General features: G+C 33.8%; 1 pseudogene; it reads right to left on the reverse strand.

Moving 5' to 3' along the window:
- Window positions 1–39,104: 39,104 nt before the first annotated feature.
- On the reverse strand, window positions 39,105–46,832 carry LOC127545216 (40S ribosomal protein S3a-like; annotated as a pseudogene).
- Window positions 46,833–72,089: the final 25,257 nt, after the last annotated feature.

A 72,089-nucleotide genomic window follows, 5' to 3' on the forward strand; every position in this document is an offset into this window, starting at 1 on the left:
TATTCAGCCAGTTTTGTCAAGTAGGTGCAAGATGTCATTTGTATGGATTTGCAGAAAGATGGAGATTGCTAGTATGCTGTCAGGTCCTTGCATTAATACTGCAAACTTGCCTCTACCATTAATTCCAAAGGACCAAGAGAAGCAAATTATTTAATTTGGACAAATATTACAAAGGGAAATGTCAAACTAAGCTTGTCTAATTCAATTCAGTAGACACTGGTGAGATGCTTGCTTTTTGCCCAGTGCTGGGCTAGGCATTGAGGAGATATCTAGGAGAAGAAAAACTGAATAGCTTAGAGATAAGAATTCTGAATATGGAAGTAGACTATCTAGATCACATTGCAATTGTTAAAAATAAATATCACAGTAGCTATCATCTCTGTTTCTATTTGTTCCTTGTGGTTCAGTGGTAGAGAAGGGGTGTAATACTGAACTTGAAGTCAGAAGATTTAATTTCAAATCATGGATTTCTTATGTGAGTAACATTGGGAAAGTTACTTAATATCTTTGAGCTTCAGTTTCTTCTATAAAATTGGGGGAGAGGGAGGAAATTAGATAACTGTTCAAGTCTTTTCCAACTCTACTATGATTCTATGATGTTTCAGAGCTTCACTTTCTTCATCTATAAAATGAGGATATTAGACTTTATGACTTCTAAGATCTCACCCACCTTTAGATCCATAACTCTGCCCTGGCCAGAAAAGTCTTTCTCTCTGAATTTTAAATAAGTTTCAATAATTAGCTCAGAGTCATGTAATTCATGTATTGCTCCAGTGGCAATAATACAGAAAGAACGGGATCTTTTTTTTTTTTTTTTTCTTTTTGCTGAGGCAATTGGGGTTAAGTGACTTGCCCAGGGTCACACAACTAGGAAGTGTTAAATATCTGAGGCCAGATTTGAACTCAAGTCCTCCTGACTTCAGAGCTGGTGCTTTATCCACTGAGCCACCTAATTGCCCCCAGGAAACTTTTCTTAATGAAACTGACTTTCATTTTACCAATAACAGTCCATTCTCAGTGGCCTTTTATTGCATCTGATTTATTCTATTCAAGTTCTGCATCTTCACTTGTAACTTCATTTATGACAGTTCCTTATACCTTAAATAGAAAAAAAAAATGTTGCCATCACACTTTCAATTATGGTGGCACTGAGTTCAGTGCAGGCATCTATGGTAACACAGCATGGTGATTGTTCCCAGGATTCTCTCTGTCAGCTTTACATTTGGAAATGGATCATAAAAATAGTGGTTCATTCTACCAAGGATGGACAGATGATTTTCCAGTTTGACTTGGAATCAGTAAAACAATCTGGGGTAGAATCCTAGTTCTTACGTTACTATTTTGATTCAATCTTGGACAGGGCAACTAGGTGGTACAGAGGGTACAGGGACTGGCCTAGAGTTCAGAAGATTTATCTTCCTGAGTTCAAATTAAGCCTGTTACTTACTATCTGTCACTTAACCCTTTTTGCATCAGTTTCTCAACTATAAAATGAGTGTGGGAGAAGGAAATTGGAAAGAAAATTCCAAATGGGATCATGACGATTTAAACATGACTGAAAAATGACTCAACAAGTCTTAGAAAATTCACTTCAATTCTCAGAATGTCAGTTTCCTTATCTGTAAAAGAGAAATAATAATATTCATTCTACCCCCTTCATAAAGCTGTTGTGAGGGAAGTGCTCTGCAAATATCAAAACACTATAGACATGTGAGACATTGTGATTATAATCACCTAGATAAGTCAGTCCTCAAACTATCCTGGTGGTGGTGTTTAGATATCTGCTTATCTACATAGCTCAAATTTCACAATACAATAACAGTTATTATATAGTAAATTTGAGCTATGTATATAAGCATCCTCCCTTTACTTGATTTTTTTTTAATTGCTGTTGAATATCCTGCAATGATAATGTAAGGTGGCTAGCAATCATAGGAATATGATCTGTTTGAAGAGTTCTCACAATCAAAGTGATGTTCAATTTCTCTCCTTGGGAACTGGATTGGATATCTTATTAGAAACATGAGAGTTAAATGTGTTCATCCAGAGCTTCTGAAAGAAGTCAAAAACTAGAGAAAATTTCCAGCTAAATAGATCCTGATAATTTTTTTTCAGAAGTGCATAGTTAAAGCATCCATATGTGTATGTCCACTCAGTCCACTGTTTATGGACAATGTTTATGATCCTTAAACTTCTAAGAGGAAGAAAACAGATTTTAAATTCTCTAAAGAATATAACACCAAAATCAGAAGGAGAAAAAAGATTTTCTGGATAATATTTTAAGGTCTAAGAGTTTCCCAAGTTCAAAAAATGTTAGTGAATTTCTAATAAAAGAATGGAACATGATAATATATTCCTTGAAGTAAGAAGTGTACTGTTGGACAGTTCTCAGATGAAGAAATTGAAACTATTTCTAGTCATATGAAAAGATGCTCCAAGTCATTATTAATCAGAGAAATGCAAATTAAAACAACTCTGAGATACTACTACACACCTGTCAGATTGGCTAGAATAACAGGGAAGGATAATGCGGAATGTTGGAGGGGATGTGGGAAAACAGGGACACTGATACATTGTTGGTGGAACTGTGAACACATCCAGCCATTCTGGAGTGTGATTTGGAACTATGCTCAAAAAGTTATCAAACTGTGCATACCCTTTGATCCAGCAGTGTTACTTCTGGGCTTATATCCCAAAGAGATACTAAAGAAGGGAAAGGGACCTGTATGTGCCAAAATGTTTGTGGCAGCCCTGTTTGTAGTGGCTAGAAACTGGAAAATGAATGGATACCCATCAATTGGAGAATGGCTGGGTAAATTGTAGTATATGAATGTTATGGAATATTATTGTTCTGTAAGGAATGACCAGCAGGATGAATACAGAGAGGCTTGGAAAGACTTACATGAACTGATGCTAAGTGAAATGAGAAGAACCAGGAAATCATTATATACCTCAACAACGATATTGTATGAGGATGTATTCTAATGGAAATGGATTTCTTTGACAAAGAAACCTGATACACCCAAAGAAAGAACACTGGGAAACGAATATGAACTATTTGCATTTTTGTTTTTCTTCCTGGGTTATTTTTACCTTCTGAATCCAATTCTCCCTCTGCAACAAGAGAACTGTTCGGTTCTGCAAACATTTATTGTATCTAGGATATACTGCAACATATCTAACATATATAGGACTGCTTGCCATCTAGTGGAGGGGATGGAGGGAGGGAGGGGAAAAATCGGAACAGAAGAGAGTGCAAGGGATGATGTTGTAAAAAAATTACCCTGGCATGGATTCTGTCAATATAAAGTTATTATTAAATAAAATAAAATAAAATATTAAAAAAAAGAAAGAAATGACCAGCAGGATGATTTCAGAAAGGCCTGGAGAGACTTACAAGAACTGATGCTGAGTGAAATGAGCAGGACCAGGAGATCATTATATACTTCAACAACAATATTATATGATGATCAATTCTGATGGATGTGGCCATCTTCAACAATGAAATGAACCAAATCAGTTCCAATGGAGCAGTAATGAATTGAACCAGCTACACCCAGCAAAAGAACTGTGGGAAATGAGTATGAACCACTACATAGAATTCCCAATCCCTTTATTTTTGTCCACCTGCATTTTTGATTTCCTGCACAGGTTAATTGTACACTATTTCAAAGTCCAATATTTTTTGTACAGCAAAATAACTGTATACATATATTGTATTTAACTTATATTTTAACATATTTAACATGTATTGGTCAACCTGCCATCTGGGGAAGAGGATGGGGGGAAGGAGGAGAAAAAATGGAACAAAAGGTTTTGCAATTGTTGATGCTGAAAAATTACCCATGCATATATCTTGTAAATAAATAGCTATAATAATAATAAAAAGAAGAAGTATACTGTTGACAAGATTTTATATAGTGCCCTGCTTGAAGAGCAAATCAGTAAATTATTCAGACAGTGCTGGTCCCATGGGAAGAGAATTGTTCAGCCATTTCCAAATTATGGTGCTGGGAGGATTCTGTAGAAGAGAAGGGCTAATAAGAACACCAAAGATTTGCCATGATGACTGTCCCAAATTCAGTCTTCTTTGAGAAAGACTCGATAGGCTATATGTGTGTGATTTCTGCATTTAAAGACTTTTCATCTCTCCCATGTTTTTTCCCTTTTTCTCTGATTTTTCTCTCCCAAAATGGTTCATAAAGCAATGTGTATTTAAAATAAATAAACTTACTATAATAAAAATGTGACTCCCTTTGTGTTTTTTGTATTTGATGTGTGATAAAATAAAAAAAGCTGTTCTGGAGTTGAAATTCTTTTAGTAGCTTGAGTGTTTGTATGGTGAGTCTTTTTTATCCAAAGTTTAGAGAAATCTAGATATGAATAAAAATAAATAAATATTGTATAATAAAGGAATAAAGATATGTATGTATGTATATATGTATGTATTAAATGGATAAAAAAGTAATGGATCAACTTCAGGTAGTCCCACTGAGCTAAAGAGAAAGAGTGATTCTTTCCAAGTTAAGACTGTAGGATCAGAGACCATCTGTGTGAAAATCACTTTACCAAATCCTGCATCATGAGTAATAATAATCATAAAATGTTAAAGTCAGGAAGGAGAGATAAAGATGATATAGTTCAATCTCTTCATCTTATACAAGATAAGACAGAAAGTAACTACCCAAAAACACCCTGCCATGCTTCCATTCATGATAAGAGTGAGAAAGAGAGATCAGCTCACACACACACATACACACACACACACACACACATACGCAATTAATTATTAATCACTAGCATATATATATATATATATATATACACACACACAACATATTTGTATATTTATATGCATACTTAATTATTAATCATTTCATGTAATTAATAAAGTCCCATAATTTAAAATAATAGATTAAGAATCAAAAGAACAAAATATTTTATTGCATTATGTGAGACAGTTTAATGAATTGGAAAGAGTGTTAGATTTGGGATAAAAAATCTTGAGTTTGAATTCTTGCTCTGACAGTAGCTATGTGACCTACAATGAATCATTCCAACTCTCTAGCCTTATTTGTAAATTAAAAATTTGATTGGAAGGAAAGATGATACATAAACACAATATACATATATACAAATATTTGTTACTCTGGAGGCTTACAATAGCGAGCACTTTTCTGAGAGTTTTGAATCAACTCTCATGTATTTGAAGTAGATGAAACTCCAGAATATAGTTTCCCTTAATTTCTAAAAGCTTGATTTCTGCTCCAGGATAAATTTAAACTAATATGATCTTATGTGGATTTATTTTAATTTTTTGAGGACAACAATAATAACCTAGTCCTAAGCTGTGATTAGTGAAATTTTGTTATTTGAGGTAAAAACTCTTGGAACTATAATTTGATAATATTCTGAATTTTTATTTCAGAATATATGGTATGAGTGAATGAATTGTCATTGAGTCAATGGTCTACCATTCAAAGGAAATGTCATGTGATACTCAAAGGGAGTGCAATCTGAGATAAACTACAGGAGGATGTCTGAGCCAGAGAAAGTTGAGGGAACAATATTGTGTAAGTTAAAGTAGAATCTTCTTGATGCAGTTTTCCTTAAGTGGTATTTTCTTTTTAAGCATGAAATTTTCCCAGCAAATTAATTCTGAACCTAGACATGATAACCTGTGAATAATGTAGAGATTTCTTTTTCTATGAAATGGTTATTACCTATTACTTTTATCTGGAATCAAATACAGGTAAAGGAGGCTTAGGGTTTTGTTTGTTTGTTTCCCTCCTATAATATTCATATTGGGTCAGTCTATGCCCTTGACAGGAAAGTCTTGACATTGTTATAGCTGTGCTCTTCCATTTTCCTTTCATAGCAATTTCTATAACCAATTCAGGTGACTAGTGGAAGTTTTCCAATTTCAATGCTAAATTTATTCATTACTGGATTAATATGGAAACATCTCTCATTTAATATAATAGGATAAAAGGATGAAGATCTTATTGTTTTTAATCTGAATTTGGGGTTAACAACATATCCTAAGTAACTAGGTGAATTAATTCTTGGACTTGTCATTCTCTTGTTAATAGTTAGATATTTATGTATAAAATAGTTCCTTACAGTATCTCATTCTTTCAATATGATGTAAGGGTACTATATGTCTTCAAAGGAGGAAAATAGGATAAAAATATAAAAGTAAAGGTTTAGGTTTTAACAAAATAATAAATTTGTGAAAGTAACAAGATAAGACTTTTCTTTAAAAAGGAAGATATATATATGTATGTATGTATATAGGTATATATGTATGTATATAAATTAATGATTGGTTTCTAAATGTTTCTCATGGGATATTTAGCCTTTGAAAAATACTTTAGTAATAAATTCATTCTCAAAATTGGATTAAGGATTTTCTATATAAAGTCTCATGAATAATTACCTAAAATTTAAATCATATTATTTTCCTCTTTTGAAGGTTGTAATAATATTAAGAGGCAGACAGGCTCATTTTCCAAGCAAACTCCTGAGGGATTCTTAAGATTCTTCCTTTAGCTTGTTAACGGCATTGTCCTGATCTGATATCTTTCAAGTAAAGAGAGTAAAAATAAATAGTATGTAAAAACTTACTAGTTTAGTCAAGATATGATCTTGGTATATAACAAAAGCAGGGAAATGTGGGTCCTGACCTCGCAATCATGTCACTTGCTAATGCCCTCCATTATGTACGAATGTACATAATGTACATATACACTCTGATTCTGAGAAGTGACTTAACCTCAATAACTACAATATCCTAGATTTAGCAGACAAAAATGTATGAAACAATCTGTGCTACAGCCCTAGAAGCAGCCCATCCCCATTCCTCTCTGATCTTATTTTTTTAAAAAGTCACTTGATCAATTCTGATGGACATGGCTCTTCTCAACAATGAAATGATTCAGGCCAGTTCCAATGGTCTTGTGATGAAGAGAGCCACCTGCACCCAGAGAGGATTATCGGGACTGAATGTGCATCACAGCATAATATTTTCATTCTTTTTGTTACCGTTTGCTTACATTTTGTTTTCTTTTCTTTTTGATCTGATTTTTCTTGTGCAGCATGATAATTGTGGTAATATATGCTGAAGAATTAATTGCACATGTCTAACATATATTGGATTATTTGCCATCTGGGGGAGGGGATGGGGGAAGAAAGGGAACAAAATTTGGAAAACAAGGTTTTGAAAGGATGAATGGAAATTATCTATGTATATGTTTTGAAAATAAAAAGTTTTAATTTTACATAAATATTTTTTAAAAACCACTGTTCTGTCCTTTAGTACAGTATTCTTTGCCTGAATAGGAAAATCATAATAGCTGACAAAGTCAATAAATTTTGGTTTGGTTTACAAATTTCTGATCAAGTTATCTGCTTATTCCCATCCCTCTACAGTGTGTTCACTATGAAACCATTTGCTTGGAAGGGGGTCAAGTCTTGGATTTAGATATTATAGTCCTCCTTGCCCCTAGAAAAGACACTGTGTGATAGTATAAGGAGAGGGTCCCACTTATGTAGTGAGGTTGAGCTATAGCAAAAAAGGAAAGTACAATAGACATTGCTAGCCTCTTCTCTCCTCACTCTTCTCCAAGAAAGACTTTCATTTCTGCCAGGAGGGAAAGCAGGAGGTTGGACTGGATCAGAGTTTAGTCTGTCATAGATGATTGTCACACAATTTTGCTGTTGCTATGTGCAATGTTCTCTTGATTCTGCTCATTTTACTCAGTATCAATTCATGAAAGTCTTTCCAAACTTTTCTGAAATCAGCCTATTCATTATTTCTCATAGAACAATAGTATTCCATTATATTCATACGCTGTAACTTCGTCAGCCATTCTCCAATTGATGGGCATCCATTCAATTTCCAATTCCTTGCTACCACAAAAAGAGTTGCTACAAATATTTTTGTACTTGTGGGTCCTTTTCCCTTTTTTATGATCTCTTTATGTGCACATTTTTATAGTCCTTTGAACATAATTCTGAAACATTCTCCACAATGATTGAATCATTTCACAACTCCACCAACACTGCATTAGCGTTCCAGTTTTCCTACATCTCCTTCAACACTTATTTTTTTTCCTGTCATCTTAACCAGTCTGAGAAGTGTGAGGTCATTTTCTCCTAAAACTAGAAGCCAACTTAATAATATGCTTGCAGAAGATTCTTGCTTGGAGAATTCCAAAGGTAAACTCTTGTTTGGAGTTTCCACAATGGGAAACCTAGTGAAAAGCTGGAGCTCTCAAATCTTTTATCAGCTATACCCTGCCCCTCATGTAGATCAGAGACTATTTCTACTAAAAATTTAGGAGAGCGTACTATCACCAATGTTCTTTGGGACAGGAGTTATATACATACACAAATATATACATGTGTTTCTCTGTGTGTGTGTGTGTGTGTGTGTGTGTGTGTGATAAGAATATTTACAAAGAAGTCAAAACAGAAATATCTATGAATTTAATGTCAACATGAAGAATGATATAATCATATTTTGTGTAGTGTCAAACTCAGAAAAAAATTGTTCAATTTTCACAAAAAAAATTAATAGTCATATTTTAAAAATTCCCTGTCACTAATAATAGAGAAATTTAAATTAAAACAACTCTGAGGGACCACCTCACACTTGTTAGATTGACTAACAAAATAAAACTGCCAAATGGTTGGAGGGGGGGTGGAAAAGTAACAGCACTAATACATGGTTGGTGGAGTTGTGAACTATGTGAATATATTCTGGAGAATAATTTAGAACTATGCCTTTAGGACTATAAAACTCTATAGCCTTTAACCCAGTAATACCATGATTGGGGCAATTATCCAAAGAAACCAGAGGAAAAGGAAAAGATACATATGTGCAAAACTATTTATAGCAGCTCCTTTTGAAGTAGCAAAGAATTGTAAACAGGGGATACTCATGAATTGGGTTAGCTAAACAAGCTATAGGATATGATTGTGGTGGAATACTATTGTATTGTAAGAAATTATGAAAAGGATGGTTTCCTAAAAACCTGTAAAGACTTGTATGAACCAATGCAAAATGAAGTGAGCAGACCAGAATAATATGCAGAATAATATGCATATAATATTCAATATTTTAATACTAATGAGCTATGAAAGACATGAAAACTCTGATTAGTACAATGGTCCATGTCAGGCTCAAAGGATTCATGATGAAGAATGCTATCCACCTGCAAAAAGATAATTGATGGATTGTAAGTTTTATCTGTCTCTTTTATTTCTCCTCCTCCTCCTCCTTTTCTTCTTCTTTTTCTTCCTCTTTGCAATATGGTTCATACAGAAATATGATTTGCATTACTTCATTTGTATAATGAATGTTATATTTCTTGCCTTCTTAACGAGTAGATAGAATGAAAGAGAAAATATTAAATTGAAAATAAAAATTCTAAATTAAAATAAAAAGAAATAGGATAGGTAAACTGCAAAAGGATCCTCGTGGAACACATATTAATTTAGAAAAGTACATATTAACATTATTTATATTGTATTGTTATTTTTAATTATTTTGTTAGAGATTTTCTAATTATACTTTAATTTGGTAGTTCCACTCAAGAGAGTAGAAGCCCAAGGTCTATATGTTTGATACTCTAATATACTGAACTGACAAATGAACTTTGTATCAATACTCTGATATAGTGGACTGAAAACTGAATTTTTGTATCACAGTACCTGGGATAAAGTCTTGTCTCTCCCTTTAACTATAACATATCAAGCAAGGTTTTGCTGAGGCCAGTTCCTACCAACCAATTATTAAATTTTCAGTGTGAGCATTTATACCTTAGAAATTGGCAAATGCTACAAAGAAGGAGTTGGTTTTTGTTGTTGTTGATTGTCTAAATGTAAGAAAGTGATGGCGAAAATATTAGTACTGCAAATTAAATCTAAAAGCATGTTCTGTGTACTTTTACTTTCAGGCAATGAGTTGCTAAATATTTCCCAGCACACCCTGACTATAGATGCCTTTAAGCAAGTCACAATCTCCCTACAATTCAGTTTACACCGGGGGTTGGAGTAGGTAATCTCTACCCAGCTCCAAATCCCATTCTTCATGACATAGGGATATGAATTGTTTATAACTGAGTATTTTTAAAAAATTCTTCTCAAAAGTGACAAGTTTAGAATATAGTTTTGAAGGAAGAAAAGACATTTATGAGTGGAGAAAAGGAAAATGAGGTTTACTTGTGTTTATCATACAAAGGGCCCAGATATAAATATCTCTATTTATCATTGGATGGATTCTGAGAAATAGAAGAAAGGAAAGAAGAATTAGAAAAATGAAACTAATCTCCCATATGGTTCCAAAACATAATTCTCACATTCCTGACTCCAAAAAAGACAGACAGAATGCAAGGAGTAGATCTGTCCACATCTAACTAAAGATAGGACATCAGCTCCCCCCAAAATATTAGTTGACAGGTAATTCCTTGTAATTCCGCTTCCCTGTTTTGGATCCCTGTGGGTAAAGTTTGGGGGTCACAAAGCAAAATTTTCTCACTGGTTTAGTCTTTTTACATTTTTTTCCAAGGGAAAAAACTGAATGGAACCGAGTAGTATTTATAGTCCTTATGTATTATCCTAAGTACTAAGTGATAATATGAAATCTAACACTCCCCAAATCCTGTGCTAATTTATTCAATGAACTGTCTTTAATTCTGGCAGATATCTTGTGAGCTCTCAGAAATACAGATTTTTCTTGGAAACATTTACAAGAGAATCAAAAACAAAGCTGTTGCTTCAAATGCTATTTAACACATGGTTAACAATCTACACCACTTTAAATAAATGATTTGAACACCCCATGAAAAAAAATTCTTACTAGTGGGGATCTCAGCAAAATGAGCCATTGCTCCATATGGCTGCCGGCAAGAAAGCTCCTTCTCAATAAATTGATCTTGCTCCATATTGAAACAAAGTGTATACATGATTTTTGAATCCTGTTTTGTCATATTCCAATCCCCATCACTTTTGCTACAAATGAAATAAATATAATCCCTTTTTCAGATAAGGAAACAGAGATCTTATAAAGGAACAGTGACTAATACTAGTGAGAATCTAATAGAACTCTTAGAGTTCCAAGTTTTTCTAGGCAAAAGACTTGAAATATGAGGGGAATAAGTATTTCTAAGTTGTATTTAAGGAAATTTGATGTTTCTGTTCACTTTTTCAGTCATATCCAACTCTTTGTGATTCTGTGGACCACTGTAAATGAGATTTTCTTGAGAAGATACTGCAGTAGTTTCTATTTCCTTCTTCATGCTAATGAAAGGATATTAAGATTTTAAAATACTATGACAGTGAACTGAACTATTCATAGATTTCTCATTTTAGACACTGCCAGTTATAAAGAGATCACCTCCTAATCATTTGTTATCTTCTAACTCCAATTGGTTAATCCTTTGTATTTATATTTACAGCATCTAGTATAATACCTGCATAGAAGGAGGAATTTTTAAAAGCTTGTTGATAAATTAATTAATTAAATATCCTAAAGATGATTTTATCTAGTTGGGTTTCTAAGTTTTTTGTAAATCTGTTTTTACTTCGACTGTTTCTCACTTTTCTGAGTATATATTACAAATAATATTCTACCTTCCTGCTCAATAAGGACTTAAATGCAAATTTATTAAAAGAGCTGTATTACCACTCAATGGGAGAAGGAACTGTAATGTTAACTAGGTGAAACTGTTCCTAGACTTGCGTTTACTATTGTTCTTTGTTTTTTGGTCTCTTAATTATGGTTAATGACGCATATCAGTTAAACTTTCTTTGAAAAATAACGAATAGTCTTGCTAGTAGTCATTCTTTTATCCACTTACTGCTTTTTTTCCATTTTAAAATAGATTCAGTTAGATTCGACAATTTGCTCACTATATCTGTTTCCTGGACATGTGATATAACCACATATATCTCTAAGAAGAACCTTGAGTCATACTTCCTTTTATGCTCTAAGTTCCGTTTGTATTTCATTAATACTAAGAATGTCAAAATTGATATGATTCAGTTCCTCAAGTATTATACCCAATTATTTGACACTGGACAAAAATCCATTTTATTTGTTTATTAATTGAAATCTTAGCAAGTCCTCCTGTCCTATTTATGAGCTCATTATTGGATATGTCTATTAATAGTGTTAAATTTAAGATGTCAGTTTTTCAATACAAGAAAATTCTGAAAAAGAGTTTCTCAGAGTAATAGTATATTAGCCATTCCAGCTCTTTTGTGACTGCTTCCTCATTTATAAATTTGTGGCATTGGAATAGGAGTAGGAAGTTAATTAGACATTTTCTAATGTCCCAGTGCTAATATCTAGTATCTGTGATTTTTCGGTGATCTACAATGGTACCTTTATTTATTTATTTTTAAATTACTGAGTCTCCACATCTTTTCTAGACTAGATAAGTAGGAGCTACTCAAGGGCTTAATTCCAATACTAATCAGTATGTGAGTTGTGACCTGCTCTGTTTCCATCTTGGCATCTTTCCAACAAATCCTTAAGCAATCCAGTGGCCCCCAACTGTTGGAGACCTACCACATTAATATTAAAATTAATCTAGACACTTGATACCCATAACCTAATATAACTCAGAACTCTTGAATTCAAAAGGTCCATTAGCTTCATCCTCTCTGGTACCTAAGATAAAAAAATCTGTGCTACCATGTCCAGCTAAAATGATATGTTTTTTTTTAATCTCTTCTAAATCATAGAAAATCTATTACAAGGCATTTCTTTGAGAAAAAAAGAGGGCCTTAGCAGAGGAATAAAGAAGAGAAGAAATAAAATTGAGCAAATGAAGTAATGGAGGAAAGAGTGATTTCATTCATCTGTTATAAAACAACAGTTTTAGAATAGTTGTTTCCAGTGAAGAGAAGGGAACTTTGCAGGTGAGGAATGGGAGCCTTCTTTTCCCCTGTAAAACTCTTCAGTTGAAGAGAAGAGGCAATAGGGAGATTCCTGGGTTAACATTTACAACTGAAATCTTGAATTCAAAGTTATAATAGGGAAGAACTGCACTCTTCATTTATGCATAATTTCTATCACACACATAAAAACTAAATTAGTAGTTTTGTACTTTTATGGTACATTCTTCTGAAAAATTAAACTTGTGATTTTTTTCTCCTACTTTATGGATTTTTAAGAGAGAGAGTGAGCAGTGTTTACATGAATTGAATATAAAATCAATTCTATCTTGATTACATTTGACTTCAATGAGTGCTAAGTAACCAGCCTTCCATTTAATCAGGGAACAGTTGAAGCTGCTCTATTTGCATTTTAATCAAAGCTTTTCCCAAATTTCATCAAATGAGCAGGGGTGGGAATTTCCATCTAAATATCTGGAATTGAAGCCCTGTAGTGCAGACCAAAAACAATCATATTCTTGTATTGTCACCCTTTGGCTCAAAAAACTTCAGTGGCTCCCTATTTCCTCCAAGGTAAAAAACTGCACAGAAGTTCCTGAATATTTGAGCAAAAGCTTCTTCTGGCCTTGTGGTGGCACAGGGCTAAAGGACTTGGCATTTTAGAATAAAGTGATAAACTCTGAATGATCTCCTGAATGACATTCTTTCCAGTGACATCAAGGTGAGGTGCTTTTGTAGTGGCTAGAAACTGGAAATTGAATGGATGCCCATCAATTGGAGAATGGTTGAGTAAACTGTGGTATATGAATATTATGGAATATTATTGTTCTGCATGAAATGACCAGCAGGATGAATACAGAGAGGCTTGGAGAGACTTACATAAATTGATGCTGAGTGAAATGAGCAGAACCAGGAGATCCATAATACACGACAAGAAGAAGATTACACGATGATCAACTCTGATGAATGTGGCTCTCTTCAACAATGAGATGATTCAAACCAGTTCCAATTGTTCAGTGATGAAGAAAGCCATCTATACCCAAAGAAAGGACAGCAGGAGCTGAATGTGGATCACAACATAGCATTTTCACTCTTTCTGTTATTATTTGCTTGCATTTTTGTTTTCCTTCTCAGGTTTTTATTGTTGTTGTTGTTGCTGTTGTTGTTGTTGTTGTTGTTGTTGTTCTTTCTAGATTCTGATTTTTCTTGTACAGCAAGATAACTGTATAAATATGTATACATGTATATATTGGATTTAACATATTTAACATGTATTGGACTACCTGCCATCTAGGGGAGGGGGAGGGAGGAAGGAGGATAAAAGTTGGAACAGAAGGTTTTGCAAGGGTCAATGTTGAAAAATTACCCATGCATATGCTTTGTAAATAAAAAGCCATAATAATAATAATAAAAAAAAAGGTGAGGTGCTCTGTTGACGAACTGATCCAACCATTCTGGAAAGCAATTTGTAACTATGCTCAAAGGGTTAGAAAACTGAATCAGCAATACTGTTGGGTCTATATTCTGAAGATGTTTCTTAAAAAAGAAACGAACTTAATTGTACAAAATATTTATAGCAACTCTTTTTGTGGTGGCCAAGAACTGGAATTGAGAAGATGTATATTAATTGAGGAAAAGCTGATCAAATTATGGGATATGATTGTAATAGAATATTATATTATTATTAATAATAATATTACAATATTATTATTGTGTATAAGAAATGACAAGCAGAATGATTTCAAAAAAAATCTGGAAAGACTTACATGAACTGATGCAAAGTGAAGTGAGCACAACCAGGAGAACTTTGTACATAGTAAGAGCAACAATGCATGATGAGAAACTATGTATGACTTGACTGTTATCATCAGTACAGTGTTCTAAGACAATCCAAAAAGAAAATCTTATACTGTGCACAAAAGTGTGCAAAATGTTTAGAACTATATACAGGTCCATTATCTGTTTTTATTACTTGTGGCACACTCATGATTACAAAAGCTTGTATAAGCTTTGATGAAAAATGCTAAATATCTCCAGAGAAAGAATTGCTTTTATCTGAATACAGACCTGGAACATAATGTTTTTCACTTTGTTTCTTTGATTATTCCCTTCCCTTCCTTTTGCTCCCCTTGCGTTTCCTTTCTTCCCTTCTCTGTTATCTCCAGCATCTTCATTCACAACTTAGAAAGTATTTTTTCCTCATCTTTGCTCTTCCTTCAAAATTCAATTCAGCTCTTGCCTTCTTGATGAGTCATTCTCCACTTCTATCCCTACTCAAAAATAATCTCCATCTTATAATTTTCCTAGACTTCTCTGTCCAGATGTCTCTTTGCCTCTTTATTCTCTACTTGCATTGTTTTTATATCTTAAAACATGAATCTTTATATGTAAAAACATGAATCAGTTACTTAACCATATTTCTGGAATTAATAGGATCAACATGTTCACCTTTTCTATCTCCCATTCCAATAAGAACAAAGGCTGACAAAATTTGAAAACCTTAAAAGTTTGCTTTTGTTGGGGAAAGGAGGATAAAAGTAAGAAGTGGTTTCTATCTCCTTTCCCTTTCTTCCAACCAGATATCTAGAGACCTCATTTTTGCCTTATTTTCCTCAATTATGGAAAAAAAATTAATAAAAATTTATTCTTCATAAGACAATTGTGGCTTCAAAATACTCTTCCTGGGAAGATACTATCATCTTAAAAGAAGACCCAATGGATAAAGATGGCAGTTAACATACAAGAGATAGCAAGTTTGGGAGAGAGGACAGCTCCTCCTTAGTGACCCTCAAATCCAACTAAATAGGCTACTACAAGCCCTGCTCATGGGTAAAACAATCCTTAGAAGAAATATTTTCTGTTATTTGCTGGGGCAGTGTCTCCTGTCATACCCCTCTCAGTCTGTTGAAACAAAACCATCCCTTGAAGAACAGAATGAATCATGTCTTGGATTTATGTTCTTGTTGCTAGGAAAGTATGTTTATTGGGGCATGTTTATTTCACTGCATTTTACAAGACATCAAATATGAACTTACTGGATATAGTGTTGATTTTATTGTACACTGAGGAGGGTATGATATGCTTCTCCTCACATCTGAGAAAGGAAAAAAATGACAAAAAACTACAGAGCTCAAACTGACACCATGCTGCTGCCTTGAAATTGCCAGTTTTGAAAACAAGATATGCCAGCTTTGAAAACAATAAGGAACAATGTATTTGACTACATGACTTCTCTGAAATGATATTCTAAAACTATTAAAACCTGCCAAAAAATGAAAATGGGACCAAAAATTATATAGCTAATAAATACAACCGTGAGGTTGAACAGGGATTTGATGGAGGCTCTGGTTTCACAAAAGAAAAGAATGGGTAGTCTTGACAATCTCCTTGTGCTAAAAAAGAGGAAAAACAGGAATTACAGGAAGCTTGATCTGAGAAATAGAACCTTTATTTTACATTTCACTTTTCATTCCAATGCTACATTTAACTATTTAACCCTTTAAAGTTACTTTTTGCAGTACTCTTATGATCACCAATGCTTTCAGCCCTTTCATTCTCCTTTTCAAGGATGGGAAAACAACAATCTATGACCTTATTCCTCTCAGATTCCTATTTTAATATAGATTGCAAGTTAAATCCATCATATAAATGGAAAATATGAGTTTTAAATGATAAATTATAAATAGTAAAAATAATTCTACCAAATCAGGTTGCAGGAAGAATCTGGCTTGAAGGCTATGATTTGACTTCCCTAGCTCTAAAGCACAATCTGCAATGTTGCTAAATTGGTATAAAACTCATATCTGACCATTTTTTCCCTCCTGCTCAAGAAACTCTGGTAGCTCCCTTGTATCTCTAAAATCAAATATAAATTATACTATTTGTCATTTAAATCTGACTTCAACCTCTTATTTTTTCCAAATTCATTACATTTCCAAGCTTATTACACATGTACTATACAGTCAAGTCAAAGAGACAGCATGGTCTCCCTCACTTATGGCACTCCATTGCCATACTTGTGCTTTTGACCCAAGTGTACCATGATTGGAACGCACTCCCTCCTTACTCTTAGCCTCTTAGGATTCCTATTTTCCTCTTAAGGTCAATTCAAGTACTATCTCTTATACAAACTATTTATAACAAATAATTATAAGCAAGCAAAAACAAATCTATAAAGTAGACCTTTTCAAAAATATTTTATTTTCTCACCTTGTGTCTATCATCTCTCTATAAAGAGGCAGTTAACAAGCTTCCTCATAGGTTCCCAGAAGATATACTTGATCATTACATTGATCAAAATTCTTAATTTTTTCAAAGCTATATCTTTAATAATGTTGCTGTGCTTGCATGAATTTTTCTCCTGGTTCTTTTCAGTTCACCTTGTGTCAATACATACTGTCTGGGACTCTTTGAAATCTCTTCCTTCATTTCTTACAGCCCAGTAATATTTCAATACATTCATATTTCACAATTTGTTCATTTATTTTCCAATTTTCTAAAAGGAATTCTCAGGAACCGTCTTATGTTATTTTTTTTTCCTTTTTCCTTAACTTTTAACCTCAGATCTGAAAATTCATTTTGCTTTTGATTATTTCTTCTAGATTATTATTTTCTCTCCTACCCATACACCCTCCTGATACCCATTTTTTTTCCTACTGAGATTGATGAATTTCTATACCAAATTGTGAATGTATTCAACCATGCTTTATCCATGTGAGATAAGAGTAAGGTCTGTCAGATGACTTTTCTCCCTACACCTTTTACCATTTATTTTTTAGGTTCTCTTCTTCTCACATACCCCAATTATAAGAAATAAGAAGTGTCACATTCTTCTTCCTCTTTTCTCCATTAATGTGTTTTTCCTTTTACTCTCCCTTCATGTTCCCTTCTTGAACTCTCAGAATTGAAAGACCCAAGGGAGGAAATTGTACCTAATTTACTAATTTAAATTAGCTATCTCAATATCTTTGGAAGATGTATTCAGGTTCTAAAGAGACACTTGTTTCTTCTCTCCCTTATAATGTATTTTTTCTATATATTTAGATAGTTCTTGTGGGAAACTCATTTTTGGTCCTTTGAGTTTCTACCCTTCTTTTTAAGAAAACCAACAATTTTTTTTTACATTGGTTCATATTTTATTCAATTTAACTAACTCTTCATCTTTTAATTCCTGAATTGAGATTTGGGCTGACACAAGACTACATCCCCTTATACTACTTTTAAGTGACTCTGCTTTGGTCATTTCCTGCATCACTTGAGTTCTTGGATTGATTTGGAAAACTGATTAATTTTCCAAACTTCCCTACCTCCTGAACTGAAGTTCTACATCTGATCTCTACTTTCTCTGTCAACCAGAGCAAATCACTTATGCACTTAGGCAACGTTCTAAGATTATACATTGTAGAATAGTTGCTTTGGTATAGGCATTTTCCTTATCTGTTGTTTTCTCATTGATGAATAAATAAGAAAATGGAACAAAAGATCAAGAATATCAAGGGAATTAATGGGGAAAATTACAAAGAATGGTGACCTAGCATTATCAGACCTAAAACTTTATTATTAAAGCAGCAGACATCAAAAATATACGGTACTGGTTAAAAAGTAGAATGATGGATCAGTATTAGTTAGATACACATGACACAATAATCAATGATTATAAAATAATCTACTATTTGATAAACCCCAAAACTCCAGCTTCTGAGTTAAGAACTCACTAAATTTCACAAAATTTCACAAAAGTTGCTTGGAAAATTGGAAAATAATATATCAGAAATTTAGCATAGAAATTACATCTCACACTCCATACCAAAATAAAGTCAAAATAGGTATAACATTTATGCATAAAGGGTGATACTATAAGCAAATTAAGAGAGCAAGTTTAACTCTCAGATCTTTGGAGAAGGGAGAAATTTATGACCAAAGAAGAACTAGAGAACATTATGAAATGCAAAGTGGATAATTTTGATTACATTAAATTAAAAAAAGGTTTTGTACAAACAAAGCCAACATAGAAAAGTTTAAAAAGGAAGCCTAAAGCTGGGGAAAAAATTTATAATCAGTGTTTCTGATAAAGACCTCATTTCTAAAATATATAAAGAACTGTGTCAAATCTGTAAGAATATAACTCATTCCTTAATTGATAAAGGTTCAAAAGATATGATCATACAATTTTCAGATGAAGAAATAAAAGCTATATATATATATATGCATATATATATATATAGTCATATTAAAAAATGCTCTAAATCACTATTGATTAGAGAAATGTAAATTGAAACAACTCTGTGTCCACACTTGGCTTAGACGACAAGAAAAGATAATGATAAATGTTGAAAGGGATGTGGGAAAACTGGGACACTAATGCATTGTTGGTGGAGTTGTGAAATGATACAATTCTGGAGAGCAATTTGGAACTATGCCCAAATGGCAATACTCTTTGAACCAGCAGTGACTCTCCTGTGCCTATACTGCAAAAAAATCATATAAGAGGAAAAAAGACCTATACATGCAAAAATGTTTGCAGCAGCTCTTTTGTGATGGCAAAGAATAGAAAACAAGTAGATGCCCATCAAGTAGAATGGCTGAATAAGTTATTGTTTGTGAAAGTAATAAAATATTATTGCTCTGTAAAAATGATGAAAAAGCTTATTTTAGAAAGGCCTGAAATTATTTACATGAACTGATGCTGAGTGAAGCAAACAGAACTTGGGATATGTTGTACACAGTAACAGCAAGATTGTGGGATGATCAATTAGTTTTTCTCAGTTGTTGAGTGATTCAAGGCAATCCCAATAAACTGTGGATAGAAAAGGCCAACTGCATCATATGAGAAAATTATGAAGACTTAATGTAAATCAACGAATGCTTTGTTCACTTTTTTTCTTTTTCTTCTGTTTTATTTTTTTGTGTGTGTGGTTTTTCCCTTTTGTTCTGATTTTTCTCTCCCAACATGATTTATAAGGACATATGTTTAAAAAATAAAAACTTGCATAACCAAATTAATTAATTACTTTTCAAAAGATAAGAAAGAGGCAGTGACAAAGAGAGGAAAGAAAAGACAGTTTCAGCTATATGAAGGAATAGAGGAAAGGAGACAAATAAAGAGAGCAAAAGAGATAGACTAGAGAAAAGAGGAGAAGGAAGAGAAAAATGGAGAGAGAGCAATAGACATAGGATGGGGTAGAGTGAGAGGGCAAATGAGCAAAAAGAGAAAGGAAGAAAGATAGGAAGGAGACCGAGAAAAAGGTAGGGGGAAAAGCATGAAGAAAAAGAATTTCTTCTTTTTTTTTTTTTTGGAAAGTCCATGAATTTCCAGTGATTCCTATATGTGTTATATAAAAGGGAAGAAAATCTTTTTTATCTACCAAAGAGCCATGCTCTGCCTAACCTATTTGCAATATTAATGACTATTCAACAGGTCTTACATTGAGCATTACTATGGAAACATGGAGTTAATGTTTGGAACGGGAACCTCTATTTGCAAACAAACACACTTGCTTCCCTCTTGGAAACAGAATAAATTGTCAGTCACTCTGGATCCTCTTCCTGAAAAACCACATTTAGAATGCTGTCTAATGAATGAAGCATAACATAAAAGTCTTCCATCAGCCCCTCTTCTTGTGGTCCCAGGTGACAACCACAAAAAGCTTTCGTTTAGAATGTCTGCCTTTGTTGTCCTAGTCCAATGGGCATAGCACAGGAAGATGCTAGACCCAGTCTGAAGAAGAATGAGAAGATGCAGATACTGACAGCATCCTGATGATGCTTGTAACCCAGACTGTATAGGATAATATTCTGAGACATAAAGGCTAAATAGGAAAGTTTAAAGACTCGGCATCATTTAGCTGAGAGGGGGAAAAAAGCTGAGATTGACTTAGGATAATAAAATTTCAGTACTACTACATCTGAAACATAACTAATAAAGAGCAAAATGACTGCAGTGCCACTTGAGAGAAAAATCAAAGGAAATTGATTTCAGTTGAAGCAAGAGAGATTTAGATTATATTCAGGTTTTCATCTCATTTTGACTTCTGGGGTTGGTAGAAATTTGGATGGAGAATATTTTTTATTATGCAATAAGTATAGCCCTACTATAACCAGTGGAGGGTAGAGTTTGTATTCAATTTTGGCTTAAGTCTAAGTTACTAAAATAATTGTTGTAAGGGCACATTCTATCTAAGTTGGTCCCACAATCTGAAACCTAAGAATTATAGAATAGGAAAAAAATCAGTATATTTGTATATACATTTTTTCTCTATTACTTGTAAAAAAAATTTAACATTTTTTTTAAATTTTGAGTTCCAAATTCTCTTCTTCCTGCTTACCCCAATTCTATCCTTGAGAAAACAAGTAATTTGATATTGATTATACATGTGCCATTATGCAAAACATTTACATATTACTCATATTGCAAAAGACAATACAGAGCCCCCAAAAACCCAACAAGAAAAATAAAATATTATAAATATGCCTCAATCTGCATTTTAGATTCTATATTTTCTTTCACTGGAGGTAGATAGCATTATTTTTATCATAAGTCCTTCAGAACTATCTTGAATCATTATTACTGCAAATGGCTGAGTCATTCACAGTTGATCATTGTAAAAGATTGTTCTTGCTGTGTACAATGGTCTTCTGGTTCTGCTCATTTCATTTTTCATTAGTTTGTATAAGTCTTTCCAAGCTTTTCTGAAATTCTCCTCCTCATCCTTTCTAAGAGCACAATAAAATTCTATCACAATCATAAGCTACATCTTGTTCAGCCATTCTCCAATTGATGGACATCCCCTCAATTTTTAATTCATTGCTACCACACAAAAGAGCTGCTATAAATATTTTTATACCTATACATCCTTTTCCTTTTTCTCTAATATCTTTGGAATACAGACCTAGTAGTGACAAAATCATATACCCATTTTACCTTATCTTTATATTTAGTGTAAAATGTTGACATATATTTAGTTTCTACCATATTGCTTTCCAGTTTTCCCAGCAATTTTTCTCCAAAAGTGAGTTATTCTTTGGATTTGTCAAACACTAGATTGTGATGATCGTTTACTACTGTGTGTTATATCTGTGATGCCCTTTTAGCAAAATGATTATCCATTTTCATTAGGTATATTTTTGGTTTTGCTTTCTTAGATCATGATTGCTACCCTGCCTTGTTTACTTCAACTGAAACATATTAGAGTTTGTTCCAGCCCTTTATTTTAGCTTTGAGTGTGTTTTTGATGTTAGTGTGGTGAGTTTAAGAGAGGATTCTGGAAAAATGGCTGAGTAGTTCAAAAAATTCCAAGCTCCTCGAGATTTCCCCTGACAAACAAAACAAACTTGTACCTTAGGTGAACATAGACTGGTGAAAAACAAATAAGACTTGGGACAGAATAGGGGCTGTCCTTGGAGAACCAAAGAAGATTTAAAGAAAGACCCCAGTACCTTAGTTTAACTGGTATTAAGTGTAAACTGCACCCCAGAAATAGAAAGTTCCCTGGAACTAACAGAGTTTGCAGGTAGCCTCAGCTGGAACCACAGGAACTTTCACCTCCCAGATAGTGAAGGGAGTTAGAGTCTGCAAGACTAAGGGAATGACTGCTGATTAGGACAGGCCCTGGATGAGAAGAGACCATCACACCTACTGAGTGCAGAAGCAGAGTATAGAAGGGACACTGCTAGCTGTGGATACTTGCAGGAGGATGAAGCTTTGATTTGAGGTTCTTAGAGAGAAGACCTGAAGTGAAGCCAGAGGCACCATCCTACACCCCAGGATTAGAGGTACTTAAATAGTTCTCAATTAAAAAAAAAAAATTTAACAGGCAAAGAAGAATGAACCCAATCATATAAATTTGCTATGGGAACATGAAAAGGTACATCTTCAGAGGATAGCAATAAAATAAAAAAAGCTTCTACCCCCAAAAAAAACATTAAAAGACTACCGATCCAAAAAAATAATTTATGGAAGAATTCAAAAAAGACTTTAAAAAGCAAATGAAAGAGACTGAGGAAACATTTTTTAAAATAAGGATCCATATGAGAAAAACATGAAAATTATGAAAAAGAGGAAAACCAACTAGAAAAGAATCTTAAAGAAAAAAATAATTCTTTGAAAATTATAATGGGGCAAGAGGAAGCCAGTGAAGCTATAAGAGATCAAGAGATTGCAATTATAGCAATATTTTTATAGAAAAAATAACAAAATATAAAGAATGAAAAAAGTAGAAGAGAATGTAAAATCTTATAAGATTATAAGAAAAACAACAGATCTGGAGAACACATCAAGAATAGAAAATATAAGATTAATTGAACTACCTGAAAGCTATGATCAATAAAAGAACCTTGACACAATCACACAAGAAATAATCAAAAGAAAAATATCTTCAAATGATAGAACCCAAGGGGAAATTAGAAATAGAAAAAAAAATCCACTGATCATCACCTCAGAGAGATTCTACAAGGAAAAATATAAGAATCCTATTTCTAAATTTTGAAATCATCACAATAAAGAAAAAAATTTATAAGAAAAAAATTTCCAAATATTCAGGAGGTACAATTTAAGTTGTGTAGGACTTATCAATATTTACAATAAATGACATTCAGTCTTGAAATAAGAAATATCAACAATCAAAAAAACTAGGCCTACAGTCAAAAATACCATATTCAACAAAACTAACCATATTATTGAACAGAAAAAAAAAAAGGACATTCAGTAAACTGAAGATTTTCAGGACTCTCAACTAAACCTTAATTCAAGAGAAAATTTAACATATAAGAGCCTACATCAAAGATTACTTTCAAGGGTCTCAAGAAGGACAAACTTTAAATTCTGCTTTAAATTCTGTTAAACTAGGATTCCGTGTTTCAGAATGGAGGGTACATTGTCACAAGCTTCATGGGTTTTGTGCAGCTGTTTTCAGAATTCCTTCTAGGAATCTGATCACAAGCTATCTTTTTTTGCCCTGGAGCTATGTCCTAGTCCCACTGTAGCTGTAATATCTAGTGTGCTTATCTGGGCTGTGCTGGGATTGCACACCAGACTCCCACTTGACCTTTTATGCTCTCTCTGGTCCCAGGGCTGAGAGGTCCAGGAGCCTCCAGCACTACTGCTAATTCAGAGGTCCCACCTCAGTAACACTGGGGTCTGGGTGGGAGCTGTACCCAGGATTGAGCCTGCACTGGGCTTTTACACTGGGCTTCCACTCAGGTTCCAAAACATTTTCTGCTGATCTTCCAAGCCCTCTTTGGTGTCTCTGGGCTCAGAGATCTGGAAGCCTCCAGTTCTATCACTGATTTTAAAGGTTGACCCAACCAGGGTTAAGGTTGGTCTGGGGCTGCACCAGGGTCCCAGCATGGGGAATACACATGGGATTCCCACACTGGTGTTACAGGCTTTTCTACTGAGTTTCTAAATTGTCTTCAGCTGAAAAATATTCTACTTCTTCTTTTTGGATGTTCTGATGCTTTTAAATTTGTTTAGAGTAATTATTTAAAGGAATTTGGACAAGTTTGGGAGAGAGGTTGGGCAAGTTCCTGCTTTTATTCAGCCATTTTCGCTCCACCTTTGATGTAAATTCTTGTTTCTAATCCAATCTGCTATTTACTGCCACTTCCTGTTTTATGCATAAATTAATCCCATTCTCAATTAATGTGTATCATGCAAATCTTTTTTTTTTTCCCCTGAGGCAATTAGGGTTAAGTGACTTGCTCAGGGTCATACAAGCTAGGAAGTGTTAAGTGTCTGAGACCAGATTTGAACTCAGTTCCTCCTGACTTCAGGGCAATGAGAATGACTTTTTTATGATTTTATTTATTTTATTTTTATGATTACCAAATGTGTTTTTCCTCATCTTATTTTCTTGTGTTTAACCTTCTTTCATTGTTTTTATTTTGGCCTTCCTCAAAAACCTGCTTTGCTTTTCATCACTGCCTCCCTTAATCTGCCCTCCTTTTTATCATAATAACCCAGTTCTCTGATACCTTTCCCCTCCTATTTCCCTATTGCTAAAATAGACATATTTAATAGACTATGTATGGTATTTCTTCTTTCAACTAATTCAAATGAGTGTGACATCCTAACACTGTTAATTAATAAATAATTTAATTAATTAGTTTTTTTAATGGAATAAAACAAGCTTTTCTATAACAGTATTAAAAAGGACTGCAGGTGAAATTGCAAGTCTATTGCAAACAATTTGCTATTTTTTAAAAATATGTAATAAAGTTGTATGAATTTCTTTTTCTCTCTTTTTTCTTCCCCTTTCCTCACTCTTAGCACCCTACAAATGGCTAGCGTTACACACGCACACACACACACACACACACACACACACACACACACACAAACATATTCATTTCTAGTCACCATATTTTGGGAGGGACACTGTCTGCCTCAAACAGAAGGCAGACAGGAAGGTAAAGGGCCTTGATTTCATGCCATATAAGTATCATTTAAAAGAATTGGTAATGTTTAGATTGTAGAAGAAAAAACTTGTGTCATATGTAGTAGTTGTCTTTTAGTAATGGAAGGATTGTCATATGGAAGGGAGATTTGACTTTTCTGTTTAGCTCCAGAGGTAAAAACTAGAATCACTACATGAAAATTGCAAAAATATTAATTTAGGTTTCACATAAGGAAAACAATTAAAACTATCCCTAAGTGGAATTGATTTCCTTAAAATAGTTGAGGATTGGGCTCCCTCTTACTGTAAGTGAGGAAGCTACAATTAGATGACCATTTTGACAGGCTGTTATAGGTGAAGTCCTTGTTTAGGTACAGGTTGGAGTAGATGGCTTCTGAGGTTCCCTTCAACTCTGAAATTCTATGATTATTTGATGTTAGCACTAAATTAGTTAGCACCTAAGAAATCATGAATTATTGATGCCTTCCAAGGCTTTCCATTGTGGCAAAACTCCAGCCCCACCTGTACCATTCTGAAACATCTGTGGCTCTTTGAATCATTGAGCTTGAAGTGATTAACCAACCTGTATTTTTGTTTAAAATCTATGGTTTGTTTCCAGCTGAGGACTTTAGGAGACCTCTTGACTGTTGTGTGGCCAATTCAGGCTTAGTGCTATTTAATGCAATGTCATTTTGACATGAAAAACAAAGTAAAGAGTTCAAGAGAATTATAATGAAATCATAGAGTATTTCCTCTCTGGGTCAATAATTTGAATAAAAGTTGAGGGAACAATAGTGATTATGTAAAACTCATACCTCACAGCTACTTTGAGTCCCTATGGAGATGTTCCCAAACCTTTCTAACAGAGCTGAATCATTTTCTATTAGTTCACAACACAACAATCAATGGTTTTTTGTTTTGTTTTGTTGTGTTGTGTTTTTTATCATTTTCTATCACCAATTTAATTTCTTTTCCTAATTTTTGTCTTCTCTTAATTAAAAAAAAAAAAAGTGAAATAATCATTCCCAAGTCAGGAAAACTATATATATATATATATATATATATATATATATATATATATATATATATATATATATAAAATACAATTTGCATAACAATACAAATGAAAAGAATACTTAAAAGAAACCAAACTTTGCATTAATGACCAATTAATGACCAATCTTGATCCTAGAAAATAGATAATGAAATATATCTTCCTCCTTCCAGGAGAAAGGTTAGGAAGTATAGGTTTAAATTGTTGCATATATTGGAAAATATGATCACTCTATCTTTGGGTTTTGACTCATTATTTCTTATTTCTTAACATGAAGGAACTAAAAGAAAAGAGACAAGGGGGATACCGCACATAGAAAAGACTGTGAAACGTAAGAAAGTTATTAATAAAACTTTTTTAAGGAGGTGGAACTAAAATTTTTTTAAAGAAAAGGAATTTGATGATCTCTAGGGCCTCTGTGGTTAAAAATTTTTTATGAAAAAATACTGATATAGGAAAATATCAAGATCATTCCAGGATCTAAACCCTCCGCTCAAGTTTACTTGTACAAAGTTAGAAGACTTATTCACTCAACTGTACTGCCTAAGAGACAGGCTTGTTGCATTCATTTTTCATTATTATATCAAAAGGAAAAACAGATGCTAGAAATATTCTCTTTAGTCTAATGGATATCCTGCTCCCAGCCCCTACCAAAAATGTTATTATGATAAACATTAAATGCACATTAGCCTAATTTAAAAATAAATACTGTTCATGGTAGAAAGCTGCTTCTTACAGGAATTACTGCCTTGGGATATGAGACTATCTCTCTCTCTCTTTTCCTTTACTCTCCTTTCAAGAAACTTGTTTAGTCAGTGAAATGCTCCATCTGCCAATTGGCAAGAACAGTACTGCCATTTTCATCAGTGTAGTCCATCTATGAAAATCACTTTTAACTGGGTAGTGTGAATTAAGTATCTAACATCAAATAATCATAGAATTTCAGAGTTGAAGGGAAACTCAGAAGCCACCTACTCTTAACCTGTACTTAAACAAGGATTTCACCTATAGCATCCTGTCAAAATCGTCATCTGATTGCAGCTCCCTCACTTACAGTAAGAGGAAGCCCAATCCTCACCACTTTAAGGTAGTCAATTCCACTTAGGGATAGTTTTAATTGTTTTCCTTATGTGAAAACTAAATTAATATTTTTGCAATTTTCATCTACTGATTTTAGTTTTTACCTCTGGAGCTAAACAGAAAAGTCAAATCTCCTTTCCATATGACAACCCTTCAGTTACTTAAAGACAACTACCATATATATCACAAGTTTTTTCTTCTACAATCTAAACATTACCAATTCTTTTAAATGATATTTGTATGGCAAGAAATCAAGGGCCTTTATCTTTTTGTCTGCCTTCCATTTGAAGTTTTCCAGTAACTCAGTGTCCCTCCCAAAATATGGTGACTAGAAATGAATGTATTCGTGTGTGTGTGTGTGTGTGTGTGTGTGTGTGTGTGTGCGCAATGATAGCCATTTGTAGGGTGTTATTGGTGAAGAAAGGGGGAAAAAAAGGGAGAAAAAGAAACTTACACAACAACTTTATTATATATTTAAAAGAAATAGCAAATTGTACACAATAGACTTGCAATTTCATCTGCAATCATTTTTAATACTGTTAAGAAAAGCTTATTTTATTCCATTAATTAAAAATAAAATGAATATATATTTTAAGTGGAGTATTTTTATAACCAATTAACAAACATTTATTAAATTCTCTAATATTTACCAAGCATTGCATTAAGGTGTGGTGAATACAAAACCAAAATATAAGCTTTGCCCCCAAGGAGGGTTTACAGTCAAACACTAAAAGCAACATAAAGCCATGTAAGTGATCTGTTTATCTATCTGTCTACATACTAATCAACTCACCTACCTATTGATCTATCTAGAGCTACATATATATAGAAATATATATTTGCATGTATACATAAATATATATGTATATACATATAAAACAGATATAAATTAATCTTGGGAAGAAGAAAACTCCAGGGAGGTTCAGGAAAACCCATTTAGAAGGAAGAAATTGAGGTGTCTTTCTTAAAGATAGAATTCTACATTTAGTTTTTTTTTTTTTTTACAGAGTTCTGTGATTTTTTAAAATAATAATTTAAAAATATATATATGCAATATTTAAGCATTCACCCTTGCAAAACCTTGTGCTCCAAATTTTTTTCCCCCTCCCTTCCCACACCCATCTCCCCTAGATAGCAAATAATCTATGTTAAACATGTGCAATTCTTCTATACACATTTCCTCATTTATCATGCTGCACAAGAAAAATCAGATCAAAAAAGGAAAAAAATGAGAAAGAAAACAAAAAAAGGAAGCAAACAACAGCAAAAAAGGTGAAAACACTATGTTGTGATCCACACTCAATCCCCACAGTCTTCTCTCTGGGTGCAGATGGCTCTCTCCATTACAAGTCTATTGGAATTAGCCTGAATCATCTCATTTTTTAAAAGAGACATATTGCTGTGTACAACGATCTCCTGGTTCTACTCACTTCACTTAACATCAGTTCATATAAGTCTCTCCAATCATCCTGCTGGTCATTTCTTACAGAACAATAATAGTCCATAACATTTATATACCATAACTTGTTCAGCCATTCCTCAACTGATGGGCATCCACTCTGTTTCCAGTTTCTTGTCACTTCAAAAAAGGCTATAAACGTTTTTGCACATGGGGTCCTTTTTCCTTTTTTATGATCTCTTTGGGATAAAATAGAGACACTTGCTGGATCCAAATGCACAGTTTGATAGTATTTGAACATAGTAAAAATAGAGTATTTTAGATATCATCACATTAGAACAATAATCTTGCTAAAATCTTACTACAGCGCTAATTCATGCCACATTTTCAGCAAAAAAGAGCAATTAAAAAATTTTTTGAAAACTGGAGAACTGAAGCTAAATCATTTCTTATCCTCACCATCAAATGCTTTAGGTGAAGAAATTATTAGATATAGTTCTGGAAATAAGGATAAGTGGAAAAAATTGTGGCACAGGCAATCAAATATAGATACAAAATTGAAACATTTCCTGCCTTGATTTTATTTTAGTGATTGGGTCCACTTTAAAAATTATTTTTCATGTCATACACAGAGTTTAAAACACAGGAATAAAATTCAAAGTTCTCATGGTGGATTGGCTGAACTTTTACTCTCACTAACTATAACCCTCAAATTGTTCTTATGCACAAAAAATACTTACGACCCTCCAATACTATATTTTAGCTATATTACCAGCTTAAACATTATCACTCTTCTAGGAACTATATCTTGCTGTTGCTATCTATGTATGAAATAATGCTGAAAAGCAAGAGAGTTGGAAATTTTTCTAGGCTCCTAACTAAATTTTTAAAGCAAATGACTCTCTCCAAATGTTAACCCTTGGAATTTACCTTATTACCCCAATTCTTTTTCTTTCTTTCTCTCTTTCTCTCTCTCTTTCTCTCTTTCTTTCTTTCTTTCTTTCTTTCTTTCTTTCTTTCTTTCTTTCTTTCTTCCTTCCTTCTTCCTTCCTTCCTTCCTTCCTTCCTTCCTTCCTTCCTTCCTTCCTTCCTTCCTTTCTTTCTTTCTTTCTTTCTTTCCCTCTTTCTTTCCTTCTTTCCTTTTTTTCTTTCTTTCTTTCTTTTGGCAAAGCAATTGGGGCTGAGTGACTTGCCCAGGGTCACACAGCTAGGAAATGTTAAGTGTCTGAGGTCATATTTAAACTGAGGTCCTTCTTACCTCAAAGCTGATGCTCTATCCACTGCACCATCTAGTTGCCCCCTACCCCAAATTTTTCTCAACCACAAATCATTTGACCACTAATTGCCAGGCATAGTAGAGAACTAAATGTTTGTGGACTTTTCTGAAATTGAGTCTGCAGGATGCCAAGAAGATTTAGCTAGGCTGATTATTTGAATTATCAGGAAAGGATTGATATCTCCACTACCTGACTTACCGCATAGAGCTTTTAGATTGGTAGTGACAATCAGAAACACATGTGTAGTTTATATATAGACAAGTTAGTATTGGTATTGTGCATATGCAATCTATAATTATATAACTATATTACAAAGTAAAGTATAATATACAAATAAATAGATATAGTATCCGTTAAAATTAAGGTAGACTTAAAATTAAGGTAGCCTGAGGTACAAAGTTCCCAGCATGATTAATGTATTAGTAAAGCATGAATTTATCAATAAATAGGATCTTGTCTTACTGAGCAAAAATAAAACCCCAAATAAGGGGGACGGCTTTCTTTTATAGTTTTTGGAGTAAAGAACAAAGAACTGGACTTCATACATCAGAAGAAGTTACAATTCAGTAGAATAGCTTGACATTATGAATGGTGAAATAATATGATTGTTTATATAACTAAAGCATAGAGAACCATATGATTATTTGGAAGTGGGTAATGAAGGATCAGCTACAACCTCCTCTTTACATCAGTGACTAAGAAATGTTCATTGTTTGAGTCCACCTTCAAAGTTAGAGATAGTAGGCCAGATTTCTTTGGATAGCAAACTAGATGTCCTTGAAAGAAAGCTTGATGGTATAAGGAATACTAATTTTTTCCCTGGTGTTTTTCAGCCATCTTTCAAGGATAATAGATTTCCTTGAGACAAGACTAGTACAGTGATTGGTAGGAAATCTTGATTTCCAAACTTAACTTATTACAGGTTAGCTGAATTTCTGAACTAAGTTGCGAGATAAAGACTTATCTTTGGCAGTAAAAATTGCCATGACTTTGGCAGTAATTAGGAGAAATTAGTTAATTGTAACTAAGATCAATTAGAAAAAAGACACAGAATCAATCTGTTTATTATATGTGGGGTGAGGGAGGAAGGGAGAGACTCATCTAGTTATCTAGTTGTCTATGCCAATTTTTGTTGTAGTTTATAAATCAATGGCAAAATGGCTTCCACTTTTTTGATGTAGCAATTAACTGTTAGTTGGGTGTTATTATGCATGTGAAGAAGTAAGATAAAATCCAATGTAGAGTATGTGAAGGGGTATATGATACAATTTCATTCTGTGATGAATGGTTTTGGGAGTGAGAAAGTATAAAAAAATACATAAAAAGGATGAAGGTTTAAGTCCTACCTGGATAAATCATTTAAACTTTCTGTACTTCAGTTTCTTTTTTCTATAAAATAAGTGAATTAAACCACATGGTCTCTAAACTCTCTAATAGTTCTAAATCTCTGAATCTATGAGGGTTTGCAGTTTAGAATAGAACAATGTAACCTCCCTGTAGCTCCACTGGAAGCAACTGCTTCAATAGAGAAAGGAATGCCATGGTTGGGGGCAAGTAGCAGAGGGAAGAATTAACAATAATAATAATAATAATAATAATAATAATAATAATAATACAAATTATGTTCTGATATAACACAACACAATACAGCACTCATTAATTAAGCACCTATTGGATATAGAGCACTGTATTAGGTTCTGGAGCGAGAAAATTTAAACAAGCCACAATTCCTTCCCTCAAGGAACTTAACCATCTCATAAAAGAAAAAAATACTAAAAAGTTATAAAATAGTACATCATTTTAAGATTTGAATCAAAGGCAATAATGTCATATTATTACTGTTACCCCTGATTTTTAAATAACACACTCACTTTTTTCTTTTTTATCAATAAGTAAAACTTTCAGGTGTGTTTTAAATTTAGATAAAAATCACTTTGATCAATAAGTAGGGCAATTTCTTTTTAGTCTCATCTCTTATTTAAACCTATAATGGAAACACTGATTCCAGAAATTTTATATATTACAAACCCAATGAAACAAGTTGCTATAGTATTATAACGTGATGAATCATGTGACATACATTTGTAATAAAGTCTATTAAAAAGCAATAAAATAACAGTCTTCATTCCAAGAAACATTAGCAAACCCTTCTTTCTAAATCACATCAACTTTTATAAAGTAATTTCTATTCTGAAGACTTAAGGCAATTATGGTTCAGAGCTCAGTTCCCATTTAGATTTCATTTACAATCAACCTGTGCATTCCCAACACACTAATTGAAGTATTATTTTCATTGTCTCTGGAATAAAATATGCATGAATCATCTCTTTTCAGAAATAAATAGCAAATACAGGGCACATAATATTTCAATTATATCCATCAACAAGTACAACTATAAAATATCATAGCTGAAAGGGACTTTTGAAACCACTAGTTCAACATTCTAATTTTACAGAATAAGAAATTGAGGCCCAGAGAAATGAAGCTACTTTGCTTTAACTTACAATTTAAGTCAATGGAATGTCCATATATTTTTTCCCTTGGTTTACCAAAACAACAACAACAACAACAACAACAACAACAACAAAAGCAAAAAACACCTTAGTATTACATAGAAAGGAATGCCCCCTCAAGATTTTAAAAAATGATAAGAGGAAGAGATTTATTTGGACACAATACAATGATCAGCAATAGTGTGTAGATATTTCCATCATTTCATTGCTTTTACTTCTCCAGGTACTAGTTCTAACAAGCGTAGTAGATATTCACGTGTTAAAATTTCCCCTCAACCCCACCCCCTAGTAGAATGTAAACTTCTTGAGAGTAGGGACTATTTTTCATTTTGTCTTTCTATCCCCTTGCACAGAATGTACACTTTAAAAATGCATCTCTTTTATGATGTTGCTATTATATCTTAGAAGAGAAGTACTTAGAATTTTGTTATCGTTTGGTTAATTTTTTTTTTCATCTTGGACCCTTTCTCAGAATAATGAATAAAATAATATTATATGTAGAATTACAAAGGAAATCAATTATATTGAAATAAAGCTATCAATGTATTTTTTCAAACAAGCTCATGGACGTGAGGTTAAGAACAGAAGTTCTAGAAAAACTAAGTTTTGTTCCCAGTTTTTTGGGGAACAAGTGAGATATTGAATCTAAAGCACTTTGCCCAGTGCTTAGCATATAGTAGGTGCTATAAAAATGTTAGCTACTGTTATTAGTATACTATCTATTGTCAAATTCTATGGAATCTACCTTCTTGATATCTCTCTATACATGTCCTCCTTCTCTTCTCTGTCACAGAAAGCATCCTATCACCTTATCTTGTGACTTTTGCAATATATTTGTTTGTTGTCCCCACGTGAAGTTTCTCCATTTCAGTCCATCCTCTGCTTAGCTGTCAAACTGATCTTTCTAAAGAAGGAGCCATGTCACCTCTTACCTAAAACTGCCAGGAGTACTTGGCTACCTTCAATATCAAATATAAAATCTTCCACTTAATTTTTGAAGCCCTTTCTTCACAGCCTGATCCCTTTCTACATTTCTAGGCTTCTTACATCTTACTTCTCTCCATATACTTTATAAAATCCAGTGACCTCTTACAAACTGTCCCCATGCTTGGAATTTTATCCCTTCTTAGCTCCCTGGCTTCCTTTAAAATTCAGCTCCAATCTCACTTCCACAAGAGTCATTTACCACTCCCTTTCACTACCAATGCATTAACTTTTAGATCACCTACTGTTTACACTGTATATCACATATACTTAAGTGTTTGCTTGCTGTTTTCCTAATTATAATTGTTAACTGGCTGTCATTTGGACTTACCATTTTTGCTTTTTCAGATTCATTTGCTTAGAAGAACCAAACACTTTGTACCCATATAGCAGTCCCTAAGGACAAAGCTTCTGTTTTGTCATTGTTTTGTTTTGTTTGTTTATTTTTATTTTCTTTGTATCCTCAGAACTTTATCACAGTGTCTGGATCATTAGAGTATTTAATAAATGCTTGACTTGGCCTAGCTTCTTAGATAATATAATTTTGAGAGAGGAAATCTTCACTTTTGATGTAGCTAAGGGAACATGTTAGCATCCAGACAGAGCTCTTCATTCAAAATCAAAAAAGAATTCATTTCATAGCTCTCCTTCAACAATTGGTTTCCCCTCACACCAATATACATACATATATACATCCACATATATGTATAATTATATGAGGATGTATATATACACACATGTGTGTACATATATACACACATAAATAATTTTCATTCCCCTGTTACCATCTGGAAAATGAGTCTATTGTCTATATGTATTATATATTTTTCCTTTATAAATGACTGAATTATTATTCTTTATTTCTAAGAAGAAATACATGATCTCATCTACCACAAATTCCTCTATAGAAATTTCAATGTGGCTTGGTATAGTTGGGGAATCAAATACTAATAAGAGTAAGAAAATAGGATTTGATATCCAGGATTCTGTGTTTAAAGAGTGGCTCTTCCATTTTTTGACTGTGTGATCTTGAGGAAGTCATTTCCTTTGTAACTCTCCATGTTCTCATTTAGTATATGATAGAATAGAATTAGATCATCATTTTAGGTACCTTTATGTTTTAATATTATATGATTTATAAAGATTCCAAAATAGCTTAGCATTTGTACAATTCTTTTTTCAGCTAACTACATAAATGTACTTTTAAATCATGTATAATACCACATATAAAATAAATAGGTCATATAATAAAAGAAATATGCAATTGATTATTCAATTAAGAACAGAGAAGGGAGACGATATGAGAAACAGCAAATGTGGGTGAAGAGTTAAATGTATGACATAAAATAGTACATCTAAATTAGAAAGTGTTTTAAATACCAAAATACTTTGTATTTGACCCTAAAGTCATTGGAGAAATAATGGAGCTTCATGGGAAAATAATGACATGATTGAGACTGAAATAAATGAATATAATTTTAGCAGCTGAAGGATGGATTGAAGGAAGGAAGAGCTAGAATCAGGGAAACCAATTAGGAGACTATTGCAGGAATCCTTGTCAGTGGTCATGAGAACTTAGACTAGGCATGAAATTGTAACTCAAGTGATAGTGTGGTTTACAATAATAATTCAAATTATGACAACATTTTGATGCCAACATTTTAATAAGGTTCAAGTTCAAAATAAATTAAACAAGTAAATAAATGCATGAATGAATAAATAGTGGGAGGAGAAAATATTATCACCTACAGAAAAAAAATTTTTTTGCTACTTCATATATATAATGAGAATGATATTACTTGCCTTCTCCTTGAGTAGGAAAGGAGCACAAAGGAAAAAAAAGATTTTGGAACTCAAAAATAAGGTTCAAATCCTTAAAGTTAAAGTTAATTCTCCTCTTGTGTGGAATTCATTTTGAAATTCTTTAGTTCTATGCCTGGAATCAGATAGTTCAGACCTTAATAAAAACTTCTGTTTACTTTTTTCCCAAGGAAATCTGGCACCTCTAACAGGTGCTTCCCATTGACTCATCAGTTATACCTTGTCTTTTACTTATACATTCCTAATCCTAGCAATAGCTGATGGGTAATAAGCTACATTCTTCTCAGTATAAATCAGTCACCGAAGAAAACAAGTCCCTGTTCTTTCATAAGATTAGAATATCAGCAAATAAAGTTCTTATCCCATGCAAAACCAAACCCAATAAAGTCTCTTTCAAATCATGAAAAGGGGTTAGTGTTTCAGCTTGAAAAAACTAGAGTCTAAGATCATAAGGGGAAAAAATCTATATCATCTAAATATTTATGCATTTTATGGCATGAATTCCATTTGCAGTTAATGTCCATAGTGAGGAAGAACAAGTAGCAAATTTAATAACTGATGTCCTATTTATATTTTTATTGATAAGATTATTGACAAGATCTACTTGTGTTATATGTAATATTCTACCTTTATTAAAGTTATTGATGACTATGAATAATAAAAGTATTGAATTTACAAAGTATGTGAATTTCACATGTGTGAAATACCCAAATTTCATAGGGTATAATTAAAATCAATTATAGCTTTCAGATATTGTACATATAATTGAGATCTAGGTTATGCTGGTTAATAAATAATTACCCTTTAGAAGAGTATATGGAGTCCTAATTTTGCTAATTATTCTTCCATACTTCATATATTAGTTGGTATTCAAGTGATTATTTGTGACACAATAGTAAAAATAACTTTATTAACCTAAATATTAATTAGGTAAAACTTAATAAATAAAATACTAAAGAATGCATTAGTCTAAAAGCACTACTCCAATGTCAACTTGGCTTTGCTTTATGGATCTGGGTAATGAATGGAACCAGAGTACCTATTGTAAGCAAACACGGGTCATTTCTCGTTTTTCATTTTCCTCACTCAAGTGGCAAAGGAACTCACCTCTCTCAAGTGAATTTCTGTAATTAGATTTCAAGGACTAGGTAGTACTTAGATTGAATTTGCAATTTATTTTAAACATGGAAATTATTAGCAGCATTATGTAGGTCCTTTTTCACGATGTCATCTACTTGAATTAAATCTTGATAAAGAGAAGACTTCAAGAGAGGGGAAAATTTATCCTGAAAATAGAGAGCAGAGAGGGGAAACAGACTTTCTGGATTTCTTTTGAAGTTTTAACTGCTGAACAGAATTCAGACTCTGGGGTTGTCAGTCTGGAGGCTATCCTGAGGATTCAAATATACTTAGGGAATAAAAGGCAGTAATACTCATCAGAAGCTAGTATACACAATTCATCAAACTGATGTGGAAATTGGCTCTGAGCCCTATGATTAACGGCAAGCCACCATACTTCATTTCTCAGTAGTTTAACAATAGATCACTGCTTCTATTTGGAGAGGTGGGTAGCTCCAGCAGAAATCTCAGCTCTAAATGAATAGCAAATGGGTGACTACTAAGGACACGGTTACCTCTTGCTTTTGAGAAGAGGTCCATTTCAGATTATGGGGTGTTTGGTGAAGTGGTTATAGACTATAATCTCTTAGGAGGAGGAAACCACTTGTAAAGTGCTGAACTGCAAGACATGAGTAGAAAACTCAAAATACGCTACAATCTTCTTATAATGTACTTGATTACTATGCAGGACTGGGTATATCATAAACTCTCTGTTACATTAAGCATAGGCAGGCATTGTGAGTTCTTTAGTTAACCAAATACAGCTATTCTCCAATTTAAAAGTCCTACATATATTTCATTCAATTTAACAGGCATTTTTTAAGTACTTATTATGAGCAAGGCACTGTGTTAGACTCTGGGGATACCAAAATAAAAAATAACTCAGTCCCAGCACTCCAAGAGCTTACAAACTAATGTAGGGGATAAGATGTACACACAGATATATAATAATAATTCTTGACATTTTTATAGCACTTTAAGATATACAAAGCACTGTATCTTATTTGATCCTTGTAACACTCCAGTGAAGTAGGTAAATAGGCATTATTATCTCCATTTTATGGACAAAGAAATTGAGGCTCTGAGAGTTTAAATGGTTTTCTAATAGTTGTATAGCTGATAAATGTCAGAGGCAGAATTTAAACCCAGGTCTCATTCTACTACACAAGATATAAGTAAAAATGTGAACAGGGCAAAGGACTTATTTAGACAAATAGGTTTAATTTTTTTTGAAGGAGGATTAAGGAAGTCTTTATATAGAATGTAGTGCCTGTGCTCAGCCTTGGAGAAAGAGATGGATATTTTCACAAGCCAAAATCTAGTGTGGGTACATTCTATACACGCCTCGGGTAGGGAGAGTACAAAACAAGATGAACAAATGGCCAGTCATCCACTTTGGCTTAACAGAGTTTGCCAAGGGGAGAACTATAAAAAAAAAAAATTGGGAAAATAAATACAGCCAGATTGTTAAGTATGAGTGATCAACCAGTACTATTCATGCCAGAATTATAGTCTCCCTTAAGCCTTAATAAACCGAAAGCATTCTCTGAGGTACCATGTTTTCTTCTTGTTGGGCAACTAGTGATTCTCATGACTGAAGATAAAAGACTAAATGAGGATTCGAAATGAACTATTTTCCTTATATCTTTTGCATGGTAGCAGGCAATCTTGAATTTAAATTAAATTTTCATAGTGTGTTGATGAAGTTTTCTCTAGTATCCTAAATTCTGACTCATTAGGTAGATCAGTGTGACCTTAGTCAAGTCAAATCACAAAATAATCACAGTCACAGAAGCACAGAATTTAAGTTGGATTATACCTCAGCACCCTATAGTATAATTTATCAAGTGAATAGTTATTCAGATTATGTTTGAAAACCTCCAATGAAATAGAGCCCATTCTATTTTTGGATAGCTCTGAAGCATCCCTCAAAATTGATATAAAAGTTTATGATTTCAGAAGCATTAAATTTATTGGTAGCATGAACTATATAAAGTAGATCAATTGCAAAATGATAAAAAAAAAGTTTATTTGTCACAATGTCTATGTTTAAGAGGAGATGATTCTCTGTATAAATTTTGCTGACCTTCATAGACATCAATATTTCTGTTTTTGGGAATTGTGGACTGTCTGTTTAAAGTAGATAAATTATCAATGCACAATCTACGGTCTTTTTCAGCTTGAACAACCACGAAGGCTTTTCTTAGTTCTATAATAGCAGTTACAATTTGGGATCATTCTATTTCTTTTTAGAATTCTATCCCTTGAATTGTTGCTCAATAAGAATCCTAGATTCCTTTAATTCCTGGTTATTACACAATAGATTGACTTATTTTCATTGTTGTAAAGCTACATATGTATAACTTTCCCTAACTGAAAGTTCCCATAACTGAAGTTAGGGGCTATGTTTTCTACAACTACTAGAAAGACATTGAAAGTCTCATTTTCCTGAACATTCTCAAGTTCATTTGACTTTCAATATCTTATTGGCTAATGATTCAATGCATTTTTTCCCCACAATGATAAATTTTTATTTTTTAAACTTTAAAAGTTCTTATTTTAGACAGGTTCTTGAACTGGTGGTTTATAGCTATCGATCCTTTCAACTTTTGGGCCTGTTTCATTTCCTGAAGATTTTCCAGAGCCACCACCTTCACCATGAAGTTCCATTAGCTTTCACAATTCAAATTTGGGCTTCTTGAGCATCTTGACTTTTCAAACCAACACTTGATGGAGAGGGTAAATGGATTGGCAAGCTTTTTCTATGACTTTTCCAATGCTGCTTGAAATTAGCTTATTAACAGCTTCTTTCAAGTTATTTTCATAATTTCCATCATTTTCCTAGGAATCTGGTGGATCTGTTGGTGCTAGGCATAAAAGGTGTTATGGATCTGATTGTTGCACTTTTTGATAAAACCAACACAAAAGAGGCAGAACAAGTAGCCATTAGTAGTTTTGATATCAACATGGACTTCAATCATATCTGCCACTTTTTTTTATCATGGAGTACATCTTGTCCTGGGGAAGATCCATTCCATGGAAACTGGTCAAACAATTTTTATCCTGAATGTCTTCAGTAATTAACTTGACCTTACAAAAAGCAATCTCATTATTCTGCAGGCAGCAAAGCTCACTTCAGAGACTTGATCCTTGAGAACATTAGAGGCAATTTTTGTTCTTTGAGTCCTGGTAACCAGTGTCTTGCCAATATCGCGAATGTTGAACATAGCTGGTGCTTTTGCAACATACCAAACTTTCTTAGAAAATGGTTCAACTGCTTTCTTCTTGTTTCCTTTTTGCCTCCTTTTTGCTATACAAAAACATATTTATGCCATCCCTTCTCTTCATAGTTTTTTTCTTGAATTAAACAATCCCTGACTGGCATTGCCCAGGAACATCAGCCTGTGTACTTAAACAGTTAAGTTTCAGAAGCTTACACTGCTTTTTTATCCTCTCCATTAGAATTATTTTTGATCTTGAAGAATCTGTGGTCATTGTTCTGTGACTGAAGTTTGAAATTTTATTGAGAATAAAATGTAAGCTTCTATTTCTTAGCTGGGTAATGAAGCATATCTTAATAGTCTACCATCTTTGTCTCCTAAGAGAAGTGATAAAAGTTTGCTTGCTTCCCAATACAATGTTTAAAAACATTAGTGAGATGGATTTATCATATGTAGAAATCCTAAGTTTCATTAACTCTTAATACAAAGAATTCTGGCACAGGAGAGGTTAATTGACACCAAAGAATCCTATTCTGGTATTACTACTTAGGGATTAGAGATCGATCTATGAACAGAGAATGTTCCAAAACTACTGAGATCATCAGAACTCTTGCTAATGTGGCAAAATAAAACAGGCAGAAGAAAAGTCCACTTACCCGATATGAGTATAGATCAGAGACCAGACAGAATCAAAGTTGAGGCTTTACTCCAATAACTATAAAATCAAACAAAGAGAAAAAGACTGGAGAACCCAAGGTCTACAAAGATAAGAAAGGTCTGAGATGGGAAATAGGTCCAAAAGTCAAGAAAATTCCAAATAGAGCCAAAGATCCGAGATTTGAAATATTTAAAAGATAATTAAGGCTGACAGTTTTTTATAGCTTCCAACTTGCCTTTGTCTCTAGGTGTGTTGCAAAGCAAGAGGTGGAAGGGGGAGGGAAAGGGAAAAGGCGAAGGGAAAGAATTGAAAGGGAAGAAGATCATAAGACCCACTTTGCTGGTCCTTAGTACATGGCTTTAAAAAAGTCATTCTTGGAAAGATGCCTACATTTTATCTTCACCATAGTGAAAGATTGCCTTTCTGAAGATAAATGGGGTAGGGAGAAGTGAAACCAAAACACAATATAACAATTCACTTCAGTGCCTTGTTTAGGGAGGAGATTGTGCATGTATATATACATAATATAAATAGATGCATATACATACATATGTAAGTATAGAAAGAAAGAAAAAGACAAAGACAGACAGAGAAAGACAGACATAGAGAGACTGAGAGAGTGAGAGAGAGAAAGACAGAGACAGAGAGAGATTGATAGAGAAAGAGAAACAGAAAATAGACTCCTAAAAAATCGATTCCTCTGAAAATACAGAAGTTTCCTCTTTTAAATTTAGTCTTTTTAAAGATCCACAGAAAGCAGTTTGGTCTAGTGAAAACTGTGTTCACTCTGAAGTCAAAGGATACAAGTTTACATCCTATCTTTGATGTTTACAACTGTCTAACATTCCTTAACCTCAGTTTCTTCATCAGCTAAAATGAAAGGGATGAATTTATCTGACTTCTAAGGTCTTTTATTGCTCTTGATTTATTATTCAAAAAGGATTCTGGTGGTTACTGTGATTTGTTTTTGTTTTTAAATTTCTGTTCTCAGCAAAAATATTCTAAATATTTCTAAACATTCATGGAAGTTTAAAAATTATCTTGTTCTAGGTAACTAAGAGGTATAAAAGAAGTTCTGTTAAGTTCACTCAAACTTTAAGTGACATTAAAATCCATACATGACCATCTGTTCTCCATCCCCGCCCCGATCTTTGATTTCATCTGTGTGATAAGTGAGTTCTTTGTCTTTTAAAGGCTTAGAGGTTTTTCAGGGTCATTAGGGAGAAATTACTGACTCATTCAGGGTCTCACAGCCATGAAGATATAAGAGCTAAACCTTTGTCTTCCTAACTCTGAGATCAGTTCTATATGTATTACAACACACTATCTCTCTTTTCCTATTCCCTTGTTTGTTTTCCTAGAGGACCAATGACATCAGGGGTTATGAGTTGACTTAAACATGAACTGGATTTAAGTAAGGAAGAGTTGTACAACAGTCAGCTTCACTTTCTCTTCCAGAGTCAGATATGTCTAATGAGAAGATAAAAGTCTGGACAGCCAGCAATTCCCCAGAATGCAGTGGATGACCTTAGCATCTTTTCTGGCCAAGCTTGAAACATTCCACCACATGCTTCAGCCACCTTCATGGCCATTGGAACACATTGTTCTCATCAACCCATTCTGCTGGGAGGAAGTCTTCACATGCTTGGGGTAGACTTCACTATTATTAATAGATTTGAGGCCTGTTGATTATCCTCAACCTGGTTTAGTCCATCTGCTGGGATGGTTTTAACCACAGTGTGGCAGTGAAATCCCAGGGTGACAGGTGAACACCAAGGATGGATAAACGGCTCTGAAAAGGACTCTTGGCAAGACCTCACATCACAGCATTAGTCCTCTCTAACCATCCTATAAATGTCACTCACATATTATTCCTAAATAAATCCCTCACTGACTTACTCCAGAAACTCTGATCAGAACCAATGAAAAACTTGTTATAGCAAAGAATAATTTATTGAATTAATAATATCAATATTATTATTTTAATTTTAATTAATAGTTAATCATAAATGAATTAATAATTTATTTAGGGCTGCTAAGTGGCGCAGTGGATAGAGCATCAGCCCTGAAGTCAGAAGGATCTGAGTTCAAATCTGGCCTCAGACACTTAGCACTTTCTAGCTGCATGACCCTGGGCAAGTCACTTAATTCCAATTGCCCTCAGCAAAATACATAAATGAACAATTAATTATTTAAGAAAAATATTAAAGTTCTCAACCTCAGCAAACCAATAATCAAGATCATTCTACATTATTTTCCCTTGAATTCTTCTCTTTCTTTTCCAGCCTATTTCAAGTTTATCCTCAACCATGAGAATCAGCCATAATGATCTTAATTAAGTAATCAATTTATCAATCTGTCATCAAGCCCATTAATTAAAAATACGCTATTGGTCAGACACTGTAGTACATACTGGGGTTACAAAAGACAAAAAACAATGTTCCCGCCTTGAAGGACTTTACATTCTTATGAAGGAGGACACAACAGCTAGACATTGAAATTGATACTAAATATATAGAAATAAATAAAAAGTAATTTAATTTCTGAGGGTGAAGGAGGTAATAGTTATGAATTGCTTATAGCTGGATAGTGAGAAAGGATCCAAGAAGACCATATGAAAAATTTCATTGGAGTTCAAAATCAAAAAAGCTAAAATTCTCAGTGCTGGAGTTCTTTCAGAGGAAAGAACTGAGTTTACAGTAAGATTTGAGTTAGAGCCCCACATTGGACACTTTCAATCATTGGGTCATCATTTTAAGTCCATAGTCCTGAGTTTCTTCTACCTTAAAATCAGAGGGCTGAATGTGCTAACCTCTGAGATACCTTCCAGCTGTGGAAATATGAGACGGCGCACAGGGAATAGTTTATGCAAAAGTATGGAGACCAAAGATAGAATGCCATGTGTGAGGAACAGCAGGAAGGCCAGTTTTGTTGAAGTGTAGCGTGCATGATGAGAGGTCTAAAGTGTCCTGGAGGGACCCAGAGTCTTTACCTTCAGGATTTTATTGCTTACTCAAGTTCCTAGTGTTACATCTGAACCCATTTTTTGGCAGCTGGTCCCAGAACAGATGCTAACCAATATCATGAAGGAAGCAAAGTTTCTCTGTCTTTAGCATACATCTCCTTTTCAGCCCTATTTTTGCTGGTATCTTTGGGTCTAAGATATCTGATCATCTGGGCCTGACATCTGTAACTAACTGGTTTTCTTGATAGAAATCCTCCTTCTAATAGACATGACTTGTAGTAACTATTAAATGGAAAAGCAAGAGAGTTTACTATACAGAGAATGAGGTTAATAGAAAACCAGAGATCTAGTCATAATTCTGCCATTGGTTCTCTGTGACTATGAATAAGTCACTTAAAGTTTCCAAATCTCTGTTTCCTCATATACAAAGGTTTTCTTATTGTTTAATATTTTTCTCATGTGGCTGTTTTTAGGATCAAATGAGATAATGGAAAAGAAGCACTTTGGAAACCATAAAGGGAAAGATAGAGGACTTGTTTTTGCTTTTGTTGCTAATTATTGGTAATTAAAGATGGGAAGGCAACTAGGTGACACAGTGGAGAGAGTGCCAGGCCTAGAACCAGGAAGAGTCATCTTTGTGAGTGCAAATCTGACCCCAAATACTTACTAGGTGTGTGACCCTAGGCAAGTCACTATAACCCTGTTTATCTCAATTTCCACATCTGTAAAATAAGCCGGAAAAGGAAATGGGAAACCACTCTTGTGTCTCTGCCAAAAAAATGCCAAATGGGATTACAAAGAGTAAACTACAAAATATGAGAAGGTACAGCTAGGTCTTAACTTGTATCAAATTCTTATTTCTTCCAGGCTGGGCAACATGTGGATAGTATTTTGCCCATACCATAGACTAATTCAACCAGGAGAATCATGTTGCATAATGACCCGGGATATAAAGGTAACAAATGCTGGAAAAACTGTGGATGATTGTGTTATAGAGACCTTAATAAACGCCAAAGCCCTTGAACTTGGGAACTTTGGGCTCATCAAGCAGGAAGAAACATTAAATAGAGACTCTTTTTTGCTCCTACAAACTCCAGGTATACTAGTCCTAACTAAAACTGTCTCTGACAGATGAGATTCAACTTAGTACATCATGAGGTAAAAGAAACTTGGTGATTTTTTGTTAAAATTAGTCATGATCTGAAGACTTACAGTGCAGACTTTTCTAAGGACAAACTTATGAAGAGCCAGATTTCTGTGAACACAGGAAATTCAACTTCATCCAGCTTTTGAGTGACAGTAATGAGTCCCTTTAGTTAGTACTATAATTAAATTTGCCTTCAAAACTCTCTTTGTGTGAACCCTGAAGTAATAGAAAGAACATTGGCCCAGGAGTCAGGAGATCTGGAGCCTTGCTTTATAACCTTATCAAGCCACTTCCCTTCTCTGATCTCAATTTCTTCATCCATAAAATGAGAGGGTCTAGATGATCCCTAGAGATGATTCCTATTTCAACATTCTATAACTATGGCTAAATAGGCCCAAGAGATGCAAATCAGAATAGAAGTCAATGAACTTTGGAGGCTCATATTGCAGGACTTTTGACATTCATTTTTAAAATGACTACAGGGTAATATAAAATGTTCTATATTTTTCTGAACTCATGGATGGCCTTGTGTGTAGGCAGAGTGGGTGACAGCCTGTTTGGAATGATTTGAGGGGATATGCCTAAAGGGAAGCCACAAATTGTAATATTAACTTTGTAGGATTGTTATGAGGCTCAAATGAAATAATGTATATAAAACATTTTTGCAAACTTTAAAGACCAATATAAATGCCAAATTTTATTATTATATAGTAGTAATAATATAAAATTTAAAGTAGCAATTATAAACTTATTGAGAAAAAACTCAGTGTTTGTGTTGCCTTAATTCAATAAAATCTTCTGTAGAACTTTGATCCAAAACTAGGAAAAATTGAGATTAAATCCTGCCACTAATAAATGGGCCCATAAGTCATTTTTATTATAATTGTAAGATTACAGATCTAGAGCTGGAAAAAAACCCCAGAGCCTCTCTAATTCAACTTCCTCATTTAACAAATGAGAAAATGAGGCCCAAGCAGGTTAAGTCACTTGCCCACAGTAACACATTCTCTGAGATGAGATTTGTTCTGACTGTGTTCTTTCTATTGTACTATTTTTCAAAATACCTTGGGAAAGTAGATGTGTTGAAAAAGAAAGGGATTCTTATACTGTCCAAGTCAGTTCCTTCCAGCCTTAAAATATATGTGTCACCATAGAGCATTTTGCTCAAAGTAATTTACCTTGAGATGATAGATTTAAGATCAATTTCTCAGAAAATATCAGATCTAGGAAAAGCCAAAAAGATTATTTTGGATAAGGCCCTCATTTTATAGAGAAGAAAATAGAAGCCCAAAGAGGGCAGGCAATTGTGTCAAGACGACAGAGCTCAGATTAGAAGCCTCCACTTCTGACTCTCATTCTGGGTAATTTCTTGTAACCTGCCTTCATGGTGTGTGTGTGTGTGTGTGTGTGTGTGTGTGTGTGTGTGTGTGCGCGTGTGTGTGTGTGTGTGTGTGTGTGTGTCTGTGTCTGTATGTCTGTGTATCTATGTGTTTTACTCCTTCTCTGTGGGTTCCACATCTGGGAAAAAATCAATCCCATTTAGGATAATTCCACAGCAGGCAGGATTTTCATGGTTGTGCTTATATTTCTGTTATATGCACTTTGAAATTTCCAGCTAATTGGAGTTAATCACTGGCAGTGAAGTTAGGTAATTACCTATTAACAGTTAATGTTTGATAGGGTGGATTAAAGAGCTGGCCAAGCTATTTGGGGATTTCATAGTTCCTTTGTTCTAAGCTTTATCTATGGCTCTTGTTTTCTAATATCAGATTTAGAGCTGAAAGATGTCTAAAACCAATCCCTTCATTTTACAGGTGAGGAAATAGAAGCCTCATATAGGTCATTGAGTTCTTCAAATTTAGATAGGTAGTCAGTCAAAATTCAAACTCAGGCCATTTGTGAACAAACCAGGGCTTCTACCACTATACCAAACTATTTTTGTTTTTTGGTTTCTCTGATTTGGGGAAGGTAATTTTTTTTTTCCCTTCATCCAGCTTATTCTTTAACTGGGAAAATTCAGGTCTTAAATTTCACTACAAGACAAGAATTTTTTCATGAACATCTATTATCTTTTGGTTATAGAAGTACTTTTTTTACAAATGAATTTTATTTTTATAATCCACATAAATAGGTTTTCTCATTTTCTTCTAACCCACTGAGAAAAATGGAAAGAAAAAAACCAACAAATTCCTTATAAGAAATAAATTCTTTAATTGTCCATGTTCAAAAAGTATACATCTTATTCTGCATTCTGCATCCATCACCTACCTGTTAGGATGTGAGTTGCCTGTATCATCCTTAATCTTCTGGAATCGTAAATGACCATTATATTCATCAGAGTTCTTTTTTGAAATTTAATTTATTTTATTTTGAATGTAAGAAATAAAACAAGTATTTTCATAACAGTAGAAAAAGGGGGAAAGATGATTGCAAATGAAACTGAAATCTATTATATGTACAAGTTGGTATTCCTTTTAAATACATAATAAATTATCATGTAATTCTTTTCCCCCTTTTTCTCCTCCCATCCTAAATATGGCTACCATTAAACACAAATATATATATATATATATATGTATGTATGTGTGTGTGTGTGTGTGTATACACACACACACACACACACACACACACACACACACACACACATATACACACAATCATTCCTGATCTAGAAGAAGTCTCACATTGGCATGAGAAGACCTGGATTCAAGTCCTCCCTCTGACACTTATGAATACTAAGATCTTAATTAACTTTTCTGTGTCTTAGTTTCCCTCAGCTGCAAACTGGGGATAAGACTAGTACTGTTTATTTGCCACTGTTTCTATGAGTACCAAATATGTCAATGAGCATAAGGAATAATCTATCAGCTACTCATACAGAGAGGGATGTAGTAGAGTGGAAAAGATGCTGGACCTGAAATCTAAAGACTTGGGTTCTGTGTGCCTCAGTTTTCTCATATGTAAAATGTAAGTATTAAATTTTATGATTTCTGAATTTCATTCTGTCTCTATGAAAGGAAGGGGATAAACAGTTATATGGTGTCTACTATGTGCAAGACACATACCAAGTCCTTTTAAAAATTTATTTACAAAAAATTATCTCATCATATTCTCACAACCATCCTGCAGGGTAGATCCTATTTTTATCCTCATTTTGTAGATGTGGAAACTGAGGCAGACAGAAGTTAAGTGATTGCTCAGGATTACACATTTAATACCTAAAGCTTAATTTTATTCTAGACCTGGCTCTATTTTCTCTGCCACTTAGCTTCCAAGAATTATTACAATACTTTTTAATGTGAAGGATAGATTAATCTTTTTCTTTAATTACTCAATTAAAGACTTATACAGATTTCCATTTCTCTTGATTCAAGCACTTGCTCTGGGATGTAAGCAGCACAGACCAGAACAATCATAACACTTTGGGCCCCAAAACAACAAGTAATAGAATAGCATGTTTCAATCTTTAAGATGAACAGAAAATGTCTTTTGCCCTTAGAAGGGCATCAATTATAAAAAATCATTTTTTAAACCATCTCAGTGAAGGCTAATAACAAACACCAAAGGTGTTTATGTAGAGGCTTGGCCCATATGGGAAAAACTGATGTGGAAGAAAAGTGTTTGGATAATGCAAGTCCCCAAACCAACTATTGTGAGCAATAATTGTTCATGCTGTGCTGCCCTCACTGTCCATGAAGGAATAGCCAAAATAGGAAAGTTGTTGCTGTCAATCAGCAAAAAGTAATTTCATCACCAATAAAAACTCCATTAAAAATGGAATTTTAAAAAATTTATTTTTGTGTGGTTCATAAAGCTAGATGCTCATCATCCCTATCATCCTGCTGAAAACATTGAGAAACAAGCATCCTGTGGCCTTTTAAAGTAACTGACACTTTTATGTGGGATTATAGGCACCCAACTTCAAATGGGGCTTCCTTATTGTCTCTTAAGTTGTGACTTTACAGCTAGTGACCAACTCACAAATATAACAAAAAATGTCTTTTTTATATAGCTTTTTATTTACAAGATATATGCACAGGTAATTTTTCAGCATTGACCCTTGCAAAATCTTCTGTTCCAACTTTTCCCCTGCTTCCCCCCATCCCCTCCCCTAGATGGCAGGTAGACCAACACATGTTAAATATGTTAAAGTATATATTGAATACAATATATGTATACATATTCATACAGTTATTTTGTTACACAAGAAAAATCAGACTTAGAAATAAGGTAAAAATAACCTGAGAAGGAAATCAAAAATGCAAGTGGACAAAAACAAAGGGAATAGAAATGCTATGCTGTGGTTCACATTCATATCCCAGAGTTCTTTCACTGGGTATAGCTGGTTCTCTTCATTATTGAACAAATGGAACTGATTTGGTTCATGTCATTGTTGGAGAGAGTTATGTCCATCAGAATTGATCATCATATAGTATTGTTGTTGAAGTATATAATGATCTCCTGGCCCTGTTCATTTCACTCAGCATCAGTTCATGTAAGTCTCTCCAAGCCTCTCTGTATTCATCCTGTTGGTCATTTCTTACAGAACAATAATATTCCATAACATTCATATACTACATTTTACCCAACCATTCTCCAGTTGATGGGCATCCATTCATTTTCCAGTTTCTAGCCACTACAAACAGGGCTGCCACAAACATTTTGGCACATACAGGTCCCTTTCCCTTCTTTAGTATCTCTTTGGGGAATAAGCCCAGTAGAAACACTGCTGGATCAAAGGGTATGCACAGTTTGATAGCTTTTTGAGCATAGTTCCAAATTGCTCTCCAGAATGGCTGGATGTGGTCACAATTCCACCAACAATGTATCACTGTCCCAGTTTTCCCACATCCTCTCCAACATTCAGCATTATCTTTCCCTGTCATTCTAGCCAATCTGACAGATGTGTAGTGGTATCTCAGAGTTGTTTTAATTTGCATTTCTTTAATTAATAATGACTTGGAGCATCTTTCTGTATGGCTAGAAATAGTTTCAATTTCTTCATCTGAGAATTGTCTGTTCATATCCTTTGACCGTTTATCAATTGGAGAATGACTTGATTTCTTATAAATTAGAGTCAATTCTCTATATATTTTGGAAATGAGGCCTTTATCATAACTTTTACCTGTAAAAATATTTTCCCAGTTTATTGTTTCCCTTCTAATCTTGTCTGCATTAGCTTTGTTTGTACAAAAGCTTTTTAATTTGAAATAATCAAAATTTTCTATTTTGTGATCAATAATGACCTCTAGTTCTTCTTTGGTCATAAATTCCTTCCTCTTCCACAGGTCTGAGAGGCAAACTATCCTATGTTCTTCTAATTTATTTATAATCTCATTCTTTATGTCTAGATCATGAATCCATTTTGATCTTATCTTGGTGTACGGTCTTGGCCGTCAGGCACTTAGGAAATAGAATAAACAAGGTTTGCACAATGTGATATATGTTTTCTTATTTGATCCTCAGAAAAACCCTGGGAAATAGGGGATAACATAATTCTCATGTTACATATGAGGAAACTAAGGTGCAGAGAGATTAAATGATTTGTCCAGTGTTAAATACTTGAGTGAAATAGAATTCAAGGACCTTCCTGATTTCAAGTCCTGCCCTTTAAGTATTGCACCAATACCTAGTGCATACTTTTTACCTCCTTGACTAGTAGAAAGAGATCTAGATTTGAGTCAGAAAAAGCCTGCATTCGATTTCTGACTCTGACACTTATTCTTGATTAGTTTAATTAACCTTCCTAAGCCTCTGTTTTATCATCAATGAAATAGGATAATAATATTTACAGAAACTACCTCAAGTAATTTTATAAGGAAAGGTTTTTTTTTTTTTTTTTTTTAATCTTAAAACACTACACAGGAGCAGTTAGATACTGTAGTAATAGAGCATTGGCGCAGAATCAGGAGAACCTGAGTTCAAATGTGACCTTAGATACTTATTAGCTGTGTGACCTGAGCAAGTCAACTTATTCTGATTATCTTTCCCCACCCAAAAAAGCATTACAGAAATGAATTATTATTAGCATGCAAAAATATATTGATATGAGTTGTTAATGACATTTTTAAAAAAATAAGCAACAAAATATAATAGAAAAAGTATTAGACTTGGAAACAAGAAAGATATGATTTTGAATCACCTCTGACCCATAGTGATTGTGAATATTTACATGCTAATAAACAAGTGTGAGTTTTTCCACATCTTAGCTTTCTCATGTACAAAAAGAGGATAATAATAGTAAGGATAATAATAACAATAACTAAGCTTTATATACTGCTTTAAAGTATATAAAGAATTTTATATGCACTATCTCATTTTAGCCTTTTTGCACTTTTCAACATGTCTATTGGAAGTTCTATATAGACCTACATCTCACAGCCCATATCAAAATAAGATCAAAATGGATACATTATTTGGGCATAAAGGATGATACCATAAACAAATCAGGAGAACAAAAGATAATTTACCTATTAGATCTTTGGAGAATAAGAACTAGAGAACATTATAAAAAATAAAATGGACAACTTTGATTACATTAAATTTTAAAAGTTTTTTCACAAACAAAACCAATAGAAATAAGATTAAAAGGGAAGTACAAAGCTGAGGAAAAAATCTTTACAGCCAGTATTTCTGATAAAATTCTCATTTCTAAAATATATAAAGAACTGTGTCAAATTTATAAAAATACAAGTCATTCCCCAATTCATAAATGGTCAAAAGATATGAACAGACAATTTTCAGATAATAAATTAAAGACAACTATGCTTATATGAGAAAAAGGCTCTAAATCACTATTGATTAGAGAAATACAAATTAAAACAATTCTGAGGTATCACATCATACCTCTCAAATTGGCTAAGATGATAGGAAAAAATAATGATAAATGTTGGAGGGGATGTGGGAAAACTTGAACAATAATGCATTATTGATGGAGTTATAAAATAACCGAATCATTCTGGAAAGCAATCTGGAACTATACCCAAAGGACCGTGTATACCCTTTGACCCAGCAGGGCCATTACTGGGTCTATATCCCAAGAAGATCATAAAGAAGATCATAAATATTTATAGCAGCTCTTTTTGTGATAGCAAATAATTAGAAAAGGAGTGGATGCCCATCAGTTGGGGAATGGTTGAACAAGTTGTGATACATGAAGGTAAAGGAATATTATTGTTCCAATAAAAATGATGAATAAGCTGATAATAGAAAGGCCTAGAAAGATTTATGTGAACTAATGCTGAGCAAAACAAGCAGAACCAGGAATATATTGTACACATTAACTGCAAGGATGTGGGATGATCAATTATGAAAGACTTGGTTCTTCTCAGTGGTTCAATGATTGAAAGCAATTCCAATGGACTTTGGACATAAAATCTCATCTGCATGCCAAAAAAGAATTATGTAGACTGAATGTAAATCAACATATGTTATGTTCACTGTTTTTTTATGTTTTCATATTTCTCCCATGGTTTTTCCCTTTTGCTCTGATTCATAAAATAATGTGTGTTTAAAAAAATAAATAAAGTCTATTGGAAGTATCTTGAATCACCTCATTGTTGAAAAGAGCCAAATCTATCAGTTGATCACCACATCATATAATCTTGTACTGTGTATAATGATCTCTTGGTTCTACTCACTTTATTTTAAATCAGTTCATGTAAGTCTTTCCGGGCCTTTTTGAAATCAGCCTGCACGTCATTTCTTGTGGAACAATAATACTTCATTACATATATACAAAAATTTAGTCAGCCATTTGCCAAGTGAGGGGCATCCACTCAATTTGCCACCACAAAAAGAGCTGCTACAAACATTTTTGCTCATGTAGGTCTTGTCCTCTTTTATGATCTCTTTGGGATACAGACCAGTAGAACCACTCTTGGATCAAAGGATATGCAAAATTTTACAGCCCTTTGGGTATAGTTCCATCAATTTACAACTTTTAAGCATCTGTTGTCTTTGATTTTATTATCATTATCTTTTGGTTTTATTATCATTATCTCAATTTGTTAGTATCTCATTATTTCAGTCTCATCTTTTTCCAGTGTTCAGAAAAAAAAAAACAATTTTAGAATAAAATTTCTATTTTTGCTATTATTCTTTTATTTAATAGTCTGTGGACCATTGCAAAAGTGGATTTGAATAATTGCTTTTTGTGACTGAACATAAATATTAGGGATGTAAGCTCATGTTCTATAAGAAGTACTAAAAACACTTTTGAGATAATGGAATATAGCAGACATGATGATGGGGATAATATGGACCTAGTGAAGTTCCCATGATGTTTTGATTTACTCTCACAGGTCTCTCTATATTTTGAAAAGTCTTTCTTTCCTTTCAATAATTTCTATTAAAAAACATTGTTCCTAAGGTTTTACATGTCAATTTTTTTCTGAGGCATTTGTAAACAACAATCTGTCTATGACAATGTTCGATTACCAAAATAGTTTATTGTTCATATTCTCAAGGATATTCATGTCATGTGTATACTATAGAGTTGTGTTCATGAAATATAGAGAGCTTCTGATACTTGGTCTAGCCACCAGGTCATGTCTTTCTAGCTACGCATTGTGAAAAATTTTGTAGCCTGCAATGTTATGTTGTAAATTCTACAATTACCTTGTTTAATCTGCATTGATCCATAAGTCTGGGCTCCTCAAGGATAACAAATCTGTTATTCCTGGTCACAATAACCTGGTCCTAAATTGACATCATAACTATTTCTATAAACAAATAAGCATGACAAACATTTTTTCAGAGATTTATTTTCAATATGCTGTTGGTTGGGTTCACAAAGTTGTTGTCCATGAAGAGAGGTTTATTTTACTCTTGAATATTTTTTATTATTGTTTTTGGTATTATTAATTATCTCATTCTCATTTCTTTCATTAGGTTTAAATAGAATTCCTTTGAGAAGCTGTCATCATGCTTTTGTTTCTTTATATTCAAAGTTTTATAAATTACTGCATAAGTGCATAAAATAACTAGGGGGGATTTGTTAGTTGGAATTAAGTATTTTCATTTAAGCCTATCCACTAATGACTCATTGAAAGCATCCTTGGTGCAATTCCAGTAGCAATTGGGATGATAAGAATGATTTGTACTGGTTCCCATGTGATTTTCATCTCATTGGCTTAGGTATCCCTACTTTGAAATTTGGCATAGTGGCAGCTATTAAAATATTCTTAAATTATTTTAATTTAAATTAGTTGTTCTTAAAGCCATTGGATCTTTTTTATATACTTCCTCCCTCCTCCTCTCCCCCCCCCCACTTCCAGGTAATATACTGTTTTCCTATTGAGTATATAATTTATTTTGGAATTTGTTTGTCTAGTATCTTTTCTTTTAATAACATGTAAATGAATAATTGGCCTACATTTCTAAAAATCACTATGGTGATCTCACCCTTTGATAACAACTATATCATACCTTTTGTAAAGAAAGGGGGCATTAGATTTCTGCTGAAGAGACAACTGGGAAAGTATCATAATAGTCATTCATGTGCCATTGTAAAGCATTCCAGCCAATAATTTTGGCTCCTATCACTTTTCTGTGTTTTAGAGACAATAGTTTCGTTCACCTCCCTTTATATAATTATTCCATTGTTCATTAAAACAACTTGCATTTTCATTGTGTTCAATTTCTTGGTAACATAAAGACAAGAGCATTTCTACAGCCTCCTATTTGGAGAGATGTATCTTACTTCTTACTTGTTTCCTTCTCATGACTTTTGTAAAGTTGTTATTTGATGTTCTGCTTTTTAAGTTTTCCTTTGTATTGCTTTGACATCTATCATCTTAGCTTCTCAACTTTTGTTTTCCCTTGATGATTAAAGTAATCTAGGCTTTCTAATGTGCTTTTATTTTCCAAATTCCTTCCTATGTGTTACTTTCTTGTTATCTTTAGTTGCGCAACATGACATTTAAGTTTTTCTATTATATCCTAAATATTGTATCCATTATTGATATTGTTATTATCATGATCACCATCTTCTACAAAATATGGGCTATATACATACAAAACCAGAGACCCCTCCTCGAAACTTATAAGGGAATCTGTTCTTTGTTTCCAATTTCCAATATAGATTACCTTGGGAGGAGCTAAGAGAAATAATTTCTCTATTGCCAAAATGAAAAGAGTTAATAAATAGTGAAAGTTCAAAACTATGGGCCTCAGTTCTCCCCATTATCAACTGACCTCGGAGTATGTATTCCAAGAGAGAGAACATATTTATACTATGGAATGTAGTTAAATGTAGCTGAAATAGTCTTATGGTAATAGTATATTTTAACACTAGCATGAATTAAAAGATGTTTGTGGGCTGGCTTGAGAGTCTAACCAACAACCATTATATTGTTTCTATGGTTTCCCCTCCCCAAAAAATTACTCCCTTGCCTAGAAATTTTTGGAATACAAATGATTCACAAAATGAACTATGTGTACAATGGAAGTATATCTTGTTATTTATCCAACTCTGCCTTTTCTAATAAAGAATAGTATTGGAAATAAAAAGAAGTAGCTTTCACGAAGAATACTGAAAATCACAGTCATAGAAACTACAGTTTGTAGAAAATTTAGCAATTATCTAAACTAATCCCTTTATTTTACAGAAATGGAAACTGAGGTCCAGGAAAATGATGAAATAACCATATAACATGATTTAATTGTTAAAAGTGCTGGATTTAGAGTTAAAAGACTTGAGAACAAATTTTTTCTCTATTATTTACTACCTCTGTGACTGACCATGGCTAAGTAAATTATTTTATATGATTTGTATTTCATTTGTAAGATGAGGGGCTCCTTTCTTGCTCTAAATATAAGATCTTCATAGGCAAACTAATTCAAGCTAAGTCCATGGAATTTTATGTCTCTCTGAGCCAAAAATCATAGCAGTATAGTTTAATGCTAAAAGGAATCTTGGAGACCCTCAACTTCATTTAGCAAAGGCACAACGTGAGATGAAGAGAGTTTTTTTAAGAGCAAGTAATTTACTCAAAGAAATATAGGTAGAATTTGAATCCAGATCTGTTTGATCCTAGTATTTCCCCCCCTCTATCAGCATAATATCATCTGTAAATCATTTTACATATAAGTTGATATGGCTGCTGTATACTCCTAAGAAATATAACCTGTCTTTATAAAGCTTTATAAAAGCTTCTGCTTAACAGCACATTGATCGGCAAATGCATGCTATGTGACTATTTACAGAGGCCCATCCTACATAGTCATGAAAGCTCATGGTTATCATTGAGTTAGGAAAGGCCTCAGAACCTATGAAGTTTAACTTTTACCTAAATAACTATTCCCTTTATATTATGCCTGATAACTGGACATCTAGATTTTGCTTGAAGAATTCTAGTAAAAAGAATCCATTTCCAAAATTTACTATCTCTAGATGCGCAACATGACATTTAAGTTTTTCTATTATATCCTAAATATTGTATCCATTATTGATATTGTTATTATCATGATCACCATCTTCTACAAAATATGGGCTATATACATACAAAACCAGAGACCCCTCCTCGAAACTTATAAGGGAATCTGTTCTTTGTTTCCAATTTCCAATATAGATTACCTTGGGAGGAGCTAAGAGAAATAATTTCTCTATTGCCAAAATGAAAAGAGTTAATAAATAGTGAAAGTTCAAAACTATGGGCCTCAGTTCTCCCCATTATCAACTGACCTCGGAGTATGTATTCCAAGAGAGAGAACATATTTATACTATGGAATGTAGTTAAATGTAGCTGAAATAGTCTTATGGTAATAGTATATTTTAACACTAGCATGAATTAAAAGATGTTTGTGGGCTGGCTTGAGAGTCTAACCAACAACCATTATATTGTTTCTATGGTTTCCCCTCCCCAAAAAATTACTCCCTTGCCTAGAAATTTTTGGAATACAAATGATTCACAAAATGAACTATGTGTACAATGGAAGTATATCTTGTTATTTATCCAACTCTGCCTTTTCTAATAAAGAATAGTATTGGAAATAAAAAGAAGTAGCTTTCACGAAGAATACTGAAAATCACAGTCATAGAAACTACAGTTTGTAGAAAATTTAGCAATTATCTAAACTAATCCCTTTATTTTACAGAAATGGAAACTGAGGTCCAGGAAAATGATGAAATAACCATATAACATGATTTAATTGTTAAAAGTGCTGGATTTAGAGTTAAAAGACTTGAGAACAAATTTTTTCTCTATTATTTACTACCTCTGTGACTGACCATGGCTAAGTAAATTATTTTATATGATTTGTATTTCATTTGTAAGATGAGGGGCTCCTTTCTTGCTCTAAATATAAGATCTTCATAGGCAAACTAATTCAAGCTAAGTCCATGGAATTTTATGTCTCTCTGAGCCAAAAATCATAGCAGTATAGTTTAATGCTAAAAGGAATCTTGGAGACCCTCAACTTCATTTAGCAAAGGCACAACGTGAGATGAAGAGAGTTTTTTTAAGAGCAAGTAATTTACTCAAAGAAATATAGGTAGAATTTGAATCCAGATCTGTTTGATCCTAGTATTTCCCCCCCTCTATCAGCATAATATCATCTGTAAATCATTTTACATATAAGTTGATATGGCTGCTGTATACTCCTAAGAAATATAACCTGTCTTTATAAAGCTTTATAAAAGCTTCTGCTTAACAGCACATTGATCGGCAAATGCATGCTATGTGACTATTTACAGAGGCCCATCCTACATAGTCATGAAAGCTCATGGTTATCATTGAGTTAGGAAAGGCCTCAGAACCTATGAAGTTTAACTTTTACCTAAATAACTATTCCCTTTATATTATGCCTGATAACTGGACATCTAGATTTTGCTTGAAGAATTCTAGTAAAAAGAATCCATTTCCAAAATTTACTATCTCTAGATGCAGTCCTCTATATTAGATCTAATTATTTACATATGTACATAACATATACACATATATGCATATATGTATTTGTTTACACAAAGATATGTGTGTTATTTGAAGGGTTACCTAAGAAACTGAGAAGATAAGTCAGTATCCTAGGCAATTCTCCAAAGAAATTTCCTCAATTTTCTCATCAGTAATTTCCTCTACCAACAAAATCATAGATTTAGTGATATATGTGTGTGTGTGTATTTATATATATATATATGCAAATATAATATATATACTTACATAGAGAGAGAAAGGAAGAGAAAGACAGAGACCCCTACATATATTATCTATAATACATATAAAATGTATTAACACATAATAAATATAATATGTACCTTTTATTATATGTTAACACTTATTTATATATACTCACATATATGTATATATATTTGTATTTAATGATAGCCACCTCTAGGATGGGCAGGGAAGGGGAAAGGAAAGGGAGGAAAAGAAACTTATATGATAACTTTATTATACATTTAAAAGGAGTAGCAAGTTGTACATAATAGATTTGCAATTTGCTGTGCAATCTTTTTTTATTATACTATTTTATGGAAATGTTTATTTTATTTCATAAATTAAAATTTAAATACAATATATTGTTAATACATTATTTGTATGTGTTTATTATTTTGCTTATGTACACTTAACAAGAAAGTGGAGAAGACTTTGTTTTCTAATACAAAACAGGGAACCAAGAAGAAGGCAAGAAGGAATGGAACAAATAAAATTAAATTTGCCAAAGGCAGTTGACAATTCCAGTTAATGCCCAGGACTAATTTAGCCCAGTCAGCTTGGAGCACACCAGACCATAACCCTTTTCTAACTCAGCCATCACAAAGCTTTTCTTCCCTTCTCAAAATATGCCTTATTAGCCGTGGACACCCCACTGTGATGATGAGAGGAGGTTGCTGAAATTATGCAGTTCCTTTGCTGAATTCCATTTCTCTCCATAGTTCATTAAAATGTAATGATAGGGAATTAGAAACTGTAGGGTAAAATTCTTTCATGGATCCTGGTGCATCACCCAAACCAACTGACACAGTTGGCATCAATAACTGCCCAAAGCAAGCCCAAGGGCATCGTGTAAATTACTGAAAAGCCGATGGAATCTCAGTGACTGGATTAAGGAATTTGCCATACCGTCTCTGCACCTAATTGGTCAGCCTCTCACTGGTTCTCTATGCCAACAATTTCTCTGCATTCTGTGCACACTACCAAAACACTGTTAGCTCAGCTGTTTGGAGTTTGGTGCTAATTAGGCTAAAGTCCCAGCATCAGTTCCTATAAAAATCTCTTTAAAAGAGGCTTTATTTCTTGTTTCTACAGACTACATTCATAACTTTGGCCAGTCAATCTCAAAAAGTGTGCTATGGGTCACAAGAACATTCAGAAACATCATTGGATTGAATAACTTAAGCCATTTCACCCTTTGAGGGAGAACATCAATTTTTTATGGTGGACAAACAAAAGCAAGAAAGAAACCAAAATGAGTGAATATGAAGTGAAGAATGGCTGGACAAACTGTGGCATATGGACAGAGATAGGACAAAAACAGACAGACAGATATAGACAGAGACAGAGAAGGATAGAGGTAGACAGAGACAGGAAGAAAAGCAAAGATGGGGAAGGAAGAGCTTTCCATTTTGGCAAAATGTCTCATTTGAATTGCCTGTCCCCTTGCCTAAAATGTTTTTCCTCCTTTTTTCTCTCTGTTGGGATTCCTAGTTTCCCTCAAGACTCAGCTCAAAAGCCACTTTATATATGGACTGTCTCTTGAACTCTCACCTAGCTGCTAATACCTGTGTCTCTCATTACCCTGAATTTTCTTTTGCATGTGCTATATGTGTGCACACACATGCACAGACATCTACATATATATGCCCTCCATTAAAATGTGGTCTTGAAGTGTTGTTCATTGATTAGCATATTAATTGCCATATGTAATAAGCCTTAATTGAAATTTAAATGCTTGTTGATTAATGGATGAATATATGAATTGCATATTACTTAACAACCCTGTGAGGCAAGGACTATCATTATTCCCATTTTACAGATGAAGAAACTGAGGCTCAGAGAAGTTAAAGTACTTTGCCTGGGATCACCTATCAAATAAATATCTGAAATATGAGTTGAATATAAATCTTTCTAACTCCACATCTAACATTTTATCTGAAATGTCTCTCTACCACAATGATAAAGAAAAAGAATATTTAAAGAAAATTAATCTTTGAATAATTTAATAATAATAATAATAGCTAACATTCATATAGTGCCTGCTGTGTGCGAAGCACTTTACATTTATTATCTTATTTGATCCTGATAACAACCATGAGAGGTAGGAACTACTCTTCCCCATTTTATAGATTAAAAAAAAAAAAAACTGAGGTAAACAGAGTTTAAGTGACTTACCCAAGCTCACACACTTAGTTAAGTATCAGAGACCAGATATGAACTCGGGAATTCTTGATTCCAAGCTCAGCACTCTATCCATTGAAACATCTAGCTGTACAATGTGATGTTGGACACACCCCTAATTTATCTCAGCCTCAGTCTCCTCATTTACAAAATTAGGAATTGGACTAAATGGCAACTAAAATCCCTCCCATTCCTAAAATTGTGATATGAAACTGAAAACAAAAGATGTCAAAAAAATTTTTATTAAAGAAATAAAAACATATCAAAACATGAGTCCTTCTGACATTGAGTCAATAATGTCAATTTTGTATACTGAGAAAAATACAAATAATGAAGGCCCACCAAATGTGCCGTGACTTGAACACACAATTATTTTCCAGTATGTATTCTGTTGACCTGGCCTGAGGCAGCAATGTAGAAAACTTGGATCACTAAATGACTCCTACCAGTTTCAATTCAGTTACCCCTAGCCGATCAAAGTGATAATGATTTCCCACTGATCCTACACAAGTCATCCCTAAATTGCTTTCTCTTTGAGAGTAAACTGCTTAATAGCACCAGGCCTCTGGGGTGTCATTCACTTCACTGGAAGAGAATATACCATGTACCCATGGGCTAAGATTTTGCAACCAGCGGCTCATAGGACACATGTTGCTCTCCAAGTCATATATGTGACTTTTCAGATATAAAATCATATATCTTTTCAAATAAAATAAACTGTCTATGTTTCTGTCTCTGTCAAATCTTGTTAATGAACAAAGATCTCATATACTAGATTGAATCCTTGAGTGTAGCTCACATTTAGAATTTTCATATACTTTATTCTCTTTCATTGTACAAAATATTGCAATGCATTGATGAGCCCCAACTTGAGCTTCCTTAATTTATCATATCCTCTTATTAAGCAATTGTCGATTTCTTGCTGATGAAATATCTTCTTCCCTCTTTCTTTCAAGAAGTATAAGGAAGTCAAGGAATAGGATCTTGGTGTGAGGAGTCACAAAGCAAAGGATTGCCATCCACATTTTCCTGGAGTAAGAGCAGCTATTCATTTGATTATTGTTCCCAAAGCAAGAGTGAGGTGAAGAGAAAAGGGGAAAAAGACATAGGCTTGTGGTGGTACATGGCAGCATGGGTCATCAAGGCAGATAGCAATATACTCACACTAGGTATACTCCAAAGTCCTAGTAGGTAGCTAAATGAGATGTGAAATATATATTCTAGAACCAATTGGCTATAATAGCTCAAGTGAGATTTGACTCAACCACAAATCAGGTTAATTTAGCCCCAAGGGTAAAATGCCAAATCTGAATAAATTAACTTCCCTACGGGCAATGTGAAGAGAGTGGTCTCTGAAGGTCTGAAGAGTCAAGGTCACTGCTCCTGTCGTCCTCTCAGCCTAAGATTGTGTATAGATTTGATTTAGTTAAATAAACACTGATTAAACAGGCATCTTGTACTTTTAAAAAATACTATAGGTATTTTAAGAAGTTATATTCTAAAAAAATCACAACAAATGGTACCTTTTCTTTGAAAAGTTTTAATCCACAAAGTATGAATTTCCCTCTTTAGTCATTTAAATGTCCTCTTCCTAATGATGAATTCCTGAGTATACAACTGGACATTAGCTAAGAAAGTACTGATAGGAGTATAATACTCCACGAGACAAAGCAGGAAAGAGCAGTGATAAGATCATCTTAGCCTTAAATGGTCCTTTGTTCTTAAGTAGGCCTTTTATCCAAATAAATTTTGGTTACAGTTCTACCTCAGGTAAAGGACTCTGAAACATCACTTTTCTTTTCTTTTTAAAAATTTTTATTAAAGCTTTTTATTTACAAAACACATGCATGGGTAATTTTTCAACACTGGCGCTTGCAAAACCTTCTGTTTCAAATTACCCCCTCTTTCCCACCCCCTCTCCTAGATGGTAGGGATTCCAATACATGCTGAATGTGTTAAAATATATATTAACTCTAATATATATTTACATATTTATACAGTTATTTTGCTGCACAAAAAATTCAGATCAAGAAAAAAGAAAAAAACTGAGAAAGAAAACAAAATGAAAGCAAACAACAACAGAGAGAGTGAGAATGCTATGTTGTAGTCCACACTTTGTTCCGTTCTCTCTCCAGGAGTAGCTGATTCTCTTCATCACTGAACTGGAACGGATTTGGTTCATTTCATTGTTGAAGACAACTACATCCATCAGAACTGATCATCATATAGTCTTGTTGTTGTTATGTACAATGATCTCCTGCTTCTGCTCATTTCACTCAGCATCAGTTCATGTAAGTCTCTCCAGGCCTCTCTGAAATCATCCTGCTGGTCATTTCTTACAGAACAATAATATTCAATAATATTCATATACCACAATTTATTCAGCCATTCTCAAGTTAATGGGCATTCATTCAGTTTCCAGTGAAACTTCACTTTTCTTTATTCAGAAAGCCAAGTTATGATTTCAGACCCCAAGCTTATATTTTCCCTATAAAAGATCTGCTCATATGGGAGATTCTGCCAGTCAATAGCAGGCGTAGTTCCTAGTTACTTCCAGAGAATTTGTCTCCCCTTTCATTAATTGCTAAAAAACCCCTTTTCTTACTAAAAATTCTTAAGGATTTAGCTTGTTCTTAGTAGTATGATAAAATTTTTTGCCCTTGATTTAGAGAATATCTAAGCTTACAAATTCTTTTGAAATGATGTGACACTGGCCTATAACTCCAATATAATTTTGGGATGAGATCCCAAATTTGGGATCTCATCCATACTCTATCATTTGGTGGCTGAACCCCATCATTTTGGCAGCCTGGTATGGGAAGAGTCTGCATGCTGTAACCTCAACACTAACAATATAACCAAAGAACAGTAATTCACAGACTACCCATTAATAGTTACTCAAAAAAAATTCCCATTAAAATATAGTCTCCTCTGTGCGGTGATTAATAAATGTTTATTAAATTGAAGTTTAATTAAACTTAATTATTATTTTTTAGACATAACATGACTTGGAAGATATCTTTTCTGTTATGGAATCCTGGAGACTTGAGTCCATGACAATATATATGGCTTTAATAATGCTGCATTTCAGGGCTTAAGAAAAGATAGTCAGTGGCAGATTTGACCCAATTAGATAGTGCAAAAGCACATCTGTCCTCATTCAAAACAAAGGTCAATACACATTTAAAGAAGTCTGCAAATAGAAAGTAACTAGTTTCTGTGATAAGGACAATGAATAAAATTGTGAAACTTATTATAAAGAACTTAAGAAACATTAAGATTTATAGAATTTATAGAATATAGCTGTTATGCCCCACTTTATCTAGGAGTTGCTTAATCTGCTTACCTGAAGTCTGAATAAATAAACTTAATGGTTTTGAATGATTCAAAAGACTCTCTATATTTGGGATAGGTTGGTTAATGAAATACAAGCTCCTAGTAAATGAACATGTTTCCTTGAACAGACTATAACATCAAAGAGTTGAGACATCTAGTGAATTTATTGATTTTAGGATCAGAAAGAGCTGGGCTAGAATCCCTCCTGTGGCATATATTAGCTTCCATGACCAAGTGACAACTTGTCAGTGGCCCCAACAACTCTAACTCTAAAAGTTACTGATGAATTTCCAATCTGCATTTGGAGAAGTGTCTTCCATAGTAGGCAGATTTCTATCTTCAATAAAATTACAATCCCTACTAAATGATAATCAGTTAACAGGCATTTTTTTCTTGAGTCAGGGTCTCAAAAATATTAAAAGTATAGGGACTACACATAAACCTGATCTTACTGATGATTGTCATGGAAACTGAAACTCTCTTTCTGACTTTGATTAGTTCATTCCTCCTTTGACAGCCTGGTATTTTCTCCCCTCCTCCCAGGGTATTTTTCATTTTGATGTCTGACTTAGTATAGACCCTAAATTAATATACCCCTAACTTAGTTCACATTTTCTGGCTCATGAGCTCTATCAACCTGTTGGGTTGTGGGATTTATAGACTTATATCACCATAGAAGGGTAAGGAGCATTTATTAAGCCCTTACTATGTACTAAGCATCATGCTAAGTGCTGAAGATACAAGAAAAGAAAAAGCCATGGTCTTTTCCCTCAAGAAGCTCACATTTTAATGATAGAGTCAACAAATCAAAACTATATAGAAGAAACCCAAAAAATTAAACCTTGTTCAATTGTACTAAAGGGAGGTATAAGGAAGAGAGGGAAAGTCAAATGGAAGAATTTTTTACAGCTACAATTCTATCACAGACAAGTGCCTACCATAACATGTGCTAATGTTTAATATAGTATTTGGTTTGTAATTATCCTACTTTTTTTTAATGGAAATGTTCCAATTAAGATTTTGTGTTTTTTTAATTTAGAAAACTTTTCTTACATATACAAATGCCAGTATAAAATAACCCTGTCTATATTTAAATGATCACAGTTCACAATTGGTGAGGTAGGAATGAATAGTATTTCTACATTATTTGCACTATTGTTAACATCCTCCCCCTCAGCTCTCTTTCCATGCCATCCCACAGGGAACAGTTTGTCCTTAGAGGAGTGAGACATCTGTTTGTCACTGAACTTTACCCTAGAAGACAAAACCATAACATAGCCTAGTTGAATTTTCACATTTTTACAGCAGCATAAACATGACAGATGAGCTGCCAAAATTAGTCTTGGGCTTGAAGAGTTTTCCTATGCTTTTATATAATGGGAAAAAAGTTCTATAACTTAAAGTCAGTACCACCCATTCTAGAAGGGCTCCTGGCTTCTTAGACAGACCTTAGAAATATTTGCATTAGTCACCATGTGTTCCAATTAGCCCATATCCTATCTTCCTTATTGAATTCGCCACATTTTTACATTGCCTGGTTATGGCCTGTTAGGTAAGTTATAATTAGGGCATTACCCTAGGTTCTGAAATTTAGAATATTTTAGCAATATTAAATTGTTTAACAGGCAGAAACAACTGGATTGAGCAACTGATTAGCAAGAAGAAAAAAACTTAAGCAAGAAGTTATCAGATTACATATCTCTACCTTCCCTTTCCCATCCCCAGGGTTATATACTATATAGCCTGTCCTGCCCAGCACCCTCGTTTAGGGGTAGTCTCTTTAATAAAGGTCTCTTGGAGTCTCAGGGTTTCTGCCCATGATCTTTGAATTTCTGCTGTGACCCAGTGGATAGAATTCTTGACTCTTCCTCCAAGTTCCCAATCTTATTAGAAATATCTAATATCCCCAAATCTGGTCTACTCACAAGTCCCAAATGAATTAGTCTTAAATTGATTTGAGGACCCATTGCTTCTTATTTTCCCTGGACATATTTCTAGGTACTAAATACAGGAACACGATAGCAGCAGATTCTATCTATTAAAATCAATTTTAAAAAATCTTTAAGTCACCCCCACAAATATTTGTTTTAGTCTTCTATTTTACAAAGAAATTATTCAACCTCCCTCAAAAGGCTTATTGGTCAATTATTGGCATGTTATGGTGACACTGACCAACATAAGCAGGCCACAGTTAAAAAGAGCAGATGATCAAAACAAGAATTATGAGCTCGCTGAAAATAAAGAAGGCATATTTATAGCAGCATTTCTTTGTGAGAGATGAGAATTGTAAACAAAATAGGTGCTCTTCAACTAGGGAATGGCTTAAAGTGTGATACATGAATGTAGTGGAATATTATTTTGCTGGAAGAAAGGTTGTTTTGATGAATATAGAGAAGCATAGAAAGATCTATATGAATCAATTCAAAATAAGGAAAGCAAAACCAAGAAAACAATATAAACAAAAACTGTGATAATGTAAATGGAAAAAACAATTGCATACCAATTAAGAGTAAATGTAAAAAATTATAAAGCTCAAGCAGTATTTGAATGAAAAGATATAAGAAGACATCCTCAACTTATCCCTTCAGAGGGATGAGAGGTGCATCTATTGAACATGTGTTCAGATATTTTCAGTGTACTACTCAGTTTTACTGGAGGTTTTTTCCTGTCTAAAAATACTATTTGTCATGTGCTCTGAAAGGGAAAGAGGGGAAGATAATTATGGTGATGTAAGGAATGGAAAATATCAATTAAAACTCATTTAAAAAAGAAAATAAAGAACACACAAGTCACTTCAACCTGCACCCAAAAGAGGTGAAAATTAATAACCAATATATTGCTTTTAATCATGTCTTTGCTGCAACAAAAAAAAATCTTTAATGAGAAGGAGGGGTTGATTCACTTTTGGTGAAATATATTCCCTTGTGTTCCAAAAGCAGGTACATGTCATTTTTCTCACAGATTTTTTTTCTCCCAATAAGATTATCAAGTTTGCCATATTAAGCAGTCTAATTAGGAGAGAGTGTAAGAATACTGATGATTTAAAATTGGATCTAGATTCAAATCCTGACTATGCCATTCACTACCTTTGTTACCTTGGATAGGTGGCTTGGATAATTAATCAGCAAACACCTACTGTGTGTAAGACACTGTGTACTTAACTTCTCTGGGCCTCCTTTTTCTCAGCTATAAAATGAAGTGGCCTCCCAGGTCCTCCTCTATCTCTAAAGCCATGATTGTAAGATTTTTTTTCCTACTTGACTATTTTCCAAATTAATTTATCTCCTCCTCTCCTAAATCCACATATCTCATATGCCTCTGCACAGTATTAAAGAATGGACTAGGCGAGCTACCACCACACTGTTTAGTACCTTTCAAAGATTAGTCCCCTGTTAGCAACTACTAATCGTTTTAGAAATTTCTTTCAGTGTTGTAGATAAAGCACTGGATTTAGAATCTGCTAAGTCACATACGTGATCACAAGCAAGTCACAACTTGGAGGCTGTTTTCTTGTTTAAAATAGGATAAGGACAGCTGGGGGGGTCTAGAATCAAGAAGACTCCATTTCAAGAGTTCAAATCTAGCCTCAGAAACTTACTAGATGTGTGATGCTGGCTAAGTCACTTATCCTCTTTGCCTCAGTTTCTTCATCTGTAAAATGAACTGGAGAAGAAAACCACTGAAATATCTTTGCAAGAGAAAACCCCAAATGGGGTCACAAGGAATCTGACAGTGCTGAAACAAGTGATCATCAATAACAACAAAGTAGGGATAGCATTACCTGTCCCTTATACTTCAATGGTAACCTTAAAATTCTTTAAGCTTTAAATTTTTCAGCTTCAATTTAAGCTTGAAGTTCAAATCTTTAGAAAACTTTAAAGTTGAATTAAATTTTGAATTAAAACTGAATGTTTATCATGCGTCTTTTATATCTATATAGCTCCATACTTCAATGTTCTTCTCTGGACCATCCCAGTTCAATTCAGGAATTTCATTCAACAAATATTTATTGAATATGACTATGTACAAAGTGTTGTAGTAGAATAATTCATCCTTAGAAGTGTCTAATTAAGAGATTTTAAAAATATATTAAAGAAAGTTCTGTAGTTCACAGGAAAAAATGGCCCCACAGGGTGGGAAGTGCTATTAAAGGAATAGGCATTTCACTAAATCCTTCAGAACATACTGTCATCTTCAAAGTGATAATAAATAGCAAGATCTCAGGACCTAACTACAACTAGTCAAAAACAAAGACTTTTGTTGCCATGCAACCTATCAAATGACACATTTTTAATAGTTCAGGTTGGAGCCCACAGCAGCTGCAGATGTTCACTCTTTCTGGAGTATTAGAATGCTTTCATTAGAATGACTTCTGCCAAAGCAGGGTAGAGCCACCTTCCTTGGGTCTCTGCGCAGCTTGGCTCCACTTGGAGTTGCTTTAAGCAACCACTCCCAGTAGGTGGAAAGAACTGTGCGTCTTGCCGATTACACAAATAGACTGTTTTTGTTTTGTTTTGTTTTTTCCCTTGACCTTGGTGTGTTTGTTTTGCCAGCTTCCTTTCATGCCGTCAAAAACTTGACCTTTATGTCTTCCTGGCTGATAACACATCAGGACGTCAAAGGATGGTCCGGGACACCTCCTGTCTTCATCACACAGATGTCTCCTAAGGCTAACAAGCACTTCATGTTGCTGTCCGTGAACATGCTTTGATGTGCCTAACAAGGAAGCTTTTTATAATGTGTCAGAAAGGCAGGGGGAAAAAAATAGACTCTAGAGTATTCAGCACTATGCATTTGGCCTGTAGTTCACCAAAGATGTCTCATTTTATGGGCACTGAAACATTCAGACAAAAGAAAAAAGTTTAAATCAGATACTTCTAAAGGGCCAAATTCCATTTCATAGGCTACTGATAATGAGGAAGATCCATCAAAAGATTTATATAGTCATAGATTGTTTTTTGGACTCAAATTTCATCCAATTTTTTTCTTTTTTCTGTTTGTCTTTTTAAAATTTATTTATTACTTTTTAATTTGATAGAAAATAGAAAGACAGTAAAGAAAAACAAAACAAAACAAAGCAGAACATTGTCATTTGCCCAGCCCAGCAGAATGTCATGGAGAATAATTAATAATATAATAATGAAATTCCAATTCAAGAAAGAATATATGATAGTAAAAGAAATTATATTCATGAATTTCCATCTTTACTTCCTTGTAGGTTGTTCTTTTGTTTTCTGCTATGCTCTTTTTTCCTCTTCATTTATTTTTTTCTGTTGGACCTCATATCACAAAGTTATAAAATAGGACTGTGATATTTTAGGGATATAAGGGTAGAAGAAATCTTATTGACCATCAATTTCATCTTCCATGATCTCCTTGAAGGATTTGACACTATTTATTAGCATTCTTTCTGAATAAATGCCCTCTCTTCTTATGGAATCTATTATGGTGCTATCTGCTGCTTCTCCCCCAGTCAGTCTGACTTTTTCTTTTTCTTGGTCTTCTTCATTTTTTTTTCTATTCTCTCTCCAAGTATTCTCTTTCTTCTCCCCAAAACTTAAGAATTGCTGTCTTTTTAGGCCTCTATTTGGCTCTCTTTTCTATTCTATGATCTTTTCAAAGGTGATTTCACTTGTTCCCATGGTAATAAATATCTTAGCCCCAATCTCTCCCTTGATGTCTAATTCAACTTTTCTTTTTGCCCAATGAACAGCTCCACCTGGACGTTCAGAACAGTGCCTGGCATAGGATAGGTACTATATAAATAAATATTGTTATTGCTATTGTGATGATGGTGATGATGATGATGATGAGGATGAGGATGAGGATGATGATAATGATGATATTCTGGTTTATCAAATTCAGACATGCCCAAAACTTAACTCAACATTTTCTCCCCTAAATGTATCTCTTCTCTCAAAGACTCTGTGATGGTGACATTATCAAAGGAAGGGAAAGAAATAAAATATTTATATAATGCCTACTATGTGCACTATACTAAGTGCTTTCATAAGTATCGTCTCATCTGATCTTCAAGATAGGTTCTCTCATTATCCCCATTTTATAGTTGAGGAAGCTGTAACAGAGGTTAAGTGTTTTGACCTTATTAAGGGTCACACTGTTACCTGGACTGCTGAGATGGCTTCCCAATAGACTTCTCTATCTCCAGTTTCTCTTCTCTCCAATCTATCCTTCATAAAACTGCCAAAATAATTTTCTTAAAGCACAGGACTGATCATACCATTGTACTATTCAAAAGTTTTTCATGGCTCCCTTGTTGCCTAGAGGATAAAATAGAAACTAAGATATTACTCTTGAGCTGGAAGGAGTTCCAAAGGTTATATATTCCATTACCTCATTTATATACATATATATATGTGTGTGTGTGTGTGTGTGTGTGTGTGTATGTATATTTTATATAAATAAGGAAACTGAGTTTCCAGGATGCTAAGTACTTTATCCCAGGTTAGAGATGGTACATACCAATGATAACATTTGAGTTCAAGTCTTCTGAATTTATAGCCTTTGGGTTTTTTTCTTTACTATTACCATGCTGACTCCCAAACTATTTACCTAGGAATTGAAATTTTATACACAGCCTGGTTCTAGTCTTCCTTGGCTTCATTTTATGGGTATGTAAACACTCAGACAAAAAAAAAAAGTCCAAACTAGATACTTCTAAAAGACTAGACTCTATTTCATGTAGATGCCCTAGCCTTTCATGAAATTTGCTGTACTGCTAGTTCTAGTTTACTTTGGCAGGTCTATTTGACTCTAATACTCTTCACATGCTCTGTGTTCCAGCATTCTGGAATGCCGATTGTTTAATCTCATTTTGCTATCTCCATTCTCACCCTTCATTCACCTTCCACCACTCTACTATAACAGAATATTTTATTCTTGAAGCTCTACTTGTTTCTAAGGGTATTTTATGTCAAAAATTTGCTTCCCTTTAACATTTGCCTATATTTCCTAATTTCATACTCAAGCCACAAAAACTGTCTATCCCTTCTTTCACATTACAATTCCAGAAATATTCAGAGATGATTTAGTTTCATGTTCTTCAGATTAAATGCTTCCACTTCACCCACCCTTAACACCATACACCAAGATAAGGTCAAAATGGGTTCATGACCTAAGCATAAAGAATTCTGATGGACGTGGCCCTCTTCAACAATGAGATGAACCAAATCAGCTCCAATAGAGCAGTAATGAACTGAACCAGCTACAACCAGTGAAAGAACTTTGGAAGATGACTATGAACCATTACATAGAATTCCCAATCCCTCTATTTTTGTCTGCCTGCATTTTTGATTTCCTTCACAGGCTAATTGTACACTATTTCAGAGTCTGATTCTTTTTGTACAGCAAAATAACTGTATGGACATGTATACATATATTGTATTTAACTTATACTTTGACATATTTAACATGTATTGGTCAACTTGCCATTTGGGGGAATGAGTGGGGGGAAGGAGGGGAAAAGTTGGAACAAAAGGTTTGCAAATGTCAGTGCTGAAAAATTACCCATGCATATATCTTGTAAATAAAAAGCTATAATAAAAAAAAAATCCAAGAAGTTTGATTTGAGACCAGAGGAACTGAGGTCAATTTCTGGTTCTGCTACTTCCTACACATGTGTGTGAGCTGTGCCTCAATTTCCTTTTCAGTCCAATCAGGGCATCAGGCTAGTTGATCTCCCAGATTCCTTGCAATTTCAAATTTTGTGATTCTTTATATCTTGGCTTGATCATCTATAATCTGTGTGACTTTGGCAAAGTCACTTTGTTCTTTGAACCTGTGTCTTTCCTTATTAAGTGAAAAGTTTGATAACTTCTCAAAAAAAAAATGCTTCCACTTCCTCCAACTATTTTCATTATAGCTTTTACTGAATCACACTTTGTCATATTCCTTTGGAAACAAATGTCCACACAAACTGAGCACAGCACCTGAAATGTGATTTTCCTGCTGCATAATTTAGATTTGAGGCCAAAAGGGACCTCAGAGAGGCTCTCTAAAATAAATGCCTCATTTTAGCAAAAGGACAATGAAGCCCTTAGAGTTTGGGTGACTTGTCCAAGTTTAAAGAGATAATAAAGGCAAATTTTTTTTAGGAAAAAATTAGGAAAATATTAGCAATATTGTTATTCTCAAGAAGATATGACAATAAATTAATTTACCCTGATCAATTGAGGCATTTGGCATGTACTACCCATCAGAAATTTTCAAATACAGAACCAACAAGATAGAGTGAGTCTATTACCTCCAATGATCAGGAAACTATGTTTCCACTAATTCAATCCAAGTTTGTTTTATCTATTTTGGCAGGCACTTATGTGGAAGTTGTGGTCAAATAAAACCCCCAGGTCCTTTTCACACAAATTGCTGCCAAACTAAGTCTCTTTAATTCAGATCTGGACCAGTGCAAGGTTTATTTAAACCATGGAAACTAGCTCTGAAAAACCCCCACTTTTGAGGATTCCATGACCCTTGCACTGCTAATGCCAAGGAATTTCATTTTTCCTTGGAACAGTATAGAAACTTTAGGGGATTTATGGACACAATTAACAGAGATATTAACTAGAGTGGAGTAAGAGACCTATGATCAGAGCATCAAAATTCAGAAGGTACAAAAGGCAAAATAATAATTTACAGAGATCATACAGTTTTAAAATATATTACATACACACATGTACATACTTATGTTTAGAGTACTTTTATTTCTCTAGCAATATAGTTAGCAAGAATTATTAGCTGGCTAAGTGTAGAGGGCCACAGATAGTGGGGGAATTCTGAATAAAGTATGAGAAGACCCTTTAGCCCAGAGAACCCCGCTGACAGTATCTGGTTTGGCTCCCCATTTCCCTTAGTGTTCATAC

The sequence above is a fragment of the Antechinus flavipes genome, chromosome 1 (assembly GCF_016432865.1).
Source record: "Antechinus flavipes isolate AdamAnt ecotype Samford, QLD, Australia chromosome 1, AdamAnt_v2, whole genome shotgun sequence".
Classification (NCBI taxonomy): domain Eukaryota; kingdom Metazoa; phylum Chordata; class Mammalia; order Dasyuromorphia; family Dasyuridae; genus Antechinus; species Antechinus flavipes.